Genomic DNA, 66,049 nt, shown 5'->3' with positions numbered 1-66,049 from the left:
CGCGGATGAAGATCTGTGTTTTTTTCAGCTTTGTTTTCGCGGCATAGACGCGTTGACGGACATTATATCTTGCAAACTTGATGATGAGGGGTCTCCCATAGGAAAGTGAAAAGTATGCCGCAGACCTGCCGCAGACCTGCCGCAGATCTGCCGCAGACCTGCCGCAGACTTTTAGTCTGCGGCAAAGAGTATGCCGAAGTATGCGGCAGAAAGAAATTTTGCTGCAGACTTGCCGCATACCAGTATGCCACAGGAACAGTCTGCGGCAGATCTGCGGCAGGATGAAACTTTGCTCATGACTTGCCGCATACTAGTATGCCACAGGAACACTCTGCGGCAGATCTGCGGCAGGATGAAATTTTGCTGCAGACTTGCCGCATACTAGTATGCCACAGGAACAGTCTGCGGCAGATCTGCGGCAGGGTGAATCTTTGCTCCAGACTTGCCGCATACTAGTATGCCACAGGAACAGTCTGCGGCAGATCTGCGGCAGGATGAAATTTTGCTGCAGACTTGCTGCATACTAGTATGCCACAGGAACAGTCTGCGGCAGATCTGCGGCAGGATGAAACTTTGCTCCAGACTTGCCGCATACTAGTATGCCACAGGAACAGTCTGCGGCAGATCTGCGGCAGGGCGAAACTTTGCTCCAGACTTGCCGCATACCAGTACGCCACAGGAACAGTCTGCGGCAGGTCTGCCACAGGAAATCCCATTAAAGTCTAATAGGGCCAATTGAAACCAATCATCTCATGCATATTCATTATTACTTTACACGTGTGACAGAAAAATACATTTATCATGATTTGTTAAGCAAATTAAGACAATGCACATCATTTTTGTGATTTCTATTTTTCCTTTTGCCATTATTAACCAATAGATTATTTTGTCTGATCATGTTACAATTACATTCACGTTTAAGCAATAGATATATTGATTACTAACCAAGAAACTATGATTACTAACCAAGAAACAATATACATATTTAGTATATATATGTGTACGAGCCTGTGTCACTTTAAATGTTACTCTTGAATACACTTCAAATGATCAATGTGATGAAGTTAATACAATTGAGAATAGAATATACCTAATTGGTAATATCGATTTATATTGGTATTACCTAATTGGTAATATCGATATTGCCAATATCGATTATGAAGTATCAATCAGTTTATCACTGGTTCTTCTACATGCACACTTTATTGCCACGTACTGGATATGAAAGAGTATGCGGCAGGTCTGCAGCAGGTCTATGTGCCTGCCGCATACTCCTGCGGCAGACTTGCCGCAGATCTGCAGCAGACCTGCCGCAGACAGTCATCTTTTTCACATGCAAATTAGTTTTGCCGCAGACTTGCCGCAGACTTGCCGCATACTCTTTCAGTATGATGAAGAGTCTGCGGCAGGTCTGCCGCAGACTTGCTGCAGACCTGCCGCATACTCTTTCAGTATTTGCCGCATACTCTTTCAGCAAGTCTGCGGCAGACCTGCCGCAGACTCTTCATCATACTGAAAGAGTATGCGGCAAGTCTGCGGCAAGTCTGCAGCAAGTCTGCGGCAGACCTGCCGCAGACTCTTCATCATACTGAAAGAGTGTGCGGCAAGTCTGCCGCAGACCTGCCGCAGACTCTTCATCATACTGAAAGAGTGTGCGGCAAGTCTGCGGCAGACCTGCCGCAGACTCTTCATCATACTGAAAGAGTATGCGGCAGGTCTGCAGCAAGTCTGCGGCAAAACTAATTTGCATGTGAAAAAGATGACTGTCTGCGGCAAGTCTGCCGCAGGAGTATGCGGCAGGCTCATTTCTTTCCTATGGGCTTGGCTGTGGTCGGGCTTCGTCGTCCGTCGTACGTTTCTTCGTGAAGAGACGATGACTTCGATCGATGTCTGTGGCCTTCACATCGACTTCCAGCTTGGAATTGAGGAGCTGCATCGCGACTTCGTCGGTAACTTCCCCGTTCTGCTCTGCCACTCCGTATATCAGCAGGCAGTTTCTGCGAGAGTACTGGGCCTGCTCCTCCTGGGCGTTCTCCATGGCGACGAACTGCCTCTCCAACTTCTGGATTTTGTTTTCCAGCGATCGCACCTCCTTGTTCTTGACTTCGAGGTCGTGGTTGATGGCGGCGTATACGTCTTGAGATACTTTCTCCATGATGGCGTCGGCTATCAGCGCAACAAGACGATCGAGGATCGGCTTAGAGCAGATTACGTCTTTAATCTCCTCTTGGAGTTGGATGGCTGGCTGAGAATTAAGCTTAATCGCCGCGTTCGAGGTATTGTCCTGCTCTTCGCTGCTCGTCGAGCTCATGCTTGGGCGAGCAGCTGACTTTTGGAGAGTGGTTTGTCCATTTACTATGCCGGCTTCTACCGCGTCTCCAGTTGCCAGGCTTCCGTAAATGTTTCTGTCACTTTCGCCAGATTTTTCTTTCCTATTATGCTCAAGTTCTTTTTTTCTTGTTCTCACCATGTTGCTCAGATAATTTCACAAAACAATTCTCTTACCAATTTCTCAACAAGGAATATCACCTCGTGTCCAAATAAATGTAATATTAGGCAAATAACGGGTGAAAAGCGGGAGCAGAAATATTCCGTGGTATACTCCGTATACTCCGTAGTCAACATCCTGAAACCACCGGTTTCAGAGCCTGCAAGCACACAGGCTGAAGCGAGAGAGATTGAGAGGAAACAGCAAAGCATGAAAGCGTACACTGACAAACGCAGACGAGCAATCACACCGAAATTCGCTATCGGTGACTGGGTTCGTGTAAAGCGTCCAAATCGCAAGCACAAGCTAGCTTCGGGGGTATCGAAACCCAAACAGATCGTGAAGAAGCTCGGCTCGAATGCATTTGTACTAGATGACGGAACGCGATGGAACACCAGACGCCTTATCGCGAGCAAGCCAGGCAACATGAATGAAAGCGATTGGGAAGACACCTTTCCATTCCCTACAAGCACTGAAGATCAAGAGCAACAGCGAGCAGAACCGCGAACTGTTCGTCGTTCTCAGCGTCTAAGGAGACGACCTGGATATCTACGAGATTACAGATCTTAAATCCTTAGAGCCGACAAGTATTGAGCATAGAAATTAAAAAACTGGAACGTTTAAGTTTTGGACTCATATGAAACAATTGCTCAATATAGGTTAATAAAATTTCAGGCTTGTTGTTAATAAACAAGTTTTATTTTCTGGACTCATAAACTTTTGAACTCATATCTGGACTTAGTTATATAACATTATTCATCTCTTTAAAGGAGGGAAATATGTTGTGTTTGTAAGACTGTGCTAACAGTCAACGTCGAGGGCTCAATCCCCTTTATGTACACATGATCACAATAAGATCGGACATCTTGGAATAGATTAAATCATCTCAACTACTAAATTCATTGTATCTAGTTTTATGTCTCTGAGTTCCTAAATACTACAGTGAAGACTGCCAAACTCTGCCATTATGGTTTCTACTAGTATTTGTTATGTGAATGGAGGATGGGATTTTTTTTTCGAAGTCTGAATTTCTCATTGACTCTGTGTGATCGGCCGCGTGGTGTAGGAAATCTCCTAAATGAGCGTAGTGTTTCAGCATTCTCTCTTAAATTCTCTCGATCTGTCGTTCTCACGACCACACAACTTTCTTCCTCTTCTCTCTGCTTTCGCCGACATATGGAAACGTTTGCTGAATTGGATTTGTCTCATATAAAGTTGACCACAACACACAGTGTTCAGTGCAGACATATATTATACATACAAAAGACTAGAAAAAACGCCCCCGAATCTACGATTCTTTGAAGACTGTAATATGAATCTTGTAGGTGATGAATTCCATATAATTATGAAATGTGACAAGTATAAATACTTACCAGTAGATTTTATAGAAAAAAATAGTAATCTGGAAGAAAATTTTAGTAATTTGGATAGTCAAGAAAAATTCATATTTATAATGAGATTATTACAATGAAGTTGTAATAGATAGTTTTTCTTTTTTCACCAAAAACATAATTGCAATGAGGGGCAATTTTTAGATACTATATGTTATAACAAAGTAGAAATGTACAATCTTATGCTTTTTGGTTTAGTTCTGTAGTAGGTCGCAGTTATGTGTACTATTACGTCATTTATTTTAGGCATTCCATTTACCTATTTTGTATTGCATGAGTTATAATTTATTTAGAAAAGTGCTGTATTATGTTTTATATATCTAAATCTTCGGGTGTTTTATGGTACATTATATTACTATATGCATTATGTCACGTTATTACTTAAAGACAAAAGAGTGTTTCTGTTGGGTATAATTTGTGTTCTGTTTTGCTATAAACACTGCATTGTAAATTGATTTATACGGTATATAATGTTTACAGAATATTGATATGTTACATTACATTGTAAATTGACTTATATGATGTATATGTTCACAAACAGAATTTTTTATTGTTACATTACATTGTAGAGTAATTATATGTTTATAAACAGAATATTGATGTACATCAATTAAGTTCAATAAATACAATACAATACAAAAAAATACATCTTAAGGAATGTAAGAACAAAAATTAACATATTGTTCTATCTTTAGATTTGTATTAACCAAGAATAGCGGCGGGCGACCTAAAAGAATAAAGGGGGAAGAGAGAGCGACGGAAGAAAATGAAAAAAAGTAAGAGAAAATGAGGTTTAAAAAAAGAAGGAAGAAGAGAGAGGGTGGAGGAGAAGATTGACAGTTGACAGAAAGTAAAAAAGGAAAAACATGAAACTTGAATTGAAACAAAGAGATTACATTTCTGATGGGTAATTGACTAGACATGTGCCTATAAACGAAGACTGCGTACGAAAGTAAAATAGTAGGACCCTACTAGAAAAAAGTTCTGAAAAATTGTCTTTAAAAGAGAAAGAGATGTTATTTTTAAAATGAAATGATAGGGGCTACGCGTGACTTTCGAGGAAAAAATGTCCATTTCTATAGCTCGTGATGGCCATTTTGAATTTTCTTCCTTGTTAAATAATTCAAAAACTTCCCGAGGCTCAGCCCCCTATAGACTCCGGGCAAAGGCTCTGCCCCTGGACCTCAAAAGTATAGATATAGAAGTGGTTCCCAAGACAGCCTTTTGGTGGATAAAATTTTCCTTAGGAATAAGTGTGTTTCACGTAGTTCAAGCTTGTACCAACCTGGAAATTTAGAAAGCAATTAAGCTTTCGCCCAGCACCCCTGTAATAGGCTTAGGACTATTTACACAATGTCTTGCTGAGCTAGCTACCTCGAAATCACTGGAGTGAAGGTAGGTGAAAAGTGAAAGCCAGGTTTCCTTTTTCAGTGAAGGATTGATCATTTTCATTTAGACGAATTCTTTCATCTATATCTCGACGATGAAGATCTGGCCCTTGTTAATGAAACGGCCATTGCAGCAATCGGGCGATGAAAGAACTTAATTTAATTTTAATTTAATTAAGGAAATTTACATAACTACCTTGATGTAAGGAGACACAAACGAACGACCATAAGTGCCTATCAAATTAACACAATAATGCGGGCAGTGTGTCAGGGCGTGTTCAGCTACATCTTCATGAGATAGAATGCTCAATCCGAGGGTGTGTTGTGCTCTTTAAAAAAAAAGAGAGTACATTATACTTTTGGTGAATTTTTTCTTTCCGACGTTATTACAAAATCCACACGCGATTCTGTATCCCTCCCCTCTCTCACACACTATTATTACTCTTAACTTCTGCCACTTACACCTCCCTTCTCTCTCTAATACTTTACTTGTTTTGCTCTTGATTATCTTCCTGTCTATGTCTCTCTATCTTTCACTTCTATTGCCCTTAACTTTAATTTCATGTCTAACCGCCCCCTCCCTCTATGTCATTTTTATTGATCGCAACTTCTATCTCTCTATAACCCGCCCAACCCACAGCCCTGTCTGCTTCTCAATCTCCGACTTAACTTTTTTTCCCAGACTCTCAAACACTTGTTCACTGTCCTCACAATATATTTTTGTTCTATCCATTTTTCGTCATCAAGATTCCCTTCCCCTACCATACAATTACAGAACTGGCTTAATTAGGGCTGATGTTAAGGGCCAGAAGGGCATCAACTATAGTGAACTTCAAAAGGGTACTTTTCATTCCAGAATATGTATTAATGTGAAGGAAAAAAATGAGAAAATGCAGATACATGTACAATGTTCATCAAAGTTTATCAATTAAATTAATAATCATTCATTTATTTACATTCGTCATAAAAAATACATTTGAGATGTTACAATGAACAGTTTATATTGATAGAGAGTATTAGAGACAATAGTGTGAAAGATAATCTTATATCAATAGCCGGGGATGGGGGGGGGGGGGGGGGAAGAAGCTATGGGGGTATGGTCCCCCCCCCCCCCCCCCCCCGCCCCCTCCAAAAAATAATTATAATTCAAACCAAGGGATGAGGGGAGGGCAAATAATGATGATGCCCCCATATTCATTTTTTTTTTGGGGGGGGGGGGGAGGATTCTCAAATAATTTCTTGAAATAAGCCCCCTCCCTCACCCTCCCGCCAGAGAATCCTGGATTCCCGCTTTCCCATGCCGCCAGCTGGATCCGCCCGGCCCTGCCCGGGTGTTGTGGTTTAGTGGTACAGCTATTTTTTCATTTTCTTCTGTATTTTGGTTTGTAGCTATTATCAGTTTATATTCATAAGTGTTGGTATTATTTTTACTAATCAGGGCTTCAAGAAAGACCAGTGCCATAATTGATGAAAATGTCCTACCGTGTATAAATATCAGAAATAAATTACTAAATAAATTAACAAGGACTTAAGGTTTGAACGCCAGCCGGGTGATAACTTCCTTTGGCAGGACATTAATCCACATTTGCCACTCTCAACCCAGGTGGGTACCTAGCAATTGATGGGGTAATCAGAATTACAGGGCCAGTGGGAACAGCATTTATGCTGATATAAAAGCTTCTCTGGGTAATAAAAATTATACTTATTATTATTATCATTATCAATAACTCGTATTCCAGCCATTAGTAAAGTTTTCTCACTGCTGTGTATCTGGGCGAGATGTTGTTTGAGACTGCTCCTGGCTCTGCTCCTGTGTGGCTATTCATATGTTCTATAAGAGTTCTCTTGTAAGAGAAACTCTTGTTGCATATGGTACATTGGTAGGGTCTTTCTCCTGAGTGAATTCTGGTATGTCGTTTAAGACTGCTTCTGGTAGTGAATCTCTTCTCGCAAACATGACATTGGTTTGGGCTTTCGCCAGTGTGGCTATTCATATGCTTCTGTAACGTGATCTTACGAGGAAATGTCATGTCACAGTACAGACACTCAAATGGCTTCTCCCCAGTATGGATGATCATGTGTGCCTTTAGAGTTGACTTGCGCGTGAAAATTCTACTGCATACTGAACATTGAAAGGGCTTCTCCCCTGTGTGGCTGCGAATGTGCCTTAGGAGATCATTGTTTGAGTAAAACCCCTTACCACAGTGTGGGCACCGATGGCGCGTCTGTCCTGCGTGGATAAACATATGACTTGATAGGTTATACTCATGTGTGAATCTCTTCTTGCATTGAGGACATTGAAACGGCTTCTCTCCTGTATGAACCATCATATGAGCGGTTAATTTACACCTGAAGGGGAAGCTCTTGTTGCAATTTGGACACATGTGGGGCTTAAAGCTCGAGTGGTGTTTCATATGTCTGGTGAACTTGGCATGCTCCGAAAATCTCTTGTCGCACTGAGCACAACGAAAAGATTTGTCCTCATTGTGGCTGACCAAATGATTTGAGAGATTCCCCTTACGGCGGAATGTCTTTCCACAGTTTGCACATTGATATGGCTTCCCTGCAGTAGTGGACTTTTCTCCTATGTGGGTATCCCTATGTCCTGCAAGGTCCTCCTGTTCTGTCAACTCCTCAATAGAGTTGTACATGTCTACGTCAAAGTCTTTCATGGAATCTCCATCCTCAACGCTTATGCCGTCTATAGTCAACTGATCTGTGCAAAAATGGGAAAGATATATGACAGAATTTCAATAAAGTTAATGGGCCATTCCATGAGAAGAAGGACATGACATCAAAAAAAGAAATGTACCTCTTATGTTAATTCTTTGATTTATCACTAACCTAATGCCATGGATGTTCATAAAACATTAGGGCCTTTCAAATTCAATACAATTTTTTTTTCATTTTTGTTGATTTCCTAAGATCTCAAACTATCATCAAAAACGTACATGTGGGACTGTAGCTGAAAAAAAAACCAATTTATTGCAGATTACACAGGATTCTTGTAATATTTTTTCCTGAAAATTTCGCTAAATGGAAAAAGATGAATATATTTCCATATTCTAAGGGGTCCTGTGATATTTAATCTATTACATAGGGGTGAAAATGGCCTCCGGACAAAATGTAACGCGAGTTACCGTAACGTGAGTTACCGACATATTTGCTTCCTGCATTTTACTAGTCCATTGTTTCTTATCTTTAATATTGTGATCTTATACTAGTAAGTCACAACCTACTATCAAATTAAAGTAGGAAAGATTTTGTCAAGATTGTCTAGTATGAGGAGAAAAGAGGGTCTCGTAGAATTGACCATGTCCTTTTTTTTGTAACGCGAGTTACCGAAATTCAATAATCCAAGAATCTAAAAATGTTTGTTCTTCAATTTTCTTTTTTGTTTCATTCAGTTGTTCTATATCTACCCTGTCCATGTTTGAAAAAAGTATCTTGTAGATCCTAGCAGTTCTAAAGATAAAGGCACATTATCGTGTCAATGTACCCATTAAGTGTAACGCGAGTTACCATGGAATGGCCCTAATACACATTTATAATCTATAAAGAAATGGGAAAGAAAAACAAAGTATTCTCACATAATTAAGTATTCTTTTTCCACTAAGCTGTAAATTTTATTCCAAAAACTGTTGATGGTTTGTACAGATACCATGTATCCCACACTACTGCAAATATTATACAAATATACAGTCTTGAAAGGTTCTGGTTAAAACTATGCGCAAATGGTACTTTTGGAGTCCCATAGTTTTAACCAGTACCTCAAATAGAAGGCATGGTATGTTTGTTTTATATCCTGCATCAAACTCCCATCAACTCTATATCCTGTATTCATTTCAAAGTGTGTTCTGTAAAACTGCCGAATGAGATGGGCCCTTTTGTGCTCTTTTAAAAGAGCCAAAGAGATCCCTTGGATTGTAAGGTGAGACGGTTGCATAAATGCTTACTTTGTAACGCTTAAATCAAGAGGTGTCATACATTGCACTGTTGGGTAACTTCACACATTGCTAAAGGATATGAACCTAGTATACATGCCATAAATCTCTGTGTATAAGACGCACTTTTTTGCCGCCGGAAAAAATCGAAAGTTGGGGGTGCGTCTAATACACAGGTACAAAAAAAAATGCCTGGCAATGTCTTCCAGCTTAGTAATCGGTGTGTTGACTCACCACTCGGAAACCAGAATAACACTCATATTTGTCTGTGATCCTGGTTGGAAAGTTTTCTTTCTAATAGATCTCAATATGTAGTATATAATAATATTTCCTCCAATTTTCTTCTATTACACACGGCGTACCACAAGGTTCTATCCTACAGGTGTAGGTCCTTTACTGTTTTTAATTTACATTAATGATCTTACACATTCTTCTAAAAACGACATTGTTACTATTACTTGTGACATGTTCACAAGCACAAATCGGCCCCTTTAACTGCACCTCGCAATGAAAGTCCTTCCCCCGTGGTTTTTTTAACACGGACCTGGCTTGCTGCATACAGAGTCTGCACACAAAAAAAACAAAAAAATACACAGATGCATCTTATACAAGGAGATTTATGGTGTACACCCCTCTTGCCCCAAGGTATTATATCATACTGAAACTGTACATGAGAAAAGCTGTATCACACTTTCAGATTTACCGATAATCTTGCCTTTTGCTTTCAAGGTGCCATCTGCCAACATATTTCTGTAAGGTACCTTTATAGTTCAAGTTTTTCTCCCTTGTGTGATTTCTTATGTTCTGAAAGACCACTGCTATATCTGAATCTCTTATCACAAATAAGACACTGGTACGGCTCTGCTCCTGTGTGGCTATTCATATGTTCTGTAAGGGTTCTCTTGTAAGAGAAACTCTTGTTGCATATGGTGCATTGGTAGGGTCTTTCTCCCGAGTGAATTCTGGTATGTCGCGAGCGCAGGCTCCTGGTGGTGAATCGCTTGTGGCAGGTGGGACACTCGTAGGGCTTCTCCCCCGTATGGGTTTTCATATGTCCCGCAAGATGAGACTTTTGTCTGAATTCCATGTTACACTCTACACATTGATAAGGCTTATCTCCCGAGTGAGACCTGGCATGACGTGAAAGCTTACTCTTGCAAGGAAATTGCTTGTCACACTGTGCACATTGATAATGCAGTTCTCCTGCATGCTGTCTGCTGTACAATGCGACACTACTCTTGATAGACAAATTATTAGGACAGTCAGGATATTCATAATATTTCTCTGCAGTGTGGATTCCAACATGCTTCTTGAGACGCCTCTTGTCGGAGAACATGTCATCACAATCAGGACACTTATAGCACTGCTTTTCTCTACTGTGGGTTTTGGCATGCCGTGAGAGCTCACTCTTGCCAGGAAATCTCTTACTGCACTCAAGGCACTCAAACGGCTTCTCTCCAGTGTGGGTTTTCATATGTCCTGCTAGATGACTTATTTGTCTAAATCCCATAGTGCATTCCAAACATTGATATGGCTTTTCACCCGTGTGTGTTCTGTCATGGCGTGCAAGGGCACCCCCACAGGAAAATTTCTTGTCACAGCTTGGACAATCAAAAGGTTTTTCTCCTGTGTGGCATCTGGCATGCCGGCTAAGTTCATTCTTATACATAAAGCTCTTATTACAGTCTTGACACGTGTAAAGCTTTGCTCCATTGTGAATTTTCATATGCTTCTTGAGAGTACTCCTTTCGTAAAATGTTTTGCCACAATCTGAACACTTAAAGAGTGGTGTTTCACCTGTGTGGACCTTCATGTGTACGTTCAGACGATACTTTTGAGTAAATCTGGAGTCGCATGAAGAGCACTGATATGGTTTTACTCCTGTATGAGCTCTCATATGAATCTTTAACCCGTTCTTCCTCAAAAATCTCTGGTCACACATAAAACACACAAATCGTTTGTTTTTACTGTTCTCTGTGGCAGAAATGCTTCTAGTACCTTCAGATTGCCTATCAAACTTGTTAGGTCTGTCGGGAATATTTTCACCAAGTTTCCCACTGCAAGTACATTGAGTTGATGCATTCCTGCAGCTGTTCATGTCTTTATTGCACTTCACTTGACAGCTTACCTCCTGGTTGAGAGATTGACTGGAATCCTTTTCACTTGCTTCAAAATCGGATTTTTCATCTGTGAATAAATAGAAGATTTCCCACAAATGTAGCTTGTCAGGATTTGGAAGTACAGTACATGTAGTTCAAATATTCAAGTTTCAAGTTTGAGGCAATGTAATATCTGCACTGATTCTGATGTAATTCACTTTAGCAAAATTAATGATAAAATCTATGATGAAGAATATCAAGGTATAAGTGCTATGAATTTCAAGAGAATAAAGTGAATAGTACTGCAGCTGAATTTTGTCCCACACTTAGTTGTGGTATTGATTGATGGGAAAAATAAAACTTTCAAGATTGAAGCACTGACCCCAAACAATTATTTCTCAACTCTGTGAGAAATGTTTTTACAACGCAAACACTACGAGCATCCTGCTGAGAACGTGTTTTGGTGGTTAAAAAGAAGCCATCATTATTTTGTGTTATCCTACACATTGATGCATTATTTGGGCTTCGATCTCCTCTACTGCTTTAATAGCCATCTTAAAGGTGAGAGTAGTGTTTTTTCCAGTTAATGAAATAAACAATCTAGATCAAAACTGCCATGAGCCTATAGCAAACTAAAATGACAATGAATCCCTCGCGCTTGTTTGTGTCTCTGATAATACACAACTGCATGCACATGTACTGTAACAGGGGCCTTCATTGAGGACAGCTCCTTTTCTTTTCACCGAGCTAGTCATTACTGCCTAGGTCACATGGGGTCTAAAATATCTAAGACCAATAGCAATTATAGGGCGACCGCAGAATTCCCACGGTCACATATGGTAGCAGTCACATGTTAGGGTAGCCGCATCACGAATTTTGAATTTGTGGATTCAGAAAACCTGCGGCTACCGTACGGCTTTTGAAGTGATGACCCAGGGGCGTCCCTGCTGCGGCCGTAGGTTTTTGACAAATACCAAGGCAGACACAAAGTAGTAGCAAGGCCACTGTATGCCCAACGCATGGTCGCCGTGGAATTTCTTCTAGGCATATGGCTACAGTGTGCCTTGTCTAATTGCTACAGTGAACCTAGAAATGAAAAAAGTTATAACTCCACGCTATAATCCCATGGCGACCCGTACAGCCTGTAAAGATAGGGATACGCCCTAGGGTGACCCTAAGGCCACCGCAGATCCTCTGCAGCCTCAGCAAGTACATGTATCTCTTGATTTCGAGGGCCTACGGATGCCGTATCCTAGAGCAGATGTGACCTAGGCTAGGCATTACTTACACATGGAACAGGCTTGTTCATATATGATGTAGAAAATCACAGCATTTTTTTCTCTCCATTTTTTGTTATCATCTACATGTGTGTTTTATGGTGGCATTTAATTTGTTTCACTTTTCTATATTTAACTCATATCCTGCCATGAGACTGCTAGCGCGCTATTGTTATAGTGCTCTGTGCACGCGAGAGCGCTATCGATTGAATGCCACGTTCATGCTAGCGAGCCACCGCTACTCTGCTTTGTGCACGCAAGGGCGCATATGTAATAACAGTCATTGTTCATGCCCATTGCACCGTGCTGAGTGCTTTTGCAGCGCTATTGAAAGTACCATCGCGTGCATCAGATTATCGGCTTTGGATTAAGCGTCTTTGTATACAACAGTCAGATTGGATTTTCTCGAGTAATTTAGTGATTTGTTTTTTGTAAAGATTTAAATAACACGCACTTGAACCAACCGTAAAATTAACTTGGCACACAGGAGATTTGTGGCTGGCACAATAGGGATTAGCACTGTGGCACTGGGTGCATTGTATGGGTGGCAGCTTAAGAGTTAACAACAAACAGCTAGTGAGCGAGTGTGCCTATGTGCCCCCCCCCCTCCCCCACACCCCGACCCCAGCCTTGCACAAGTGTAAACTGCAAAGTGGTCTCTTACCGCAGCAGTTTTCTGAGATGGATTAAAGGCTGTCTGTTCTAGTGTAGGCAGGAGGGATTAGACCACCCAGTGAGGTCATTGACAGGTGGCTATCTCATCAACTCATCAATCACAGGGGACCAAGTGGCACCGATTAGGCACTGTTTTCTATATAGAGGGAGCAAGTAGCTAAAAGTAGTACAGTGGGGCTTTAAAGTATCATGTTTGAATGAGCCTTAGCGGTTAAAAGGAATGTAAGAGACACTCATGATTACCTGCACTGTGTTTCTCTGCATCCTCCATCTCATCTTGGGGTTCATCTTCTTCTATCCAGCCATCCCCGGAATCTTCCTGCCCCTTCTCATTCTCCTCCCCCTCATCCTCTGATGAGCTTTTGGTTCTTTCCTCCTCTGAAGACGATGAGCCATCCCTTTCATCCTCCTTCTCCTCCTCCTTAATATTTTTTACCCTCTGCTTCTCATCTTCAAAGCTTTCATCAGGCTCCCTTTTCACACCTAGTAGTGAAACAAAGAAATGTTGGACAAGATAGAAAAGTAATTGTACAAAGAGGATGAATTTGTTGTTGTTGCAGTGAATTATGTAGCATGTCTTTCCTGTGATGCGACCCAACCATGAAATATCTTTCACCTATTCCATCGCAAGTTTTTTTCATTGAGTTCAGACTTTCCAACAACAAAAAAGGTTCAATACTGAAAAACGGCAATATTAAATAGTTTTTAATATCAGATCTTTATTCCCATGTTGTATTCTTTATCCAGTAATAACTCAGTAATAACTCAACAAAAGGACTTTGGGAAACTATTCAGGCATATCATGGCATTTTACATTTCCGACGGGAGCCATTATTTTGGTTTCTGTTATAGCAATAATGTTATAGCAATGAGCAAGTGAATAGTCAAGCGGGAACTGCATCTAATCTCTCAGATCACATGTATACAGGAACTTTGTACCGGTAGTCAAAAGATAAATATCACCAAAGGCAATATTTAATGCCTTAAAGAAACTGTCCCTATTGTAGCCAACATCAATTTCTATAGAACTTTGCAGGAATTTAAACGTTAGCAGTGTCCTAATATTCAAATTATACAAGGAAACCTGTTTACTTGCTAGACTTCACTGTCAGACACTATTGAGTGACTGGCTGGCTTTTTTTCTTCTTTGGTAATGACACATAATGAGCTGTAAAGGGTACATGAGCATTCGTCTACATCAATAACCCACTTCTTGTAATGGCCAAAATTAAACTGATTGAATCTTTGCGCAGCATGAAACGTACATGTACAACCATTCCATACAATGGTCTGATAAATCAGACTATTACTTACTGGCTCTATAGCTCTTAAGTCGATTTGACAACTGATAGTCATTATTTTCCCACTTAAAGACATTTTCAAGCCCCCTTTTTTTTAGGGAAGTTCTAAATTAGTATTATCTTTCAAATGCCGTTGGAATTTAACCTTTCATTTTTTGGACTGCAAAAGGGACATAGTACCTTTAAAGTGTACCAATCACCAACACACATTTTGCTCGTGATATAAGGGTCCATGTTGCTATATGGTATTGAAAATATGGTATGAGCTTCAAATATTATTTCTAATATTATGTTGCAGCTACATGTACATGTACCCCCTGTAAACAGTAAAATGACTTGTTGAGTAGACTAGGAAGCAGACACTCACTTAGAAAAGGCTGCACAGGGAACCAAGATCATATTAGTACACTTTGAATGCCCAATCCTGACGTTATGGGTTAGCTGCTCATCAAACAATAGGGACTTTCCAACACAATACACTACTAAGTACATGTAAGAATCTAATTCATTTTCATACCGGTACTTTAGATCAGGGCCCCGTCTTAGTACAACGAGTTGATATCAATCGCAACTATGTACAAAAGAGACAGGAGACTGCAAACTTGCGATTGATTGGAGGACTTGCGATTGATTTGGATCAATCGCAACTCTTTGTAAGACGGTGCCCTGGTATTTTGTTTTTTTATTTCTCAGGGTTACTATGTCAGTGTGGTATGTGTATTCACCTTCTGTAACAGGATTCTAACGAGCATTTGGGAACCAAGTTCCCTAACTTTCCATGACCCATTTTTGTCTGTTTCCATGACCAGATAAGTACTATTTTGATATGGGTTGCAGCATCCAAGCAGCATACAAATACCACACAGCCATATTTCATGGGAGGTTGCGTTGCAATAGCCACATATGGCCACACCCACAATCAAATTCCGTAATTTTCCAAGAATTTCCAGGTTCTTCCATGACCATGAGAACCAGGGAAAAAAATACATGGGGGCTCAGGGCAAAATAGCCCATGAATGCCAAAAAGAGCTCCCCAAAGTCATAAAAGAGCACAACAAAAATTTGCATAGAGTTCAATGCAAAACAAATTGAAGAGTGTTATTTTCATGCAAGCAAGCTTGAAAAGTAGCCCCCAAAATGTTTTAAATTTTTTTTCCCTGGTGAGAACTCTGCTGTTCGTCCTAAATGACCCGAGTAGTAAATACCTACCTGCTGGATTCAATCTTGTTTCTGGATTTTGATTGTTGGCTAGGTTCAACCACTGGTCCATGGATTGTTCTTCATCCAAGGGTTCTATTTTGATGAGTATGGTTCTACTTCCCCCTGATAAGATAAGGGTTACAAAATTAATAATAATAATAATAATAGTACTAAAAATAATAATAATGATAATAATAATAATAATAATAGAAATGACAATTATAATAATACTAGAAATTTAATTCGTCATGAGGACGAATTAGGTGGTCTGTCTTCAATTCTTATGATCATGCTCATCTTCAATTCAATTATCCAATATAATGATGTTAATGTAAAATTATGTATTAAGATATGAATGGATGAATGAAGTACTGATGAACTGATGAACTGATAGATTGAACTGACGTAAAATGAACTGAATTGATGAGCTAAACTGATGAACTGATGAACCAAACTAAGCTAATGAGCTGAACTGATGAATGAAATATCTAGAAATTATCATGATCATCATCATGCATAATGATCATGATCAAATTAAATGCAACAAAATATCAAAATAATTACGGTAGGCCTAATGATGTAAATATGAAACAAAGTATTGAGAAATGATCTACTTGATCCTGATCATGATTGTCATGATGACAATAATGGTGATGATGATGACGATAATAATGATTATCATGATAATGATCATGATCGTGATGATGATGATGTTGATGATGATGATGATGGTCATGATCATGAACGTGATCCTGACATCTTATTGAAAAAATGAGGGATGATTTAGACAGCATATAGTCTCAGCTATAACATACTCAAAAATTTAAGCAGAAATAACGTCAATATTGCTCGCAAAAGACAGGAATATAGAATCCAGATTTGAGAAAAAGTCATCTCCCATAGGAATTACACACAAAAAGTAATGGATCCAGTGAAAATAGGGTACTAATAAAGTAAATATGGTTGCTTATTACACGATTTGCGATTCTACGTGTTTTAATATTCAAAGGAGATGGTACAGTGAAAGGTCAAAAAGAAAAAAAAAAGTGAAGAAACAAATCGTTGGAGACGCCTGGACTCGAACCAGGGGTTTTGAGGTTGGAAGTCAAGTGCGTTACCGATGTACCAAAACATTTCCCATAGCGATTACACGTAAACGGAAAATGGAATTCTCAAATCCCGCTTTGCAAGTGAAATATGAGCATGATCCCGGCATCTGATCGAAATATAAAGGGCACACCTCTGATAGCTTATTGTCTCAGCTACAACATACTCAAAGCTCAGCATAAACGAAGATAAAACGATGGAGATATTGCTTGCGAAAGACGAGAATGTAGAACCCAGTTTTGATGTCCCATCAGTACACGCAAAAAGTGAAAAATTGACATGCCTCCTTTAATCGCAAATATATGCCATGATCCCTTTGTCAAAATGAAAAATCGTGGAGAGTGCATTTGTGGAGATTGTCTCAGCTAGAACATATCAAAATTTGGAAGAAAATTGATCAATATTAACAGAGATAGATCTACAAAAGTACAATCAATTTTCCAAAAATATGCTGACGTCATAATATGTGAACTCGCCGATTCAACATGGCGAGGAGAAAGTACACATGCACGGTAGTCCTTGCATGTGTACTTTCTCTTCGCCATGTTGAATCTACGAGACAACATGGATGAATCGTCGGGGCAGGACGAAGAATCACCCCCTTTTTCCCAATCGAAGATGCCTTCATATTATAATTTCAAGCAGCCGGCAAGATGCCCAGGCCCAGAGGAGTCGAGCAACTTAGTACATGTTAGTCCAAATTGTAATTAGATCTAGGGGGTGCTAGTGTAGTTCCGTATCCATTTTTTTAGCAGTTTCATATCCATTCGTAGCAAAGGAAATTTAGCCCAATTTTTTACTAATTTTAATCATAATCATATATCACATATACACCTGAATTTAGACCACATCCAAAATCGGAAGCCTCCGTTTAAGGCTTCGATGTCGATGTCGTCGCTCAGTACCGTCTCTACGCTAGTATAGCTTTGCAACTCAAACTGAAGCTATCAGTCCAAAATTATGCAAACTTCTAGTATGGGTTATGGTATCGTGCATGCGCGTAATTCCGTAAACCATACAAGAAGTTTGCATAGATTGCTCGACTTCGGTGATCGGACGAGAACCGGTATATTCAGCATGGTATGGTCGTAGGCAAAGGACATCATAATTTGGACTAATAGCTTCAGTTTGAGGTGCCTAGCTAGCGCGTAGCCATAGAGACGGTACTGTAGCGGCTCTTACATTCGCCCTACTTTTACCGCACACTCATATCTCTACATTGGTGACCCCTCGTTTACTTGGAAGCTTGGTTGTACGATTTTATTATTCCCAGATTTTTTGGACTTAACAATGTTTTATAAAATGTATTCATTCTGGATTATGTATCAAATGTTTTTTATGCTCTTGCATTTATACACGTTTATTCGATGCATACCATGTCAATACTCACTGTTCAATATTTGGCGACTAAACAGCCGTTCGCATACCATGCTTGTTGTATTACATTCTTTCAACATGCCATGCTTGTACATTTTGTAGGCTGCTGTAAATAATTACTGCATACACTATAGAATACAATAGGTCTACATGCACTTTTACATTTTTATCAGCCATTGATTCTTATGACATTTTGTACTTTGCTCATGTAAATCTTTTTCGCCTCTCATCTGTGTATTGCATACACAGCTTCAATTCTGGCAGGGGAGTAATGTAGCAGCTCTTACATTCGCCCTACTTTTACCGCACACTCATATTTCTACAGTACTGAGCGACGACGTCAACATCGAAGCCCTATACGGAGGTTGTCGGATGTGATCCAAATTCAGGTGGAAAATGCAATAGATCTAGATCTAGGCCATATGATTATGATTAAAATTAGTAAAAAATTGGGCTAAAATTCCTTTGCTAAGAATGGATATTAAACTTTAAATTAAACTGCTAAAAAAATGGATACAGAACTACACTAGACCTACTGCCGATCTAGGTTACTCTCTTTGGCTTTGCATGTTTTGAGATAGGCCTAATGTCGCCCAATTCCAATCCGCCGTTTAAATCGCTTTCCTGTTCACCCTCGACCCTCTGAAGCTCCGACGCCTTCGGCCCTGCATGCGTCGGGGTCGGAGCTTCCTGGAGTTCGGCTAGAGGAAACCAAGATTAGGCAAGAAGAAGAAGATGTGGCGGAGTTGAGCTGAGTGAAACGAGATGAGGAATTAAAATAAATGAAAAATTCTTACCATCTCCTTGATCAGGTGGGTGATGGGGTTGCTCTAATTCTCCTGTTACTTCATCTAGGTCCCCGGTGTCCATCATTCAACGTATGTTGAGACTCGGCAACTCGGCATTTAGAGAGAAAAAAAATGATAACATTCGTCACTAGCGCTAGCCTATCTCTTCGATTTTACAAACGAAATGTTGTTGTTGAAACTGATGATACGGTGTCCTCCAGTTTTCCAATCAAAAAGAAAATTATGCAGAATCGGGGGGGGGGGGGGGGGGTTATTTAGTGGTGGATATTCGTGTATCTTGTATACATATTTTCACTATGAAATCAAGTTTTAGACTGGTAATTGAAGGTGAAGAATACGAAGTTTATTGTGCGTTCACCGACTTTATGAAATAAAACAATTGATCTCCGATGTCGTTGGTCGAATGTCACTCTCCAGTCTCGCTGGTCGAAATAACAAAGGGCACCAGGCTTCAAGATCCTCTTATTATGCCCCAAAAATGCAATTCAAACGGTCCAACCAATACTGTTTAATAGAATTGAATTTTATTTGTATTGGAAATGTTGTAAAAAAAAGGTCTTCTTGTCCATAAGTTGACTCCCAATCGTGCATTATACTGGTGAACTGGGTATAAATCAGAATATATTTCCAGTCTTATGTTGATGTTCTGGTATAGATTAATACATGAAAAGTAGGGTGAATCAGCTAGTACTGGCTTCAAAATATTGAATACATGTATCTTCTCAATAGATTCGGTTTTTCATATTGTAGGGATAGTCAAGCTCAGGGTTTTAATACACTGATGTATTTTGCCTTTAAGAATATTGTCTCACAGAGGGTGATTGCACGATCGAGTCAACAAGAAAATTATTTCTCTCTCTCTCTCCCTCTCTTTCTTTCTTTTTCTTTTCCCTTCTCTACTTTCTACCCATTTCCTTGTATCTTTTCTCCTCTTGTAATCTTTTTGGTAATATTTGAATGCCTTTTAAGTGATTTGATGTTTTTCCACTGTTCATTTGAATTAAAAACCTCCCACCAAACGTGTAAAATGAACCAGCTTACCGTTTCGTAAGCAATCATTTTGCTCAACGAAGGGGGGGGGGAGCAATTTTCTCAACACCCACTCCCCCCCCCCCCCCCCCCCCCTCCCCGTTGAGCAAAAGTAATTGCATAGGATACGATTTTCCTAAACAATGACTGCTCTATACATCTCCCTTGGGCTGTACAGGTCTAACTGTAGTACATATAACACATAATTTATTTTGTATAATGAATAATACGCCTTATACAAACACAAATGAATAGCGGTAAATAATTTTTTATTCTTGAATTTTATTATATTGCCTTTATTAATTGAAGGTATATATAACACAATATTGCAAATCACAAAACCAAGTTGCAAAAATATAAACACACCATGAAAATAATACATATGTCATGTAGTGAAAAAAGCATGGTAAGATTATACATACTTTGAGAATCAGGGTTAAATTTCCATTTAGTGTGTGATATGTGAGTTTATATAAAAATGAAACAAGAGAAGATACAATTTATTCTGATATGACCGGAAATGCACTGAAAAATAGTTCATAAAAACTTATATATTATGACAACTAGGCCCCCCCCCCCCCTCCCATGACTAAAACGAAACCACAAGAAATGAGATAAGATAGAAGATTAAAGGGAGCAGGAGACAAGCATAGAAGACAATAGAGTGGTCAAGTGTGACGTCATCAAAAAATTACTTTTAGAGTTTCTAAATTTGAACTTCATTTTCTGAAAGAGCATACAAAATAATGTCAATATGTTGAAAACCAATTGTTTAGTATTAGCTGAGATATGACCAACCAAATAAATAGATTTCAATGGTAAATCACTGTTATTTTGCTCTGGTTCGTAATGTTAAGAACCAGAGGAAAAAATCAGTGATTTCCTATTGATCAAGAAATGCAGAATAATGTGTACCTAGAGACGTAGCAAAAAGAATAACCAACACTGAAAAACAGGCTTTCAATCGTGTCCTGACTCCTTGCTATGTGTCCCGTATGACATATGTTTCTCCATTCATGTCATTGAAAAATGAAGAAATTCTGATATGAGCTTTGAATAATTTCCTAGTTATTTCTGGTATCATTAACATTATTAAAGGTCATATAAAAAAAATGTAATCACATGAAAGAAATTGAAGGAAAGAAATGTGTCAAACGCGAAACATTGCAAGGTATCAACCCCTTCACCTTATGAAGTCTGTTGATGAAGTATAAAAAGGCCTTCGGCATTCATGAAATGCACAGTAAATGGTAAATAATAGACCTGGAGAATAGATTGCAGTATATAATTGACACACAGAATATATAGAGATTGCACAAAGACTGGATTACACAGAGCATTATGCAGACATTTGATATGAATATACATGTATAGTATTCATGCATTTAAAGTTCACAGATTTTACATTTGTATGAAACCATAGCAGACATTTCACCATGATAGAAACACATACATGTAAATGGATTTCATTCTAATAAAGGAACATGTACACGAGTCAAGGACAAAGATTAAAAGGATATGTTGAACTAATGATTTTCCTAAACCGAAAAGTGATTCAAACAAACCTAAACAGTACTGTAAGAAAAGCAACTTAAACATAATCACTATGCTTATCAAATTTGAGCGACATGTATTTTCAAGGAAGGTTTGCATCAAGCCAATACAAACATTGAGATTAGAAACTTATCTTCAAGAAAAAGGCATTACCATACTAGGATTCCATTTTTAATAGGGGATGATTTCTGGGAAGAAGAAAAAATGCTCGAAATTTGAGGTAGAGGGAAAAGGTGCCATGACAGTACTTAGCAAGAATTATGGTCGTCCACTTTGATCCATGCCATTTTGTGGAATGCTACACAAAATGGTATGGCAATGTTGGACCCATACATCAATTTTAAGACATCATTGGTTATTCAAGCAGTATTCAGGCATTACCATGATTTATCATGAAATCACTTGAACCGAGGTATAAAGGTTGTGCATAGTTCATGAACTGTTCACAAAAGGTTGCCAGAAAAATAAGTCAAAACAAATTTTGAAAAAAATTAACCCATTGGCTACAGGAACAGAATGGTCCCTGTGTTAACTCTATGGGAATACAAAACATCAGTAGTCAACTGGTTAAAATCTGGCTTGCATTTTTTTTCCTCTACTGCACATTCCCATGAGCAAGTCATGACTCTCTCATCATGTTGCATGCGAGAGTCAAGGTGTCTTTAGGCTTTCAACAACAAAGCTCCTTGTTCTTATGTAAGCGATACTATCAGTTGAGAAATACAGTAACTGTTAAGTACTAGTGCATCGTAAGCTCACAATGAGACTTGGCAAGCTCATTTTGGTCTGATACTGATGGCCTGAAGAACAGATATTTTTATCAATGATTTTCTTCACCGATCAGACTGGTCCATCTTTAAATTTGGTTCCTACTGAAAGTAAAAACAGAGAATCTCCTCTATCAAATACATGCTGGCAAGAATGAAAATTATTTTAGTTTTTGCATTAAATGACACATATCGTCCTTGTTTTCACGAAGTGACAGTAGTGAGGAAAATCGTAACGCAAAGTGAATGCAATTTTTTTTCACTACCGTCACTTCGTGAAAACAGCGACGATATATATTCAAACTCGTAAAACATCCACAGATATAGCTCTATCAAAACAAATATATATAAGATAAAAATTACTCTTCAAAACTTTTATAAATGGCTGGCATCCCTGACAATGGACATGCCTCTATCCATGTATCGTAATCACCACAAGGTCCACATAACAGCAAAGTCGGCGTCATTATCATTAAAGGTATAGACCAGTTCTGGTCATGCGATTGCATTGTGAAAGAAACGTTGTTGAATCGATCAGAAAAGGTTGATCATGTAGCATATAAGTATCGGTGTGTACTGCAAGGTTCTGGAATCACCAAAAAGATACAAAATTTGGCCCAGTCTCGGTAAAGTTACAAGCACTGTACACAGAAAGATGTATATGGGACTACGCGATATCTATCCAGGCTGGATAGATATGATAATTTACTAAACATATCAATTAGTAGGCGGTTTCCCGGCAAAATTTGTATCATCACATATTAGTCACAACATATTCTTTTACATGATTGGTAATAAGAGCTTCCATTTCATTTTTTGAGAGGGGGGCGTTTCCGAAACTGGTCTATACCTTTAAAACACATAATAGTAACAACATGATTTGTCCATGGCCATAAAGATCTCATCACCTTCCCCGTTTCTCCCTCCAAGCGGGGACTATCAAAGATGATTTGTTTTTTGTTTTCTAAGAAGAGCATTGGTATTAGTACCATTGGTCCATAGTCTCCCCTCCGCATGATAAAAAAAAAACATGATTGCATTGCTTTTGTCCATCCTGATCTCTCCAATGGTACAGGGATGCTCCATGAAGGGAAACCAGTTGTTGATCATGGCCTCACCAACTCTGTGACAATGAATCACTTGCACAGAGAATGATCTCCATCCCCGTCTCTCCATTAGTACAAGGGCGCTCCATGAAGGGAAACCAGTGGTTGATCATGGCCTCACCAACCCTGTGACAATGAATCACTCGTCCAGAGAATCATCTCCATCCTCATCTCTCCATTAGTACAGGGATGCTTCATGAAGGGGAAACCAGAGGTTGATCATGGCCTCACCAACCCTGTGACAATGAATCACTTGTCCAGAGAATCATCTCCATCCCAGTCTCTCCAGTGGTACAGGGATGCTTCATGAAGGGAAAGTAGTTGTTGATCATGGCCTCACTAACCCTGTGACAATGAATCACTTGTCCAGAGAATCATCTCTATCCCTGTCTCTCCATTAAAGCCCCACGGCACTACTTGTAGCTACTTGCGCCCTCTATATAGCAAACAATGTCTAATCGGTGCCTGTTGGTCCCCAGTGATCCCCTTTTTCTTATGTTAATTGAGAGCTGATCTGATGAGATAACTACCCCTTGGCCAAACTAGTACAGATGGCCTTTAAGAGATGGATATTCAGCGCAATACCAGCTCCATAACCATTGGAGATCCATCACTCTAAGTCATCCACAGACATGTCAAGCAGTCAGGTTGTTGAAGGAATTCTGGCCAGTGATGTCTTCAAACTCTAGCTGATATCCCAGACTTGCTACTCCCACATTTGGCTCTATCACTTATCCACGGTCATATCTAAACAGTTTTTAAGAACAGAGTCATGCACGCTCACAAAAAGCAGAAGATACATGAGAAATTCTAAAAGGTCCATAGGACACTTTGGGCAAAGTGTCTTCATACTCTTGCTGATGTTCGAAAGTAGTACTTTGTCATGATCGTTCACTTATCCATGGACATATCAAGAGGATTGTCAACAACGGAGTCATGCATGAGGATGAAAAGCGGTAGGTACGTGAGAAAGTCTAGCATGTCCATGGGACCCTTGGGGCCCAGTATGTCCTCACACTCTAGCTGATGTTCCAGACTGACTCCACCTGCTCTAAGCTCTATTAACAGCCTGTCCATCTTGAAATGTCTTGTCTTTTCATCTAGGCACCAATTGAACAAATCCTGAAAATGGTGGAAACAACAATATTGAATTTAGTGTGAGAAAAAAAGATACATGATTTGCATAATTCCCACGTGTATTCTGAACAAATGATTTTCCTCTTACATAACAAAGTTGAACAACTCCTGAACATTTCGCAAGAATATGGAATCTTGAGGCAGTAAAAAATAAAAGTTTATATCATCACAACATAAAAAATAGTCGGGTTGCAGTATGCAAAAATCAAACTGGTATGGGTCTTCATTTGCTGTAATTTTTAATAAATGAAGACCATATCAACAAATTTAATGAACGGGTACATGCCTTTACAGAGTATTCCCACCTCAACTACTATTCAAAGTTATAAAACATAATGCTCACCTTTGCACGGAATATTTTCCAGTCTAGTGTTTGGAGGTCCATCTTTTCAATCACATTTTTCACAAATTTGCTGTATAAAAGTAAAAAAAAAATCATATTGAAATACATTATACCACAGCACAGATCTGTTATTGCACATTAATATCATTAGGCAATAGGACAAAATGCTATTTTTTACATAGATTTCACACTATTAACCCTAAGAAAACAAAGCCTTAGAAAACCCTGTCTTGACACAATAGGAGAACCGAGAATGAATGTTATGCGATATATTCAGTACACATTGAATAGTCTAGAGCGGGCTACAATAATGAGAAAATTCATGATAATGCATGGATAAAAATTACATCCTTTATTGCAAGTATGATTGTAAAATTCAAATCAAATGTAAATTTCAAAAGTAATTTTTATTTTTATTTAAAAAATGATGTGAATATCATTACTTTTCATATTGCTCAAGAAAAAGGCAAATTTTCATCAAAAGTTTGAAACCCTTATCCATTTTAATTTATGGAATGTTTTCTTTTTTGATGTTTTTTCCATCACAAATTCATGCCTACATAAGATAGAAACGAGTAAGGTATACTTACTCAATTGAAGATATCCTTTGGTATAGTGCAGCCATAATGGAGAATAATCTGAAATCGGTTCCATGTGTCATATTGTAGTCTGCTAAATCAAGAACCTGTTGAGGGAAAAGACAACAGATCCAAGTAAGTTACTGAGAGTGAGAGTGAAAACAGTTTTCCATTTACGTTGCTGCATAGAGTTACAGCTTGAAGTCTCATTTAGTGTCAGAGATCAATTCTGCCATTTCTCTGAAGTCAAATTGCACCCCCCCCCCCCTCCTTTGAACCATTGAAAACTGATTATTTATACATTTGAAGGACATACAAGCGATATTCATAAATCATCTACACATGATTTGTTACTTATGGTAATGTTAAAACTTTCCAAACATAGCTTCGCATCCCTCTTTATTTTGCTGAACTGCAATAAATGAGGTGAATGAGAAAATCAGAGTGAACAAGGATAGTGGTAGTGGTGGTTATTTACCTGACTGCTAAGAAAGCATAAATGCTTGTAAGTAAGCAACCAGAGGACCGACAGCTTTAGGTCCTTTCCGAAGGACTTGATAATGAGCTGGAAAGGTGTTTTTCACATACCTATTTTTTCCTGTAAACCCTATTTAATTCTTTCACAACTTAATGAATTAAAAGAACCGCAGCAAAGTCAAAAAAGATTTTTTTTTTTTCTTTTTGATTCACCCCCACGTAACTGCAACATAGAGGCTTGATCACATATACCGCAGTAAACCCCAACATTTTGTTGGTGTACTAAATGAATAGCAGCGAGATGAAAGAAGTAGCCATGTACAAGATTGATCCTACGCATACTCCCTATCTGTGTGTTATACGATTCACAAAGGTGTAGAGCACTTTGCTTAATTACTTTTAGAAATCCTCACTGTAAACTGCCATACCACAATATCGTCGCCTGGCTGGCAGAAGGGCGTTAGCTCGAATTTCAGGTCCATAATGAAACTTTAAGCAGAAGGGCGTTGTGGCCGTGTTCTACTCCAACATTTCCATTAGTCTTTTATGTTTTAAACCAATTTTCGGGACGGAAGGCAGTTAACATAGAAAACAAATCTTTAAATGCAAATAATTCAAAAAGTAGTTTTTGAGTCGCTCGCGCGCTAACGCCCTGCTGCCACCCGGCCAATGATATATATGTGAACAAGCCTTTAGTCATACATGGTGTGGTGCTTACCCTCAAGATATAGGCCTCTTCTTTCTCTGAGAGACTGGAAGAACCAGTGATGCCTTTCAATGCCATCAAAGTCTCAAACGGATTTAAGAATCCATCTTCATCTTCATCAATCTGAAACAAAACAAAAATATCTCTATTAAATCCCTTGTTCTGGTCATGTAATTGCATTACAAAAAATACTGTGTCAAAGTGATTGAAAAAAGCTGATCATCAAAATGATCATTGGCCCAGTCTTGCGTAAAGTCACATGCACTGTATGCAAAAATGTGTTAAAATGGGACAAAACAAACATGCGACATGAAAGTGTGCTCCACAATCATTAGCTGGTACTTGTTATATTTTGGATATGAAGACATTTGAGGAGCCATCTTTTCTTAATGGACATTAATTCTATGATAGTCTTGCAACACTAACATAAAAGAATGAAAAAGCTCACAATCTTGTTTGCCTTTCCAAGAACTCAACCTTCATTTTAAGCATGAATTATATTCTGCAGATGAAATAATATTGCAGACATCAAGAGGTGGTGTGATGGCTCAGTGGTTTAGAGCAGTGATCTCAAGATCGGAAGGTTCTGGGTTCGATACCAAGGTTATTGCCATTTGGAGAAAAAAAAACATTGATTATCATTACCAAGTCCCTTAGAGGGTATTTAAAACCGTTGATCTTTTGGGTTGCTTGTAATTTACAAGCATATACATGATTGCTCACACCCTAGTCACTCCAATGAGACAAACACCAGACCAACAACGGACTAAAAAAAACTAAAAAATAACATTACTCCAATTTGTACTCAATGACAAAAAGTTTTCTCCAATATAAACATGTCGTTTTATCAAAGTATGTAATTTGTTATTCCAGTAAAATGAAAATTCCGGCCACTTTCAACAAAATGCTGCATGTAGCTGAAATATATCAGTATTTACCCTCAATGTTATTTCAGCATTATCTCCTTTTGTCATGTTAAACTTAAACGAACCGAAAACTTACCGTATCAAATGCCATCTTGTACATTCTGACTTTCTCCTCTTTGAGTATACAGAACTGGGCTAGCCAGCCATCTAGAAATAAAATATGAAGACAGAAAGGAAAGAAAATACATATGAAAGAAAATAAAAATAAGTAGCAATAAGATGCGCTTTGAGCATGTTTATGTAAAGACGCTATATAAATATCAATATGTATGTATGTATGTAAGATGTTAGGATGCATAGACAAATGATGTACACTTATTTTCATTAGAAAGGAATGGAAGTGACAGGAACAGAAGGTACAGGAGAAAGAGAAAGAGAGAGAGAAGAGAAAGAGAGAGAGAAGAGAAAGAGAGAGGGAAGAGAACGAGAAAGAGAGAGAGAAGAGAAAGAAAGAGAGAAGAGAAAGAGAGAGAAGAGAAAGAGAGAGAGAGAGAGAGAAAGCTGGAGGGATTAACAGAGGAAGAGAGAATATGACTATGCAATCAATAATTAAAAAGAGCCATGTGATGTAAGACAGGGATCACTGAAATGATGAGAAAGAAGAGGACAAATAGCCAGATATACACCAACATATAAGAAACGACAAGACTGAAGAACTGCTCCTTTGAGAGAGCAACGACATCATGAAAAATTTAAGAGTAGGTAGTGGAAAGCAAACAAATATGAGAAATGGTATGAAAAATAAATTGGAAGTAGGAAAAACAATGCAAGGTGGAAGAACAAAGACAAAGATTTAAAGACTGCCTGTACTAGTGTGGACAGGAGGGATAAGACCACCCAGCAAGGTCACTGACAGGTGGCTATCTCATCAACTCAGATCTCAATTAAGATAAGAAAAAGAGGATCATGAGGGAACAACATGCATCGATTAGGCATTCTTTCTATATAGAGGGAGCAAGTAGCTACAAGTAGTACAGTGGGGCTTTAACATCTAAAGAGAAAAAAGAACACAGACCGGGAGAAATTTCGAGGGACATGTAGACTTACATTCTCTGAAAGTCAGCTCCTCCGGGATGGGCTTTTTCTTAATCACAAACTTCTTATTCTTCAAGCTGTCGAAGGCTGCCATAGCCTTCATCCTGCGCACCTCTGCCAGACGCTGTCTCTCCATCTCAGCAAGGAATGACGGATCCCTCTCAGCTGGTGGAAGGGACTTCCTTGTGGCCTCCGGTGAGGGCGTAGGGGGTACAGGGGTGGGAGTGGGCGGGACAGGCGTAGGGATAGCTGGTGGTGGTTCTGGAGTTGGCTCTGGAGTAGGAGCTATAGGGATAACAGGGAGAAGATAACACATTCATTATTCTGAAATTAAATGATTTTAGGTAGCTTTAATAGCGAAATGTAGTAGTGAAGCATGAAAAGACGCGTCCGGAATGCAAAATGCATAGTAGTTAATGATGTTTGTTAATCAAGAATACCTTTTTGACGTATCTGAGTGAAATTTTAGCCAACATAATGCCTAATCGAGATGCTCTTGTGCAACTGTTGTAAATACTCACCACGTATCCTTAATGACATCTTATTTGTTGTGGGTAGAACCTAAAAAATTTATACAGAAACTATCCAGTTCAGGTAGACAATGGGTTGACCAAATACACTACAAAACAAGCTTTCTACTGGAAAGATGTCCTACAAAGGTACATGCATGTATATAACTGCTTCATAGTATTGTGGCGCACATTCTCTTTATACCAAGGTTTGATAAAAACAATTCAAGTAATATATTTGAAGATAGTATTCACTGGTAAATGTAAGATAAAGCAAACAACAAACGAGAGCTGTGTATTGTACATGCCAGCTACACATTGCAGAAATTAGTATCGGATAGATAATTATTAGTAACAGAGTAAATACAGTTAGCAAATTACTAAACATATAGTGTAGATAATTTCTTTACAAATAATCACAGTGCTAATACTTTTACATAATTACATTCAAGCACTTTTTGAGCTCCTTTCAAAGTTGTTTTTGGTATATCATGGGGAACTGATATCATTGATGAAATCTTATGATCAAAGCCATTAGATATGTTCAAGACATTGAGGTGAAGGAATGTTATTTACAAATAATTTGTGTTGCACTTTGTTTTAAGTTTATTTATACTTCTAATTCTGGTATTCTATGAAAATGTAACTTTACTCTTAAATACCAAGTTTTGTTTGTTTGAAATGAAAAGTTAGGTATGTCTTTAATTTTTTAAAAAGTACTGCCCTTTAGAGATATTTGGTTAATCAAGCAAACATATTAATCATTTTACAGGTCAAATGACATGATTTCACTCACTTTCCAATTAGCCTATTAGTAAAATAGACCAACAATCAATTATGCAAGCAAACAAACAAATATATAGTTTAGCAATCAATCACAAACTACATGTACATAATTTGTTCAATGGTGCATTAGAAAAAGTCCGTCAAAAAGTTCATATATTTACTGTAATATGCTAATTATCTGCTTTCAATAACAGTTTTCAATAAGTAGCATCAATAACAGCAAAAAGGAAACACATCTTTGGCAAAGCATTGGTAGATATTCATGTATATATCTACCAGAAGATGTGCATGAATTTGGATCGCTCTCGAGTTGTGCATATGTACTGTACCTTGCACCAAAAAGTTTACAGTAAGTGGGCTACGTAGAATTGCGAGAGAAACACCTTTTAATGCTGTGGTAACTTGTGCTACACAATCTTGCATAAATGTATCTTCTGTTTTAGAGCCAAAGGGCGTTAACTCATATTGTTTCTATTCAGATTTAATACCCTTCTGGCTCCAAAGACATAATATATATTTCAACTATCCACAGCAGGCTTTCAAGTGCATATAAAAAGCAACAGCAAGCAAATAATTTGGTAAAAAGTGTGCAGTTAATATCACGGTCTGTCATTCACATATTTATTTACATTTTGGGACTAGAGTCGGGAGTGGCGGAGGAAGAGGCGTTGGATCTCGGTAGATCACTGGCGGTAATGAAGGAAGCTCTGATACCGATGAAAGAAGTGAAAGGCGTGGATGATGAGAGAAAAGAAAAATGACATATGGCATGGAAAAATGAAAGAAAAGTGATATCCCATCCTCAAGTTATTACAAGATGGTGACAATGAAAATGAAATTATTTGACACAAGATAACTTGAAACCATATAGTTTCCCTCCAGTTAAAAAAAGACAAATGAAAAAAAAGAAGGAAGATAAACATGTAGGTAGTAATAAATTGTATAATCTTTAGTAGATCAAGAAATGTGATTAAATATTGAAGATGCTGAAATTCGTATGAAATAAGGAACAGATGGATATGATAAGTTGGTCACTAGCTGACCAACAACAAATAATAGTATCAATATAGACAAGAGATTCCTTGAGAATTAATTTTAGATTTTACAATTCATAGCCAGCCACCAAAGTTCTCTTTAAAGATTCTTTCTTACATGGTGCACCTTCTACAGGTGGAGAGAGCATGCTTAGAAATGAAGAAAGATCTAAAACATGATGGAGATAGATTGGAAATAGATAGAGCATGCAAGAAAGAAGTCATTCATGATTAAAAGTGTCAGGTATAATTAAAGTTAAAGATGTTCCCCAACTCTAGAATAGACTATGCTTAGATGGAAAGGGCAAGTAGATTTTGTGGTGGGACAGAAAATAAAGATGAAATGTCTAAACAGTTGCTCAGGTCTGGCAGCAGATATTGATGCTTTCTTAGCAATACATGTAATCATATACAAATTTCTTTTGCAGATTGTTGTGAAATTAGTGCTGTAGTGTACCGTGCATGTTGTAGTACCTGTTTTCAATGTGTGCTTACAAAGTTTCAAATAAACCCTTAAACATGGGATTCCCCCTTTCACCTCCTTTTAAATTCACCATCACCATCCCCTGAATTAAAAAACTTGTGTACATCTCTTTTATTCCATTATTCACACAGGCCCAAAAGAATTAGATTTTTTAAACAGTTTTGTTTTTTACCTTTTGGTAATGGAAAGTCAAAAGCTACTGCATGGACATTGCATATGCATAATTAAAAAAAATCATTAAAGGTTAACATCAATGTTCTAATAATGGTGGGTAATCAATGATATATTTTTGTTGTTTTGCATGATTAAGTTGAAGCAAATTGTTGTACATGAGTACATGTCAATCACATTTATGAGGCTTGGATGGTACATTGGCATGCAAAGAAATGAATTTCAAATAGCCATGATATGCCAGCTTTTCAATTACCCTTAGGGCAACCAAATAAATTGAAGCATCAAGAAACATTAGAAATATTTATCCATCTTCAACATGTCAAATATGATACTCACTGCAGGAAAGGAGGGGGTATTACTTTACTTCTAGGGGCAATATAACCCTGTGTATATATATTTTTTTCAATCATGTAGACTTTTAGTTTTGAGCAATTAATGGAAAGTGTAATTTAATTGAACTTTATTTTTCATTTCAACAATAATTTGGAGCTTGCTAAAAATAAATGAACTGAAAAAAATATCAGATAAACAAAAGTATTGGTAATATGAAAAGCCATCATGACAATTTTCAATATAGATTTGAATTTTAAAAAGAACAAAACATGTACACATGAACTTACCAAGTGTGACTTTCGGTGGCGGTGAAGGAGGGGGAGGGGTGGGGTCTTTAGGGGGTGTTGGGGTAGGGGTGGGTGGCTGAGGAGTTGGTATTTTGGGGGTTGGTGGCTTGGGGGTGGGAGGTTGAGGGGTGGGGGTCTTTGGTGGAGGGGGTGGTGGGACTGCTTTGGTCTTCTTGACGATTGCCTTACGCTTGGGTTTAGGCTTGGGAGGGGGAGGTGTAGGCTCCTTTGGGGGTGGGGTAGGTGACTTTGGTGGAGGAGTCGGTGTTGGTGGTGGTGGTGTTGGTTCTGTAAAAACAAGGATAAAACAAAATTCATTGAAGGTATGAAACAATAAAATGCCACCAAAAAAAAAAATGTTTGAAAGAAAAGAAGAGTTGTACAATTTTATGAAATATCTTTTACATGCAATCCCCTAATGTATGTACATGCAAATTAGATTTGCCTCTTACATGTACCAATGGAGAACAAACTTACCGGTAATAAATAAATCTGCTTCTCTTGATTCTCAAGTAAAAGACACAATCACATTTCTTTCATTACATGTACCTTTATTATATGTTTATTTATAGCAAAACCAAAAGGACTAACCATAAATAGAGTTCTGAAAATTTGAAATCACTGAATCTAGGCGAATCTCAAATATCTTACTGGCCAGTGGATTAAAGCAATTTCGTTAGTTGATAACAAAAATATCCCTAATTTCTGTTTTTCTCTCAAATATATTCTCCCTTAGGCCACTACTCAAAATAAATTAGAGAGGTCCTTAAAAAAAAGACCCTTCCGAGTCATACGTTTTGAAAACTTTACAGTCAAGTCATTTCAGAGCTACATCACAGTGACGTTACTGATAACATTTATTTGAAGTTCTCATACATATAATATAAATCGTGATTACAAGTTTTTAAAATGTTTAGCTTTCTAATTTCTTGTCCTTTTGTCCTTCAAACTTTTACCAGTCTGCTTCTCTAATATTTTTGCTTCGCAGCTGTATATTACATTGGATTTACCTTTAACAGGGCTAGGAGTAGTTTGCTATTAGGGTTGAATTTTCTTTTAAAGATACTATGTCCCTTTTGCAGCCAACATCAAATTCTGTAGAACTTTGCAGGAATTATGAATATGTCATGTATGTCCTAACTGTGAAATTTAAACGTTAGCAGTGTCCTGATTTTCAAGTTATGCAAGGAAACCTGTTTACTTGCTAGACTTCACTGTCAGACACTAGTGAGTGACTGACTGGCCTTTTCTCTTCTTTGGTAATAACATACATAAAATTAGCTGTACAGGGTCCATGAGCATTTGTCTACATCGATGACCCACTTCTCGTAATGGCCAAAATTAAACTGATTGAATCTTTGTGCAGCATAAAATGTAGGACCATTCGGTACAATAGTCTGAAAAATCAACTACTGGTATTACTTACTGGCTCTATAGCTCTTAAGTTGATTTGACAACTAATATTCGTTATTTTCCCACTTAAAGACATTTTTAAGCCCCCTTTTTTTAAGGGAAGTTCTAAATTAGTATTATCTTTCAAATGCTGTTGGAATTTACCCTTTTCATTTTTGGCCTGCAAATGGGACATAGTACCTTTAAAGGTGACCTAACTTACCTTTAGGAGGGGGTGGGGTAGGTACTTTGGGGGTAGGAATGGGAGCGGGAGGAGGGCTCTGAATCTTGATCCGATCAAGGCCTTGAACCTTGGGTATCCAGGGTCTCTCAATCTTCAGTGGACGATCAACTTTGACCTTGAGACTGCTGATAATCCCAACATTGGCAAGTTCACCTGCACTGGTCGATAAAGCTTCACCTACAGGTGGCAAGAAAAAAAACATTCAAGTTGAGCTTTGTGATCTAATAGAGATGCTATTGCAGTAGTATGCACTATAAAAAAAACAGTATTGTTATTATTTGTAGTATTTTTAATTATTAATATTGTTAATATTCACAATATTGTTATCATTCCTATCATTATCATCATTCTCCTCATTATCATTATCATTATCATTAGAAGTAGTAGCAGGAGTATTACTATTATATTTTCACTATCTGGTTACTTTTGTTTTCTATTTTTAGCTCAGTAAGTCTTCTTTTGTTTGAAAAATAGAGAAAAAAAGATATGATTATTTATTCTGCTTTGTTTTACTGTTTTTGTCAGTTTTATAATTACCCTGCTTGCTATGGCTGCAAATTGTACACTGGTAACTTAAACCACGGTCTACATTCTCACATGTACATCTTAATCACCTTTGTTAATTTCCTTTTACAGCCAAAGGAAGAAAGACCTACTATCCTTCTTGCATTAAAGCTCCTCTGCACTTGTTTGGCCAGGAGGGATTAGACCTCCCTGCATGGTCATTGACAGGTGGTTATCTCATCAAATCAGTTCTCAATAACATAAGAAAAAGGGGATCATTGGGGACCAATGATCACCGCTTAGGAATTGTTTGCTACATAGAGGGCGCAAGTAGCTATAAGTAGTGCAGTGGTGCTTTAAAGCAGGACTTACCATATACTTCAGGTTGGAGCACTTCTATATAATCCACCATGAAGTGAAGCGGGAGAAGATTGGCAGCATCAACGGCATCAGGAATAATGATATTACCCTCATCATCTTCCTCAAATTGGCCATCTCCACTGGCCATACTGAAGACTTCATCCCAGGCGACTGTGGTAGGGGTGTGAGGCAGGCTGGAGAGCCGTAGGAGATCCAAGGGAGTTTTGACTGGGGGAACAATCAGAAATGAGACTTGAATTTCCTATCTTTGAAGACATTGGAAGCTGAAAAACCAAAAGATTGGTAATAACTTCAGAAAGTACTATGCAGTCAATAAAAAATCTACAAAATAAACGAAGACATTCCAGGGCGGTGTTTCACGAAGATACTAAGTCAAACTTAATTCTAAGTTGCACTTAAACATTATGGAGAGCCATTTGTAGCCTTAAAATAAAATATATCAAAAAGAGGAAATTCAAGTATTTTAGACTTTTCATAAATTCCACATCAAGATATGAAATCTCCCATGGTAATAGAAAACATGAATGGTTTGAATCAACATTTTATGCCTTTTAAATAACTTTTACAAAATATTTTCAAAGATGCTAAAGGCTTTTCATAATTGCTTAGTCCAACTTGGAGATAAGTTCAACTTTGGATCTTTGTGAAACACCCCCCTGGTATTGCATAGAGGCTCAGCTGAATGGTGACTAAGCATGAGAAATAAATCTTCTATACACAATCGGTATGAATGCTCTCATTTTGTATTAGTCGTCATATTCACTTCCCTCCTTTCTATCCCAAATCATACCACATACTGTCGCAAGTAGTTTACCCCTGCCCTGCCAGGAAGCTAGTGTTGTGCCAATTGGGATTCAATTGAGTGAGGCGCACGATGGCTCAGTGGTAGAGCAGTGGTCTTGTAAACGGGAGGTCCCAGGCTCGAAACCAATTCAATGCGCTAGTGCCTTTTGGTAAGGCATTAATCCTCATTACCAGGTCCCTCCCTCCCTCAGAGAGGACTTAAAAGTGTAGGTCCCCTGGTTATTTACTTTATACAAGCATGCATGGTTTCTTAGCAATAAGGTTAAAAAGTAACCAATTATTTCATGGCATGAATTTTCATGAATCTAAACCACTCATAACATTTCATGCACACAAAAGTTTCAGATTTGTTAGTATGTAATAGCAACATCTAGAAAGTGGGATAACTTTTAGATATAGCAACCAAAATCTAACCACAAAAGTATGGTAAGTTTTCTATACAAGTAAATCAGAACTGTTTTTCAAGTTTCCATCGTGGCTTGTTACAGATTGATAAATATACAAGTTATATTTAAACTCATAAATTTTACAAAATCCAAATAATTATGAAAAGTACAAGCTTGTACATGCTATGATGATGGAAAATGGATGCAATATGGAAGCAAAATATCTTTGAACAAAGCAGGGTGTAAAAAATATTTGACGATGAACAACAATACATATGCATCACAATTCGCAACATGATATACCGATACTAAAAAGTATCATCATACAAGCATTACCATTTATAAACGATCAAACATGTTGTTTGCTATACAGGTAAATATGATATGATATCAAACTGCATTTGAATTTACAATAAAACACACTAATGTAATCAAACAGCATGAGTTGCATAGATGTACTACAAATGAATATAGGGATGAACTCTTAGTTTGATATGCAGTGCATGGCTACCAGTTAACTATTGTAGTACATAAAGTTTTTTGTTAAGACTGTAAAGTTTGTATTGATCATAGGTAATACTGTAATGTAACATCAGAAGTCGTAAGCATGAGCACTATATATATCTGTAAAGTGCTTTGAGAGGGCCTTCAGTCCTGAAAAGCGCTATATAAGAACTAGCTATTATTATTATTATTATTATATATCAGTCATTTTCATCTGTTAAAGTATCTTTGGAACCTTGACGCATTTCTAACAAAGGAACCCTGTTGGAAACTAGAATGTTTTATTAACAGTTACCAATAAAGCATACATTTTCATTAATCATGTACGTTAGAACATTATTTGATATACCACCCTTCAAGAAAAGAACCTCAAGGGAATTAAACTATACTATACCAACCACAGTGAATTATAGTGAATTCATGACTTGGAAAGATCAAGAGAACATTCTATCAAATTCCATACAAGAGAGAAAAAATGTTGTTTTTTTTCATGGCAAGCCTTTCTGGATTTGCTATTTTTGAAAAAGGAGATTAAACATTACCAGCAGCTAGTAGCTTGCGTAGAATTATAAAGTCATATTTAGTAGTACATTATAATAACACCATACGTCAAAGGAACACCCCAAAGGTAACTACCAACAGGTAGTTGTCAAGAAGCTTTTCAAGTCTGTTTGCTCAACAAACATTCACCAATGTGTTTGAGCAACCACAAAGAGCGGATGAGTATCTGGGGATGAATAGAAGCCCCACAAAGGACTATTTGCACAATCACTCAAATGCTAAGCTGTCTGTGCTTTAATAGTACCTATGTTCAACGATTCACAAGATTCAGTATCTCAGTTTTCGATAACTGAATGAGGTACATCTAAAGAGAGTCTGCATCCCGGGCACCAAGTGCTTTTGAAATGTTACTTTTTGTTGTAGGACTCTATTTTATATAAATATTAAGCTTTTCTCGAAGGCATCATCTGTCCTTACAATGATTACATGCAGTTTACACTATGTGTGTAATCTGTGGCCATGCTACACATAAATCTCTATTTTCCATTAAAGTGATATTTTCTTAGGTTCACTTCGACTGTTACATGGTTAGAAGCATCGTGATGTTGCTGCTTGTTGTATGGCACTTGCTTGTGAAGCCCGATAATTGTTGATTTCATACACTAACCTAGTGTCTAACTTGAACCCAGGGCCTTATAGTATACCTAACCATAACCCTACACTTCAACCTAACCTAAAATCCCATTGCAACCCTCAATCTATAATATTAAAAAAATTAAAAACTGGAGCAACTGTTACTAGAGCAAATGTCAAAGCACCATTTCTGCCAACAGGAACGTAGCACACAGGTTAAGTCTACACATACTTCAACTAAAAACTGTTATGAAAGTATTTTTTCTGAGGTTAACTTCTCTTAATATCCCAGAATTTAAGGGAATTAATTTGTATTCTTTCATGCTTGTCGACTGTCTATCGATATAAAAATGGTTACATTACTAGGTAAAATTACCTTGGTATGGAAGGGTTTATAATCACTTACTTTATTTCTTCTACTGTCCTTTAATACCTGTAAAATATCAAATTCACAACATTGACCAAAAATCTCTTTAAAAAAGCCCTTGTTCCAATCACACTTGCTTTACCACAAAACATTTCACACTAGATACATATAGGATTGTTGAAAACAAAATCCTACAGAAGTATGTGGACAAGACTACACTTCACCAGAACACTCAAAAGAAAAATAATGAAACCTTGCTTTTCCTTGACTTTAACTAAAATCAGAAGGGAAGTAATTGAAAAATAGGATGTCTTCCAGAAAAGAGATTATAAATCAAAAGACTTCGCAAAAGAGTGCTAAGAATAGGCACCAACACTCCCCTGAAGCTTCTAAGCAAACATTTCTATAAAACATCTCCAGACAAAAACCAACACCCTAAGGACTCAATGTGTAGCAGTGTATCTATACTTCACTAAAAGTGAATGCCTTAATACAATTTAATCAGGTTAAAACATTGACTTCTTTGAACAACATTTTTATGATATATAAACAAATGAATGTAAGGTGAATAAAGTTTTGTGATTCTTGATATTTCTTTCAAGTAGAGTGATGGCAACAACACTGAAGAAAATCCTATGATCTTACAAGTTCCAGAAACAATTACACTTAAAACCCATGTACCAACCCTGACTGCAAAAATCCAAACATATGTCACTTGTCATTCCACATTAATCATTATGATACATTATTGTGCAAGATAGACATCTAAAGACCCATTTCTTACAAATCAACTCCACAAAAGGAACTGTTGTATTGAGACTGTGCTAAGGGGAGGGGGAGTTGAAAAAATACATTTTGTACCACATTTCACAAAAAAAGAGGAGATCACCCAATGTCTGTGATGTACTGTCATCAATAAATTTACAGGCAACAAAATATCATCCGCAGAACCAATACTGTTGGGTTCACACAATACTGTGGTAATTATGGAAGTGTGACCAGCTCAAGATTATCACAGCATCCCGACAAAAAAAATGATATATTGTGACCCCAGCTCACAGCTGTGGTCATGTCACCTCAATGATGTAGTATTAGTTGTTGCAAATAAAAGAATGGATTTTAGAACTCATCAAACACAGATTCCTAAACTGCAGTTCATACACTCTTGAAATGTGTGGAATACACAGCTGTGGTTAGTGTACATCAGGGTAGGTTAACATGGAGTGCAGGTCATAGTACTACAACAGGTGCAGAAAACACAAATGTCATGAATTGAACTCACAATCACTGATAGGGAATGTTACACACAACTGTGGTAAATATTACACACACCCGTGCTAGATGAAACCCACAACTGTGGCAAGTGTAGAAATAGGGAATGTTACACACAACTGTGGTAAATATTACACACAACTGTGGTAAATATTACACACAACTGTGGTAAATATTACACACACCAGTGCTAGATGAAACACACAACTGTAGCAAGTGTAGCAATCTTCACCACAGACATGTCTTACCATGTATTTTACATGTACATGATTCTGCAGAACATGAGCAGTTGACTGTGGGCTCTGGTGACACTGTGGTCAGCTCTACTGTGTGCTCAAGGATCTGTACATCTCCATTGCTATTGGAGGACGGCGGTGACATCATGCATACAGGTGCATGTGCTGGTAGATGGGTGGCAATTAGTGTGGAATTAGATGTTGTTAACATGTTAATATATCACATATCAGGGGAAATAAATGCCAAGTGAGCTAAAATGTTTAAAGGGACCAGGTCACGAAACAAAAAAGTTCCATGCCTGCACAGTATACTAATAATAGTTGCTTTGGATATAAACTGCATGCTCAAATTCCTCTTACAAATTAATTTCTTCATATTAGAAGTTGCTGAATAAATTTTTCACTTAATTTTTCATTCACAATTCACATACAATTATTCATTTGGCTTTAAGAAGAAAATTGCTCAATTCTGCTAGCACGGTGCACATAGGCCAATATTTACCATTTCAATGCCAGATTTCAAAATATTTTTTGATCTTTTTTGTAAAAAGTGTCATCACAGCGTGAGTTAGTGAATGGGGGTGCCAATTAGTGTAATGTTTTACATGGATATTTACACAAAGGAACCTTGGTATTACCAACTAATTGCATCAGGGAATTTACCTTCTTTGAAACCCTGTTATATCAGGGCTAAAACCTGATAATAAAAGATATATTACAACAAAATGGGAATCCGTCAAGATTAACTATAATTGTCACTGTTCTCTATATCAAGGTTCCATTGTATAAATTAATCGTGATTTGCAACTTGAAAACTTCACATTTTTTTCTTTGTTCTGTATTCATTGTGACTACCGGTACAGGTTTACACACAAGATACCTCAAGTGTACTAATTTCTTTTCTTCTTTTTTTTTTTTGGGGGGGGGGGTATATTTCCCCATTTGTTGATTAAAAGAGCTATACTGTATTGCTCAAGGTACATATGAAAGAGCAATTTATAATTTTACAACAGAACTATAGAATAAACTAAATCAATGATTATATACTGACGTTGTCTATGCAGGAATGGCAAATATATATTTCAAGATATGTATATCTTCGAAGCACAGTAAAAACAAGGCAGCTACATGTATGAGGCTATAGCATTACATAATGGTGCACCGTGCAAATAAAGTAGAAATAGGGTTTGAATCGTTAATGTAGTGCTAATGCTTGAAATTGAATCAACAATTTTTGTTGACATTGACCCAATGGTATTTAGATGTACCGGAAATATCAATCATATCAAACAAAATGGAGCCCCCTCCTCCTCATTTCTAAAAGTTTGGGATGAGAAACAAGTCATCAAATTTACTAGACCAAATGGATTCAAGTCTCACAAGTACGGGGGTATAAATAATAATAGATATGAAAATATCATGATAAATAATATAACAAAAAATAAATTACTTTGAGATGGGAGATCATAATAAGGCCTACAAAAAAAGATGATGTATTGCCCTTTAGGCGCCAAAACATAGGTCGGTCAGTCAGAAATCTTTTTCTTTATTTTTTTTCTCCCTCTTCAGGCTGATATTTCTCAGTTTTGAATGCTTTAACATTTTATTTCTAAAAAAATGGTAAACAATTTTTTTTTTTTTTAAAGCCAACCATAGATTATACAATTTTGGGGTCGGTCGCAAAGGCCAATACAACGTCTTTCTTTTTTAGGCCTTATAAAAATAAGAAGCAGTAGCATTGTTGATTGTACGTGCACATGGTAGTCGAGTGGTGATGTGCTAAAGCTATTAAAGCTGGTGGTTTATAAGTATGTGCTTTGCGGAAGCTTCGAAAGTGGTGTGAAATTGAGTGTATCTTATCTTACCACTCGAAACTGCTGATTTTGCAGAATGATGCGAGTGAGACTCCGTTCTCACTTGAGTGCTTGTTCCTTTATATAAGGAAATTGTGTGCATGATGTGGGTGGCAAAAATCAAACATCACATCAAGAATATATGCATATTAATTAACTAATTTAACTAATTGACGCATTTGTGTGTGCTTGAGTGAATCACTTAGATTAAAACACTGTGACTAAAACATAATATGCATCATAACAGTGTTTTAAACGATTATAAACAAGATATTTTTACTTTTGTGTGTGATATGAACACTTTGATTGTGCAAATGTGTAATTCATGCCGAGACATACAAACTATTAAAAACTTGTCGGTGTGATTTATACGGTTCATTGTGCAGTGATATTAACTCATTCTCTCATGAACAACTAGTTGCACAGTTGGATTCTATTACATGAACCAATAAACTGAAAGAGTCTGCCAGGAAAAAAGGCATGCTCTCTATGGAAACAGATATGCTGTAAAATCACATTCAAGTGATTAGGAGAAATATATTTTTATATTACGTTTAATATCTGAATTACAATACGCTACACAACATTTGTTTCTTTTATTTCCTTCCCTTAAATAGTGACCGTTTTTTTCTAGGGGGGGATCGAAGTTGAATTGTAGCCTGGCTTGATGTCACATTGAGGCAATAGTTTTCCTATATCACTACAAGCAGTCAACTTATTGGACGTAATAAATCACAAAAAACCCTTCAACATTGTCTTACCCGAGGAAAGAGAACCATAGTCGCTGCTATCAAACTCATCGATGCTAGGAGCTGTGTCAATCAAATGATGCGTGCGTGTGAAGGTGAAAGGTCGTTAATAACATTAAAAAATAGTGCTACGATTATGATGTGTCAGGATGATCATGTTAAAGTGGGACAGCAAGCTTAATGTACATACGGGCACGTCTCAAGATATTTTGCTATTTACTGTTCTATACATTTATCAAAATAATTAAATAATGCACATTTCTATAGTGCTCATATGCACCATATGAAGTGTTCAATGTGTTTCACTATCATCCCAGCTAAAGCTAGGCTATTGGTTTCAGTGTTCACATTATTCATTGAATTTCTTCCTACTGATAAACATTAGGGACTTTTAGATTTGCACATTGACATCTAGTGAACTGCTATGTGTGACATCCTTTTAAGGCAATGGCAATGCCTAAAAAAGAGTCACAGTGCCTTAAAAGGACGTAACACGTAGCAGTCCACTATGTCGACATGCAAATCTAAAAGTCCCTATTTAAAGCCTGAGTGGAGAGTGTATTTAATGTTACCACGCATGGTGCAGCTATTAACAAAAAGTAAGTCAACATAATAATTTTGCTTAATTTGTCCACTTCATTCTCTAGAAAAGCTACTAACAGGACTAAATAGCTTGGACTTGCCCCATGTACATGCATTACTTTTGTGAAGTCAGATTTTTCAACAAATTAATCCAATTGATAGATGCTATTGCAGCTGTTCACATGAAATTGGTGTGTGCTCGTTGTTCTCAGCTTATCAATAGAGTAGAAAGACTTCTCAAAATGTTTCCAATAAGTCTCATTATCTACATGGACATTTTCTCTTACTAACAAATTTTTTTAACTGCACATTTGTACATTATTCAAATGTATTTAAAACTCATTAATGTCAACAAAAAACAAAAAAATCAAACAACTTACAAGTAATATAATAATAATAATGATAAATTAACCCCACAAACAAACAACACACACCTACCGGTATGCAGTATACCATAACAAAGTCTAGACTTCAAATGTTTCGTAAAATTAAGGAGAACAATTACCGGTATCATTTAAAAAGCTGTTATTACATGTAGCTTGACTGGTGGTTACACATACAAAACATAACTTGTATTGGACAATAAAAGTCCTGTTTCAATGTACATGGATATATGTATAAAGGTACAGTATGTAATTCTGATTAAGACCCATGTTTACAGGTAATTTTTATCTATAATTAAAACAAATATGTTAATTAATGTTTTTATTTCAGGCAACATTTCTTTTTGTTAATTCACACATTTTGTGTACAAAGTTAAAATCCTTTTCAATATAGTCATTATCTAAAATTACACATCTGTAACACAAAGCCTTGTTTTGTCAAGCTTGGGCGAGGGATGATTCATTTATGGAAAATAGGGTTAGTTCAACAATAATGTGGAAGAACAACTTTTACAAACAATCTCAATTCAATATATACACAACTTGAAGAAAAACTCTCACCCTCTTTTATGGAAAAACAAAGAAGAAAAAAAGTTGTGCACACAAAAATGCAAATAAAACTCAAACTCAGAAGGACTTACCCTTTATCCTCTCCTCAAATTTAACTTTAGTTTGCATAAATGAAATTAAAGTAAAATAAAGAAAATGCAACTAATTAAGGCAACAGGACATACTGAGAGTTTAAGAAGATCACAAACTGTCCAATGATAGACAATGTGTACAATGGACAAGCTTTTAACATTTTTTTCCATACCTTTGAAGTAATAGCAAAAATGAGAAAAATATTATTAGATATTCAGAAAGTCCATCAATTTTCAATGTGCTGTTCCAATTGAAAATCATCAGACATAATTAAACTTGTATTATCCCATAGCACTTCAAAGTTACCTTATTTCCTAATTGATCAGCTTTTCCTCCTCAAATTAATCTTATTTTGCACTCCTTCATCATTTGTAAACATTTATAAATATTTATAGGATGAACCAATGCAAAAGAAAATTGCATAATTTAGCCAAAAAATTGCCAATTTGTACACAAAGAAAGTGATTTTATATTTTTACATTGCTTTGCAAATGTAGAGACTTTAATGATTTGTCACAATCAAATTTCTCTAATTCAGGAAAAGCACAACATACTGCATTTAAAATTGACTCAAAATTGCCTGTGATGTTTGTTCTTTCTGCTCATGTGTAATGTGTAGCTCCTAGCATTCTGGATCGACGGATAATGCAAAAAATCACCAGAAGGTAACACTGTACTGCTCTGGAATAATAGATAGATCTAGAATGTAAGTATCAGGAAACATGTATGTGTACATGTAATGTGCGCAACACTGCAACTAAGTGTAGTCCCAAAGGCAAATCCTGCCATTAAAGAAACATTACAAGATCTCTATCAAATAACTGCTGCATGCCAAAGATTATATGGTATGCCATACAAATTTGTATGCCCAGACTGATTTTTTGTTGGGCGTACTAACTTGGGGATTACTTCATCTTCAGCTAGCAGCAAGTACAACTGTACATGTTGATGGAGATCAAGGTGGTGAAGATATTTTTCACATTACATCGGTCAAATTCCAGACTACAATGTAACATTGTGCTGGGGCTAACCATTAGGTGAAAAACATAGAAGAAAAGTGCATTAATAAAACAACCGACATATAGGAGAGTTTGTATTATGACCACATTAATTTCATACTTACACTTGACGTCCACAGAAATCTTTCAACTTTCAATAAGAGAAGATTGATTTTGCTTTGTTTCTGCTTTGTCTTGTTATCATGTTTGTTTGAAAGAACATTGTTTGGAAACTTATGTTCTGATGCCATTCATGCTGTTTTTTTTTTAAAAAACATTTTATTTCCTTTTTATTTATTTGTTTTGAGAAATATGGGTGTACATATATTAAAAGGATAGAGAAATTGACATGCAATATATGTAGTTATCGTTAAGGCATGCAAGAGAAGTTGGTGATGGAACATCTTGCAAATTGAAGACAAGAGTTTAAAATGCAAAGAGAGAAAAGACAAAGATTTGGATCTGTAAAAAAAAAAAGGAAAATGAGGGCAATTCGTCCAAACTAGTTAAAAGAGAGCCAATTGCAATGCAAATGGATACTTGTAACTAGAATGTTTATCAATGTTTTGCAAGAGAAAGAAAGTTTCCCTATCAAAAAAATGAATTATTTTAACCTCCTTCAAGTTGGATTAAGTAATCATTAGATTAAGGGATTACACAACTACACTTATTTCCTTACCAGTCAACTAACTAGTCAAGGAATTCATAATCCTTCAAAATCAAAAAACTTCATAAAATCAAGCAACCATCCCCAGGAAAAAAAGAAGGAGTGAAAGATACATTACCTGGAGGGATTGGGAGCAGCTCATCACTGTCCGTTTCTTGAGATGAAAGGTCAACGGATGACATATTCTCTGACAGGGTAGGGGTCACTGTTTGATCGGAGGGTGGGGTAGGTTGGGTGTTAGGAGGGGGTAGAGGAGAAAGGTGAGGAGGGGTCACTAGGGTGGGGTGGGGGTTGAGATAGAGGGTGGAGAATAAAGTGTTAACACACAGCATGCACACAGTCAATAGAATATAGAGGGTGCAAAAGTGTAAATTTAGAGATAGTAGTAAAGAAAGTATAATAGTGTAAATTTAAAGTAATACAAGAATGTAATAGAGCAAATATGTCAAATGGAAGAGTATTTTACATGATTTTTGACATTATATAAGATGGTTTTATTTTCAATATGTTTTGCATGAAAAGTGCAAATCACAGTTCTAATTTGAAAACGAACTATTGAAATTTGACAAATCAATCCAATATAATCAATATAGACCTACATGTATTCCCTTTGGCAGCAGCTGGTAGAAAGCATCGCTCAAAGTCTTTCTCGTTTGAATATTTGGGGAATCTTAATCAAAATACCTACCATTAAATTAGCTAGAGATGCATGATGAGAAATGAGATGCATAATGTAGAAACTGTAAATTTTGCTTTAAAAATATATAAAACAATAATTTTTTATTGAAAGTAGAGAGGTTGGTGAAGATTATTTTGTACTACACATTTGTGTGGATTTGCATGTATCTTTAGAATTGAAATATGTTTGCAGTAGAAAAGAAGTAAGAAAATAAGTTGAAACCCTTTACTGCATCTATTAAGACCACATACAGTGTACGATGGTTCATCAAAGCAAGAAGTTAAAGTCAACAAATATTTTTGCTCTGGGTTCCATGTTTTTTTTTCTTTGTCTTTATTTTAAAATTCTAATCGAGAGATATAGAAATAGGAAAATACCTGTACAATACAGATAAATCAGGATAGGTGCAAGTAAGTTGTACATGAAATCAAGGCACATCATTTGAGAATGCAAAGTGGATGTTGACAATACAGCACTGCACACTGTGTATACACTAATTTGTGTTGCAAAACCACTTTACAGAATTAACGACATGTAATACTCATGTATCAAGGTTTTTCATTTCTCATTTTATGCAATTTCTTTAATGTTGTTGTTTTTTGGTAAGCGATAAGTGGAAAGGACTTTGAAACTTGCTTTATATTTCTTCACAAGACTTGGAAAACTGAAATGCAAGATATTTCTATTCTTTGAATTCTTTAGTCTCTTCATGGCAGTAGTAATTGTTGTTTTTGATGATCTTGCAAGGGTTTGCAGACCCCAAATTGTGATAACTTGCAGCTATGTTGGCTTAGAAACATCATTAAGAATGTAATGATATTATACATGTATGAGCTAATGACCTTCTGGCTCCAAACACATGATACAGAAGTTTAAAACTCCTCTTACCTTTTCTCTTGGGTCTTGGTTTAGGAACAGAGATTGGGGTCCGTCCTTTCCACGTCCAGAACTCTGGCTTCTTGGTAACTCTTTTCCGAACCTCTTTGAGCTCTGACTTGGGTTGAGGGACCCGGTGCATGTGGGCAAAGAATCGAGGGCATGGGCCTACAGCGGCATCCTCAAATTCAGGCTATGGAACAAATGATTTTGTTTGTAATAAAATTGAGCTTTCACATATATGTGTACACAGATTAAACATGTTATTTGTTCAAATATATATATGATATACCGTAGTATTTTAGTTAGTTTTTTATTGATCCATTGCCTACTCGAGCTGCAGGGGGGTATTTCACAAAGACTAAGATCTACTTAAAGTTAGACTTGACAATGGCAGGCCATTCATGACACTAGTTGCTCTCACTATCATGATCTTTAAATAATATGTTTTCCTTTCAATAATGAATCATCAAAGAATACAAATTCTGTAGATTTGAGTTGATTAAGTCTTTGTGAAACACTTCCCTGGATGGTTCAAGTATAGTCATCAGGTCAAGCACTAAACAAGTCTCCTTCTTTAAAGTCCTATAATTTGATTCACAATGCCAAAAAAGTGTATATTACAACGTAGAGGCTTGAAAGTATATACATGTCTATATAAAGTCACGGTTTCTAAGCTGTACACTAAGTGATTAGGATAATTTACCAATGCATTTTTCTTTTTTTTCTCTTCTTCTTTTTTGTCCAATTATTTCTTCAAAGCATGGGAATATGCTAAAATAAGTTTCAAGTATTCAAGTACACTACCTACCCTTATGTCATATATGCCTCTGTTATGGAGAGAGAATGCACCTGCAAAGCTGATGTAGGCAAAGGCTGTACCCTGGAAACATACCATAAAATAAAGTAAATGAAGTAATTAATAATAATAATATCTTTTACTTTGAAGATGATGACATTGTAATTCATATATTGGGTATTCTTGTAAAAATTGAGGATAATCCAGGTATTTAATGCTTTTATAACTACTGGAAATGGGACAGAAGCCTTTATGCAACAATTATTAGGTTAAATTTGTCCGTCTCATTTGCATTCCAGTGGTTGAATTACACATCTACATTTGTAGACTTGTATGTTTCACTGATCTGTTATGCATACGCTACAGCTAAATTAATAAATGAAAAAATACATATATATACTAATAATAACGATATACAGAAGGCTTGCGGTTGCACCATGTGAGAGAGAGGGAGGATTGGGAAGTCCTGAAAAGGACTGTCGATAACCTTTCTTTCTTGGGTGTGTGTAGTCCTGATAAAGACTGTTGGTTATCTTTCTTAGCTTGGAGGGGACAGGTGGCGAGAGTGGCGATATTAACAATAATAATAATAATGATAATGATAAAAGCAATAATGATGATTATGATGATAAAAATATATGATTCAACTCAAGACATCTAATCTGTGTGTATTTGGTGGCTATTGACCTCTATAAGAGCCTTTATTGATTGTTGACTGAATAACGGTCAAGAATAAATAAATATACCCGTAACCAGAATCAATAATTCCATTGACTCTCTCCGCTCATGATCATGATCTACAGTTGTTAATGTATTCTGATTGGGGCTATAGTCTTGGGGCAGAAACAGATTTTCTTTTAATTTTTTGTTTAAAAAAAAATCATACAAGACTAGCTACCGGTAGTCATTATGAATAATCAGCTTTAATTTAAAATTTATTTCAAAAAAAAAACTGTGTTGCATATATGTTTTTGTTGTATATCCAAGTACTGTATATGTATCACAGGTATTTAAATTCATTTTTAGATACACAAGACTACACACACAGTTTCCAATGAAGGTCTAGATGCTAACCAATGAAATAAGTTGTTTTCTAACCTATTCAAAGACCAATATCCCACAATAATTCTAAGAAGGTGACAGACAATGACTTGTCAATATGGTCATTAAAAAACAGATCGCATATGTAGTATGTATGTGCATGTATAGGAATTCACATGTAGGCCCAGTTTGTCATTATAGATATCAATTAATATTCCAATTGGATAGTGATTTTATCAGTGTTTCGTTAAAAACTAGATGGACACTCGACCGCGCGCAGTCGAAAATGATGCCTCCGCCATGGAGCAATTTTACAAACCAAAACAGAAGCAAGTTATTTTTACATACATAATGAGTCCTGTGACCTTTGACCTTTGACCTTGGATCTTGTGACCCCAAAATCTAATCAGTTCATTGGCTCTGCAAGATATATACATGACCGAAGTTTGGCGGGAATTGATTAATGGGTTCTTGAGATAACGCAATCATGAGCTATTTTTGCATACATAATGAGTCCTGTAACCTTTGACCTTGGATCTCGTGATCCTAAAATCTAATTAGTTCATTGGCTCTGCAAGATATATACATGACCCAAGTTTGGCGGGAATCCATCAATTGGTTCTTGAGATAACGCGATCACAAGCTATTTTTGCATACATACATGTAATGAGTCCTGTGACCTTTGACCTTGGATCTCGCGACCTCAACATATAATCAGTTCATTGGCTTTGAAAGATACATACATGCCCCAAGTTTGGCGGGAATACATTAATGGGTTCTTGAGATAACGTGATCACAAGTTTTGTTTGCATACATAATGAGCACTGTGACCTTTGACCTTGGATCTCGAGGCCTAAAAATCTAATCAGTTCATTGGCACTGCAAGATACATAAGTGTACATGACCCAAGTTTGGCGGGAATCCATCTATTGGTTCTTGAGATAACGCGATCACGAGAACGGGACATACGGACAGACGGACGGACAACTCGAAAACATAATGCCTCCGGCTACTTTGTAGCGGAGGCATAAAATATACTCCTGGAAGAAAAGGCTGCTTGGCAATAATATTTTTTTTATATGTAAGGCTCAAAGAATTCGCAATAGTAATGTCTTCACGAGGACCTACATGGAAAATAGTTTAGATAATGGGCGTGTGAATTTAACCCTAAGGTTCTAAAAACAATTAATGACTACAATGGGCTTATCCAACATTAACCCTTGACTATTCTGTTGAATGTGAATGGAAACTAAGGTTTGTGAATATTAATGCAAATACGTTAAGTACAGTACATGTAGTTTAGAAGATAAGGTCTGTTTTTTAAAATTGAAGGTTCTTAAAACAAAATATCAAAGGAGAATTAATTGACTTGATTCACATTTCTCCAAAAGTTCTAACAGCCATGACAGTGCCATGACAGTACCGATGAGCTGTGACAAACTATAGTCTAGAAGCCATATGCCACCAGCGTGCATAGCAACACGCCGCAAAGCCATTCATTGACTGTACAACCTGTTTAGTGTCTGTGAACCATGTAAAAATAGGGAGTCTGAATGAGACCAAGGCAATCACAATTGGCCGTTGCTATTGTTGAACCGCAATAGTTGGATCAATATATGCTCAGTCTAGCATTCCGGTCCCTTCCCTGTATCTTTTGAATACAGTAAATGTATAAGACTATAGTCTTTAGGTTTGCAATGGAATCTTTGTTCCTTTTGAATTGTTGACGGAAATTTCTGGGACTGTGTAAATACAAACATGCAAATCCCTTGTAAAATCAATATAATCCCTTAGCACATGTACATGTACCGGTACATTAAGAAACATTTACATTGTAATTATTGTACTGATCAAGGATAATATGACATAGGTGTAAAACATTTGGTCCTTTAACAGTATCATAAATACTGCCCAATTTACATGTACATTTACAAGCCAACTACTGTACATGTACATGTTTTAACAGGAAAGTTTTTAGGTTTTCGGTCAACATGATCACATTAATTACTAAAAGTTTTCAACATTTATTTATTTTACGTTATTATCTCTTATACACTGTATGATCCATTATGCTGAACAAAAAACTGTTCTTAAACTAATTTAAATTCAAAGATGAAATCAAATTGTTAATCAGAAAACATTATGTCCTGTATTCTACAAAACGTATCATACAATCACTTTTTTAATCTCTCAATTCACCTACATGTACATGTATATCTCCTATGAGCCTTTGAGGCATAGGTATTTTCAAGTTTTCAAGTTTTATTTTAATTCAAATCCATAAAAAACACATAAGATTCAGATTATATATAGAAAACAGAGATCACACACAAAATGGAAACATGTCTACAAATATACTAGAATTATACAAAGTTAATCAGCAATAGAAATGGACTGAGGAAACTGCAAATAAAACCGTAAGGTTCTGTCGAGGCAGTCCCTGTTATATTAATAGATACAGTTCCAACAACTGCCTATTAAAGATATAAAGTAAAGCTAGAAGTACGATTACTATGTACATGTAACTTGCTAAAAGCCATTAGGCCTAAAATAAAAACTTTTTTTTTATTAATGAATAAATAAATATTTATTTTGTTTGTTTAACTGGCAAATAAATGCATAAAATCAAATTATTCCAAAATTCTCACTCGTGCAAACCATGGATAATTATGGGGAGAAATAGATATCAATGGAATGATGATGCTGAAAGACATGTATTAAAGCATTAAAAACTGAGAAATATCAGCTAAAAGAGGGCAGGAAAAAATGAAAACAAAAACAAAAACCTTCAAATCTGAAAAATATCGGCCCAAGAGGGCGACAAAAAAAGTTTTTAAAAAAATAAAAATTTCTGACCGACCGACACATGTTTTGGCACTCAAAGGGCAATACAACAAGTTTTTATTTTAGGCCTTACCTGTGAGCTAGAGACCCATGCTTGCAGATACTCATTCCATATTGGAGCATCTAGTAGTTCTGCATTGGCGGTGAGACTGGTCTCCCCCATGGTCTTCAGAGGTGGTAGCTGGGTATAAGAAGGGTTCACTTTGACCCGCCGTGCCTCCCGGCTCAGCGGATCCGCTGTGCTGTTGTAAGGTGTACTTGAGTTGAAAGCTTCGGAGAAGATAAGTGGGAGGGCATCTTGGCTCTGGGATCGGCGTCTCTCCCGATAGGCGAGCGGCAAGGAAGAGCTGTTTTTTATCTATAGAAATTGATGAGAGTCAAACATAAATTTATCCCATTGGTATACCAGTATGTACATAATATAGAACATTCTACTTTTTTTTCCAAGACCCATTTTGTTATTTTCTACTTTAAGACTCTCAAAACAACTTTCTATATATAAATAATTCTATATCTGGTCAGGAAATCCATTTGTCAATAATTTTTTTTTCACAAAATTGCTGAACATTACTGTTTGACTTAAAACTCTCCACAAATAATTCTATAGGGTTGATCAGTACTCCAAGGGCCTGATTTTCTAAACCATCTTACATGTAAGTCTAACTTCTCGACTAAATCAGCGTTAGTAAGTTACTTCAGGGAAAAAATTACTTTAAAAAAATTGGGGGCTACTTTTCAAGCTTGCATGCATGAAAATAACACTCTTTAATTTGTTTTGCATTGAACTCTATGCAAAATTTGGGGGCTCTTTCAAGACTTTCGGGGCTCTTTTGGGCATTTCGGGGGCTAATTCGCCCCGAGCCCCCGTATATATTTTTTCCCTGAGTTACTTGGCAGTTGTCCACTACGTATTTCACCAAGCCCTCTTTGCCAAGATCAAGGACAACATCCTGACTAAGTAGTTATGACGCCTCTGACACCGTCATAGATCTCTGTCATAACTTTGTGTACTTGATGGACAGCGCCATCACATGTCATTTATTGGAAAGACTATGACTGTCAAAAAAGGACAAGAAATCCTTCAGCTACATGTATGATCTTTCTACATGTACACAATTACAGAGAGTAAGATCCTTATTTATATTTGAAAATGCTATAAAAATATGCCATGTTTATATTTGAGGCTTTTTCCTCTTGACTTACAATGTAACTAATTATACAAAATTACTTCCACATTGTAAAATCCTTGAAGGGATGGGTAATCTGCTATGGCAGGCCAGCCATGGTCAGAAGTATATTCTCTAGTTTTCAGGATTCTATCTCCTAATACATTTACTTGTGTAAACTGAATATTTTAAAACATGTGTTTTAATATTTGGAATCTTGAAGTTTTGTCATTTTTATATTTTTTTAAAGCCTATAACATTGGACAAAACTTTCAAAGCAATTGTATTTTTGCTAAGAATAATATTAAGGGTGTATTTTAATAAACAATAAAATGAAAAAATCCTGGGGTTTACCCATCTCAAAAACAAAACTGATTCAGCGGTCACTAAAAGAAATACTCACACTTGTATTTTACAAGTAATTATATGGTATAATGATATAATCTAAACAAATTTTTTAGTATCTTGGATCTCTTATTCCCTGGTACTAATTTCAACCTTTTTTATTCCTAATTTATAAAATTATTGCAGTTTTCACTTTTGTTTATCCTGTGGAAGTGCGACTGAGGCTACATGTATGCATTGGCTTCTCTCCTCGCCGATAGTATCGATTTCACAAGATTTCTAGCTAGTAAGCTCTTTATGAAACTGGTTAGGAAGATTAGATACATCTTCGTAGTAATTACTTCGTAGTTGGCGAATAAGTTACGACTGTCTTGTCGTTAGTATCAAGAAAGCCCCGGACTACTATCAGCCTTGCCCTTTCAATGTATAAATCACAACACGACACATGCAATTGACATTTCATAGATAATATTGCTTTTAAAAAATACTATAAGCCTTTTGGCTTTGTATGTTAGCCTTCTGGTTTGGCCCCGGCCCCCCCACTCAGTGTTATTTAGGGTACGCATATGCTCGTTCCCACTTTTTGAAATCACCCCCTATCTGAGGACTACCAACATTTCCGAACCCCCCTTTCGCGGGCTTTTCGCTAGCTTTTCCTGCCTTGGAGACCCCCCTAAATTAGGAAAAATGCTCAATGTACCCCCCTAAATTCGGAATAATTTCTCAGGAGTCCAATAGATGAGAGAAAAAAAGAAAAAACACCCCCTTTTTAAAGAAATCTCCGGGTGAAAAGTCAAATACACCCCTTTTTTTACAATTCTCGGGCCGGACTTTGTCGCACGAAAAGTACCCCTTTACCGGACATTTTGGCAACACGCATGCGGTCATTTCGAAACCTGAGTGGGGGGGCCGGGGGTTTGGCAAGAAATTTGTGTAATTTCCCATTGAGTCTATATAATTTCTTACCCTTCCATTGGCATAACAGCCCATAAAACAATATGAGGTAATTGATCACAGCTTCATTTTTCTGTAAGTGACAAATTCATTTGGCAATCGCGCATTGCAGGGTGATAATTTGCAACTTAAAGTGCAATTACGAAAAATAACTCAAGGTCAACGCCTAATTGTGAAGAACAAAATCTGATTAAGCAGTATTAATGATTAAAATAATTACGCCAAGCGTTTTGCCTTAATTGTTCAATATAATTCTCTTTAAAGTTCAAATATTATTTTTTTTAAATCTCTTTTAATCTTATTTAGATTCAAGATATCTTTGTTTATAAATACTTTAATCCATTGCTTGTGCTTTTCTTATAGGCTATTCATGCATACCTGAGTTGCATAGGAGTCATCTTTGGAGGTGAGCAGGCCCTGTCTCTGGCCAGGGGGAAGTGCAGACGAATGCCCCTGGCCTGCTTGGGCGCTACGTGTTCGAGCACATCTCGGCGAGTTGGGAAGAGAAGAGAAGGCGTGCCGCGACGAAGGATCGGGATTCCCACGGCGTCGACGCCCGAGATCCGGCGGCAAGCGGTACCGAAAACCTGGCGGTTCTTCTTGGTCATAATTGACCATACAAAGTGTTGGTAGCTGTGCCATTACGACACGTTTTTGTTCACTTTCCTACATGATTCTGACATTTTCCCTTTGAATTGATGTAATACCGATGTTAAACTTGTATCCTGCATAGTAGTGCTGCAATTTCAGTACTGAAAAATAAATAGTACACGCGCAAATACGTGAAATGCTCCAGGTATACAATTCCCTTCGCAGGGTTCGCTGTGTACAAAACAGCCTTTGTTAGCGGACAGTTCCATTCCGCGAAGAGGGGTTACATATTATCAATTGAAATAAAAAATAATTATAGTTCTGAATTTCTTGAAATTTGACCATTTAAACATTGCACAACTCTTCATGTCACTTTTAATTGTTTGAAAAAATCTATAATTGATATTTTATTAAGGTTTAGTTGGCTTCATATAACCTTATACATCCTTATTGATCTGTTAAATATCCCTGGTTACGGTGAATCGATTCGTCCGATCGATACACCTGTCATATTGTTTGAAAACTTTGCTTGCTTTTGTTGTTATACGGTTTATGGTGGCGCTCTGACTTTTTGAATGAACTGTCTTCCTCTCTTTTGACTTTCGTGTGCAGCCAATAGTCAGACGGGTCTACTAACAAATTAAAATATATTGCAGACTTTTTTAAACAAAAGTTGTTCTAGACCACGGAAATCTCACCCGAGGCTTTCCGGCAGGGGCGTCAAACGGGGGTAAGGTGTGACGCCTCCACCCCACTGATCTCTACGGAAAAATCCGTAGAGATCAGTGCTCCACCCCCACCTGTCAGGATATTGTCGGTAAAATTGCGCTGCCGTCGGGGAAAAGAGAAAAGGGAGAGAGAAAAAAAGAGAGGGAAAGGGAAAGAAGAAAAAAAAGAAAAGGAAAAGAAAGGGAAAAAAGGAAAAGAAATGAAAGAAAGGAAAAGAAAGCAAAGAAAGCAAGAGAAAGCAAAAATGAAAAGAAAGGAAAGAAAAGAGAAAAAAGAAAAAGAGGGTGAAGAGGAAAGAAAGCAAAAGAAAGAAAAGGAGAAAATGATTTTATTTTTTTTAAAGACAAAAGGAAGCAAGGGCGCTCGAAAATTCGAAAAATTGCAACCCCCCCCCCCCCCCTTGACCGCCAGGGGGGTCCATCGCCCCAAAAAAGTAAAATTAGCGGGTTTTTTTCCCAGGATCCGCCACGGGGGGGGGGGGGTGGAGTTGTCTCGTACACTGGGAGCAAGAAAGACATGCATAAATACGTTGCTGTGTCGGGTCAGCTGTGTCGGTATTCTTGCTCGATCCTCGTGTACTATAATATAAATGCGGAAGTTTAAAGTCGGTGAGATGTATAAAGTTGGTTGGCCGACGATGTTTTTTTCCCCTACGAACTGTGACTTTTAATCCGCTGTGACGACATCGAGGGAGACTGTATTTTCTCGAAGTTTCACTTTCCTATAATATCAGCTAAAGAAATCAGAGGTTTAAATTTTTCAGTTAAACTAAATTCAAACAAGGGTCAAGAACGGTACAACGAATCTTCATTTTTCTCTTATATTTTAAAGCCTTACTGTCCTACTTTTAGCTACTTGCTCCCTCTAGATAGAAAACGACCCCAATCGGTGCCTGTTGGTCCCCCATGATCCTCTTTGCTTATGTTAGTTGAGAGCTGAGTTGATGAGATAGCCACCGGTTAGTGACCTGGCTGGGTGGTCTAATCCCTTCTGGCCCAGTAGTATTGACGGTCTTTAATGAAACGCCAAAGCTTCCGCGCATCGCGCTGGAGGGGAAACTCCATTTAGACAAGGATTAGAACGGTATAACCAATCGTCTGCTTTCTCTAATAATTTAAGAAAACATCAAGACCTCCGCGATTCGCGCGGGAGGGGGAAATTGGATTCAGATAAGGATTAAGAGTCGAGAACAGTACAACAGATCGTCTGCTTTCTCTAATGATTTAAGGAAACGTCAGAGCTTCCGCGCTTCGCGCGATAAAGGGAATCTGAATTCAGACATTAGTAGGGCTAATTAAGAGTCGAAAACGGTACAACGAATCGTTTTCATTCTCTAATAATTTAATGAAACGTCTAATCTTCCGCGCTTCGCGCAGGAGGGGGGGGGGGGGGGGGGGACTGAATTCAGAAATGGATTAAGAGTTGAGAACAGCCAAGGTCGAAAATCCCATAGAGACCAATAGAGACCATGAGAAAAAATTCTATTGGTCTATAATGGCTTCTATTGGACCCATAGAATTGAATCCAAAAGAGACCAATCAAACCATCAGAAACCCATATAAACCCAATAGAAACCAACAAGACCAATAGAAACCAATAGGACCAGTAGAAACCAATAATACCAATATAAACCAATAGAACAGATAGGACAATATAGGACCAATATAGAAAACCAATGAGACCAATTAGAACCCAATGGGACTAGAAACCATTATGACCAATAGAATTAAGAAACATAGAAACCAATAGAAACCAACAGCTAAATCTATCTAATGCATATTCATGATTACTTTTAAAGTTATCATGATTAAGTTGCTTAACAAATTATACGTTTTCACAGAAAAATACATTTATTATAATTTGTTAAGCAACTTAATATGACAATGCACATCAGTTTTGTGATTTGTATTTTCTTTCGGCAATTAATGACCAATAGATTACTTGTCTGATCATGTTACAATTACATTCACGTTTTAGCAATAGATAGATTGATTATAATGATTACTAACCAAGAAACAACATGTATGCAGGAAGCTATGACCAATGCAACTTTCTATTAGTCATCAAATGCGTTTTCCGTTCTCGGATAGCTCTACTGAAGACATGGCCATTTTAACCAGCGAAATCGACCAAGGAAATCATGAGTTAGAGCGAATGAAAGATTTTTTCATAATCATGATTTTCTCATCTAATTATTGACATTTTCCGAAAATTTCCGAAATTTGTACATAGCTAGGAAGGTAGTCCAAAGGTTTATCTTCCTAAAGAACTAAATGAAATTGTGTTATATGTTTGCGCATTTATTGATTTAGGGCTAGAAGTTGTCAAGTTAGCACCACTATTCACCCAAAGTACGAGCCGGCAAAGCAAAAACCGCCGTGCTCGCTGGGCTGGGCTGTGTGTGGAAAGGGAGGACTTAGTGCTACTAGGGAGCTGTAAGGGATTAAGGGGATTACGGTAGGGGAAACAAAAGACGCGCGGTACCACGGATGACTTCAAAGGAGCCTCTTGGACGGGATCTCCATTCATTACAGCTTCCTGATGTATGTTTATTAAATGGAGTAGTACAAGCCTTTAGATACATAAAGGATATTCTTAAACTCACTTCAAGTGATCTATGTGAGTGTTAATGCAATTGAGATTAGAATATACCTTTTTGGTGAACAGTTGCTAAAATCGAATTTTGATTTATCATTATTGATTTAATAATAGAAGCCAATAGACTATTCAACCATAAAAAAACCAATAGGCCTATTGGTTTCGATAGGGAATTCAGAAAATGGGACCATTAGAAACCCATAGAAAGATCTCCAATGGACCAACAGGAACCCATAGAAAATATCTAATGGACCAACAGAAACCCATAGAAGACGTGGGTGGATGTTGGTCCAATAGAAGCTTTCTGTTGGTCCATCTGCATTTTTTTCTGTGGGTTGGTGTTGGTCCAATAAATATTTTCTATTGGTTTCTGTTGGTCCAATATTTCACTTTCCCTATTGAAACCAATATACACCAATATCTCTAATTGTTTCTGATGGTCCATTAGGCTATTGGATCCTATCGGAATTTCGATCTGGGAGTACAGCGAATCGCCGGCTTTCTCTCATATGTATTCAGTCCACCCCCCCCCCCCTACCTCCCGCGGGAAGCGCGGAAGCTTAGACGTTTCATTAACTTATTATAGAAAGAAGACGATTTGAAGTACCGTTCTCGACTCTTAACCCTAATTGTCTGAATTCAGAATTCAGTTTCCCCCATCCCGCGCAAAATGCGGCAGCTTTGACGTTTCATTAAATTATTATAGACAGAAGACGATTTGTTGTACCGTTCTCGACTCTTAACCCTTATCGTCTGAATTCAGTTCCCCCTCCCGCGCGAAGCGAGGAAGCTTTGACGTTTCATTGAATTATGAGAAAAAGAAGACGGTTCGTTGTAGTGTTTGAAGCTTCTTTTTTTTCATCACCAACTCGATCTGTACAATGAAATCAGCAGCAGCACATTTGTCTATATGATGTGTGAGCTTTGTTACTCTTTTTATAGACGAATGTCTCTAGAGGATTACTCTTTAAATTCCCTCATATTCAAAACGTAACAAGAAACATCTTAAGTGTTTGAACCAAACTTTCATGCCGCATGTTTGAGTAGTCTCAAATAGTTATAAACATTTTCTGTTTACAGTGCATGTTACTTCAAGGAGACCGAGTCGAGTTCTTATCAATGTGTTGATTCCAAAACCTCACAAATCACAGCATACGTCCATTGTTACGTGCTACAAAGTAAACCTTTTAAAATCAGTTTCGGCCAGAGAGCTCCTTTCTCAAACGCGTTTCCAAATGACCTTACCTCATTACGCAAAAAAAACGCGCTCGCTGAGCATTAGGGTTGCCTCAACAGGCTATTTAAAGAGACATTCCACTTAAAAATTACCCACATACAGCAGTAAAAGGACTTCAAATACCTTTTAAGAAATTGCTGCAGTAGCAAAACCATACAGCCGGCAAAGGACTTAAAGTTATATCTTAAGCAATAGCGAAATCATACAACCGTCAAAGGACTCAAAAATAACTTTTCAGCAATTGCTGCAATAGCAAAATCATACGGCCTCAAAGGACTTAAAGATATACTTTAAGCAAATTGCTGCAATAGCAAAATTATACGCCCGTTAAATGACTTAAAGATAATATTTGAAGCAGTTGCTGCAATAGCAAAATCAAACAGCCGTCAACAGAATTGTTTTAAAATTTATGTTGCGATAACCAAATCGCATTACAGTGTGACTTTTATAACATGGATAACGGTACAGAAGTTGCAACGAATGAAGGATCTAACCAGCTCTCCACAACGATTGTATACACTACGTTTGGTGTATTCGGTATCGCCGGAAACGGCCTCGTGCTCCTTGTCATCTTCCTAGTCGATGATCTCAACAGTGTTACCAATCTTTTCATCGCCAACCAATCCCTGATCGACTTCTTAACATCGGTTTTCATCATCGCTTTATATGTCGTTCCACTGCCGCCAATACCGATAGATCGACCAACTCTTGCCCGATTCCTCTGCCGTTTCTGGTACACTGGCTATCCCTTTTGGTCTCTGATAGTTGCCAGTTCTCTAAACCTCACCCTAATGACACTTGAGCGTTTTTGTGCGGTTTTCTTCCCCATCCGCTTCCGGAGTCAGCCTAACTCCAGATGCATGAAGCTCATAGCAACTCTCCCATGGGCTATCGGATTCCTGTTTCAGCTCTCGTCGGGCTTCTTTGCCCATCTCGAGGACAACAGATGTATCTTCACATTTTTCTCTAACCCCCTCTTCAGGAGAGTGTTTCAACCTGTAGCCATCTTTCTGGAATTCATCTTGCCTGTACTTGTGATGCTCATCGTGTACACATCTATCGTCATAAAGCTACGAAGCGACGGAATGCGCGCATTTGATTCTCCACGACTTCGAACAAGAGTTGGTGCAGCATCAAGGCCCCAACAAGCCATTGATTACCGAAGTCGTGCTCGACGAAACACCATAAAAACGATGTTGATCGTGTCACTCTTTTTCATCGTATGTTGGTCCTTGAATCAGGTGTTATTTATCGTGTTCAGTTGCTGTGGCGGAGGAGTGGACCTCAACAGCTTGCTATATCAAATATCTGTTTTCATGGGGTTCGGTAACATGTGGATTAATCCTTTCATCTATTCGTTTCAGTACCGTTGGTTCCAGAAAGGTCTGAGGAAGGTCTTCTGCAAGAAGACAAGGAGCCGCCATAGCAAGGAGATGCCAACAATATCTACAGCTAAGACAGGTTCAAATGAAACGGTGTCTGTTTAAAGATAAGGATGAAGTTCTGATCATGCGATTGAATTTAACCGTCTTTGGGGGTGTTTCACAAGGATCCTAAGTCGAACTTAACTCTCAGTTTGACTTAAACATTAGGGGGAGCCATTTGTAGCCTTTAAATAGAATATATATCTTAGACTTTGCATAAATTCCACATTAAAAACATGCACGAAATCTCTTTGACGATAGAAAATATGAATGATTTGAATCAACATTGTATGCCTTTTAGAATAAGGATCTTTGTGAAACCCCCCACTGGACTATGCACCACATGAGAATGTGCTACATAGTAAGGTGTTTGGAATCATTAATATTATTATTATTATTAAAATGAGACGAACTACCCAAACAGGTTTGTTAAAAGTCTGGTCCGAACACATCCTCATCTATTCTTGTCATATTTCGATTGATGGCAAACCAATTGAACAGCAGTTCTTTTCAGGAGACACTTTTTCTAGGATATTCTTCCACACTAACATGAAAGGAATGAAAAAGCTCAGATATTGTTCATTATATCTCTGTCTCAGAACTCAACCTTCTCTTTAAAGGTCCTTAACACTTTTCTACAGATTTGAATATGTCTTCAGCAATTGAGATTTTCCGACGGCCAAGTTTTGTACTACCATGATTATCCACCGGCACCGCGTCGTATGGGATATGATAACTTAATAACGACGTAAGAACGCAATAGTGACGTACAGTGGTCTTTTGCAGAAGGTTTTAACATTTCCAAAAATTCGGGAGTCCCCGTTGCGTTGTTCGCTGACCAGTGCCGAAAAATGAGGACGTATTGTAGACCAAGATAGTATAACAAGGTTTTTATAGAAGGAATTGTATGACGTTAAACTTGCTCCAAAAAACTTGCTATTTTTGCCATTTTGTCAACAAATATAATCAAATGCGATTTTTTTTTTGTTGATCAGTACTTATTTAAGGGAGAGAGATATGGTGCCATTCTATAAAAGCCTTTTAGGCCTACGTTTCACCGATTTTAACAATTCAAAATTGCATATCAAGTCAAATAAAGTGTCGGTTTAAACTTTAATTTCTGTTTGTCATAATAACGCTCTTCATCATTTATTACGTTGTATTATCCATGGATTATTAAAAATAGGCGATAATTTGATTCAAACAAATTGTATGGATACGTGTTAAATGTCCATCGTTCCGGCTTATAAATTTGCAATAAAATTTCATTCAGATTTTAAAAGCTTATGTTACAAAAGAAAGGCTGACACAGCATGAACTGAAAATTTTTGCCGCAGTCTGTGCTTCAACTTGAAAAAATATTCTTCACAACTTTCAACATTTCAGCAAATGAGTTTATTGGAAAACTATGCTCTCATTTTTGTGATCGAGATACTGTTGCACAAAATAATATTTTTATTTTATATAAATCTTGATGTGGGATGAGATTCTGTAAACATTTGTTGGGAGAAAGGGTGCGAAACACTTTTCAGGTAATTCCTACAATTCCGAGAGTAGACGAATGATCATATCATGATTTTCGCTATTTGAGAGAAATATACAAAAATAAAATAAATAAAACAACCTGATTTTTCGTTAAGTTTGTGCAAGTCTCTGGCAAACATGCTCAAAGCCGACGACAAATGAGATCGGTAAAATTATCATACAAATATTAGTCTGTCACATGGTATATTTTAGCCAATGACCGTATTTGTATGAAGCACGTGAGGATATAGAGGTGTGTCCTTCACACCTTTTCAGTCCTTTCCGGATTGTCAGCGCCGTCGATGGTACAGTGATGGAGAATATTTGAGAGAAAATGGGATTTAAATGGTTTTTCTTTTGTTGTTGCTTGAATGAAAACTTAGCTTATGGCAAATGTATATAAATGGGCACACTTCTTATAAGTCTCAGATTCAAGTTCCTCAACCCACTTGATCGAAGGAGAGCTGTTTGTAGCCTGGCCTGACTCACCAACACGAGTGATGTGTATATTTTTGGTGTTTGTAGATCCTCGAAAGGGAACGGCTTGGTTTGTATCTTTGACTGAAGCTTTGTGGATGGGACGAGCAAGAGCGATGACGATCATTAACAAAAATGACAAGTGATATGTGAGTGACTGAATTTTCATCACCTTGCTACTTGCATGCGACTAGAAACTTGTCCAGTATTTCTTAAATTGATCATCGGCTGCTGTCTCATCAGCGCCTTTTGGCACTCTTTTGTCATAATCGCCAATCGGATGGAACTGGATTGCATATACCTAAAAAGGAATTACGTGACAGATTAGTTTTACCACTTATCTTAAACGAATGTGTGAAAATATCCTGAAACATGCTAAATATTTAAATGAGAAACGACAAAGATTTCTGGAAGATTTTCTCGTGTTTGCTTATAACAGAGGAACAAATTTACTACAAATAGTTTTGAGGAACTTGGATTTAAAGAGACATCGAAATTATTTTAACTTATCTAAAAACCTTGAATTGCACTATATTTCTATAATTCTGGTGGAATTTTGGTGGTATTCTTCTTAGGTTTTGTTAAGTATGGATAACGGTACTCAAGCTGGGACGACTTCGGAATGGAACCAGCTCTCCACTACGATTGTGTACACTGTGTTTGGTATATTGGGTATCACCGGCAACGGTCTCGTGCTCCTTGTCATCGCCTTAGTCAAAAATCTCCGTGGTGTCACCAATCTTTTTATCGCCAATCAATCCTTAATCGACCTTTCGTCATCGGTCGTCCTCATCGCTAGTTTCGTCGTACCTCTACCTCCGTTGCCATCAGGTCGACCAACCCTTGCTCAGTTTCTCTGCCGATTTTGGTACACCAAGTACCTATTCTGGTCACTCATAGTCGCCAGCTCCCTGAACCTTGTCCTGATGACACTGGAACGTCTTTGTGCGATTTTCCATCCCATCCGCTACCGGAGCCATACCAACTTTCGATGCTTGAAGCTAATCGCAGTTCTCCCGTGGACCATCGGCTTTTTGTTCCAGTTAACTCTGATATTCTCCACACACGTCGAAGACAACCAATGTGTTTTCCGATTTATTTCCGGCTCGGACCCCGTTTTAAAAACAGCTTTCGGAGCCGTAGCTATCTTCTTGGAATTGTTATTTCCAGTGATTGTGATGATCGTAGTGTACACGTCTATTGCAATACGGTTGCGAATAGACACACTTGCTACAAGCCGTCAGCCTGGTCAGGTACAATCTGGCTCCAGTTCAAGGAACCAGAAAGTCATCGATTACCGCAGTCGTGCAACAAGAAACACAATCAAAACAGTGTTAATTGTCTCAATCGTTTTCATTTTATGTTGGTCTTTGAACCAAGTTGTAGTTTTTTCTTTGATTTGTTGTGGTGGTGGGATTGACGTTAATGGCCTGCTCTACCGGATTTCTGTGTTTATGGGTTTTGGAAATATGTGGATCAATCCGCTTATCTATTCATTCCAATATCATTGGTTTCAGAAAGGTTTGAGAAAAGTATTTTGCAGGTACACAAGAAACCACCATAGCCAAGAGGTTGTAACAGTGTCTAGAGTTACCCCAAAACAGGTACAAAATAAAACACGTTGAGAATATCGGATATATTTCCTATGTCCATATCTGGACATGCATTTAAATGTAGAACAAAACTCCTTAAAATATCGCTCCGGAACAGCTGCATATTTAAGAATTCGTATTAATTTTCCACTAACGACAAAACATCTTTTGTCATGACAGAGTAGGCCAATTACGAATAACCCCCCCCCCCCCCCATCCTTAACCTGTGATTGAGAGCTAAGTTTCGTTTTACTTTGTTCGTTGGTTGAGATTCTGTTAATGATCGTGAAGATAAAGGGTGGCTTTTGGGGTATAATATAATATTATGTTGCTATTCTGTTTGGTCAGGTTGGTGTTCACGAAAAGGGAGAAACGGAAAAATTGCAACCACCTGGATTTACAAAAGTCCTTATAATTACAGTATAGACATGACGTACATCATTTCAGTTTCTGCCAATTTCGACATTTTCTTTCTGAAGGTAAATACATATACACACTATTTAATTGTATCTCTAAAAATATTTGGTAATGAGTCTGAATGTTTTGCAAGTAAGTTTGTACATTCGATATATGGACAATTTAAAATCTGTAGATGCTAGACACTGCCCTTTTTCAGGTAATTCTTACAATTCTGAGAGTCGAACAATGATCATTATAATTTTCACTATCTAAAAAGAAGAAGACGACGAAAGAAAGCAACAATCTTGATTTTTCATTCACTTTGTGTAAGTCTCTGGTGAAAATGCTCGAAGCCGACGACATGGGACAAACTAGCTAATAGTAAGAGCAACATACAGATATCAGTCAATAAAGCTATCACATGGTATATATTTTAACCAATAAACACATTTGTATGAAGCACGTGAAGAAATAGGGGTGTGGCCTTTATACGTTGACAGTCCTTTTCGGATTGCCAGCACCGTCGATGGTACAATGATTGGGGATAATATAGAGAAAATGTGATATAAATTATGAATATGTATTTTTGTCCGTTTTTTGTTGTTGTTCGGTTCTTGCATTCTAAAGGTTGTTTTCACTTCCGTCACGTGTTTTCTAAAGGCCTTTCAGCTACTTCGCAAAATAAAATATAAAGTGAGTGTGTCGAGAATAAATTCTCATGTTTATTGCAAATATATTCATTTGCTATAAGAACAAGAAGGGCTTTACTTCATTTGTTTTGATAACACTCTTATGTTACTCAAGAGGTTAGCGTGGTATTCTGAGCTGTCGGGCATAAATCTCCCTACTGACGAAAATCGAATGAAGTCTTGTGGGAAATGTATATAAATGGCCACATTTTTATGAGTCTCACATTCAACTTCCTCAAACAACTTGATCGAAGGAGAGCTGTGTGTAGCATGGCCGGACTCACCGACATGAGCGATGTGTATATTTTTGCTGTTTGTAGATCCTCCAAAGTGAACGGCTTAATTTAGATTATAGCATATCTTTGACTGAAGCTTTGTCGATGGGACGAGCAAGAGCAATTACGATTATTAACAGAAATGACAAGTGATACGTGAGTGACTTAATTCTCATCACCTTGCTATTCGCATGCAACTAGAAACTTGCCCAGTCTTTCTTGAATGGATCCTGAACTGCTGTCTCATCAGTGCCTTTAGGCTCCCTTCGATCATAATCGCGAATCTGATAATACTGGATTGCATTACATGTACCTAAAAGGAATTACGTGACAGATCAGTTTTGCCACTTATCTTAAACGAATGTGTGAATATATCCTGAAACATGCTAAA

General features: G+C 37.4%; 3 protein-coding genes across 19 annotated transcripts; 1 reads left to right on the top strand and 2 right to left on the bottom strand.

The window, feature by feature from the left end:
- Positions 1-6,475: 6,475 nt before the first annotated feature.
- LOC762555 (gastrula zinc finger protein XlCGF57.1) lies at positions 6,476-19,257 on the bottom strand. Of its 4 annotated transcripts, none has more exons than XM_011683792.2 (5): positions 19,045-19,254; positions 15,773-15,886; positions 13,506-13,745; positions 11,210-11,398; positions 6,476-7,983 (listed from the first exon to the last, which is right to left on the bottom strand). In XM_011683792.2, the coding sequence occupies exons 1-5, from the start codon at positions 19,118-19,120 to the stop codon at positions 7,010-7,012; spliced, it is 1,593 nt and encodes a 530-aa protein (XP_011682094.2). In that variant the 5' UTR covers positions 19,121-19,254; the 3' UTR covers positions 6,476-7,009. The 4 variants fall into 4 exon arrangements, 3 of the variants coding, with proteins under 3 accessions (XP_011682094.2, XP_001198224.3, XP_030843741.1); XR_973829.2 differs by having other exon boundaries at positions 7,871-7,983; positions 9,915-11,398; positions 19,045-19,256; XM_030987881.1 differs by having other exon boundaries at positions 7,886-7,983; positions 9,973-11,398; positions 19,045-19,257.
- Positions 19,258-23,366: 4,109 nt separating this feature from the next.
- On the bottom strand, positions 23,367-54,955 carry LOC115918038 (formin-like protein 7). 14 transcript variants are annotated; one of them, XM_030987869.1, is made up of 19 exons: positions 54,502-54,955; positions 51,732-52,016; positions 47,786-47,857; positions 46,987-47,167; positions 45,538-45,693; positions 43,754-43,777; positions 42,160-42,210; positions 41,411-41,476; positions 39,558-39,710; positions 34,834-35,049; positions 33,937-34,134; positions 32,322-32,609; positions 31,162-31,212; positions 28,727-28,999; positions 27,756-27,826; positions 26,766-26,876; positions 25,583-25,677; positions 24,993-25,062; positions 23,367-24,634 (listed from the first exon to the last, which is right to left on the bottom strand). In XM_030987869.1, exons 1-19 carry the CDS (start codon positions 54,763-54,765, stop codon positions 24,404-24,406), a joined length of 2,856 nt encoding a protein of 951 aa, XP_030843729.1. In that variant the 5' UTR covers positions 54,766-54,955; the 3' UTR covers positions 23,367-24,403. The 14 variants fall into 14 exon arrangements, with proteins under 14 accessions (XP_030843729.1, XP_030843727.1, XP_030843731.1 ...); XM_030987867.1 differs by lacking the exon at positions 31,162-31,212 and adding an exon at positions 30,639-30,716; XM_030987871.1 differs by lacking the exon at positions 31,162-31,212.
- A 4,775-nt stretch (positions 54,956-59,730) lies between these two features.
- On the top strand, positions 59,731-60,765 carry LOC579613 (somatostatin receptor type 5-like). The gene has a single exon (XM_779718.2). The coding sequence runs from the start codon at positions 59,731-59,733 to the stop codon at positions 60,763-60,765; it is 1,035 nt and encodes a 344-aa protein (XP_784811.2).
- Positions 60,766-66,049: the final 5,284 nt, after the last annotated feature.

The sequence above is a fragment of the Strongylocentrotus purpuratus genome, unplaced genomic scaffold, assembly GCF_000002235.5.
Source record: "Strongylocentrotus purpuratus isolate Spur 01 unplaced genomic scaffold, Spur_5.0 spur5_scaffold_17, whole genome shotgun sequence".
Taxonomy (NCBI): Eukaryota; Metazoa; Echinodermata; class Echinoidea; order Camarodonta; family Strongylocentrotidae; genus Strongylocentrotus; species Strongylocentrotus purpuratus.
This window is presented reverse-complemented; position numbering and strand designations above follow the sequence as displayed.

Excerpts from the sequence above, each read along its gene's own strand:
- LOC762555 (XM_030987881.1), bottom strand. The coding sequence starts at position 19,120 with ATGATGGACACCGGGGACCTAGATGAAGTAACAGGAGAATTAGAGCAA. Across the intron at positions 15,887-19,044 it reads CCCACCTGATCAAGGAGATG|GGGGAAGTAGAACCATACTC; the intron begins GTAAGAATTTTT and ends TTATCTTATCAG. Across the intron at positions 11,399-13,505 it reads TGCAGAGAAACACAGTGCAG|ATGAAAAATCCGATTTTGAA; the intron begins GTAATCATGAGT and ends ATTTATTCACAG.
- LOC579613 (XM_779718.2), top strand. The coding sequence starts at position 59,731 with ATGGATAACGGTACAGAAGTTGCAACGAATGAAGGATCTAACCAGCTC.
- LOC115918038 (XM_030987867.1), bottom strand. The coding sequence starts at position 54,765 with ATGGCACAGCTACCAACACTTTGTATGGTCAATTATGACCAAGAAGAA. Across the intron at positions 42,211-43,753 it reads ATTTGAGGAGAGGATAAAGG|CTCCTAGCATCGATGAGTTT; the intron begins GTAAGTCCTTCT and ends TGATTGACACAG. Across the intron at positions 39,711-41,410 it reads AAAATCAGCAGTTTCGAGTG|CACATGCACCTGTATGCATG; the intron begins GTAAGATAAGAT and ends CCCATCTACCAG.